Here is a 72,089-nt window from a genome sequence, read left to right as displayed (position 1 = left end):
TCGTACTATGCACAGGATGTTACCATGATGGCCATTTAGGAGACCTTAGCCATTATCCACTTGTAAAGATTAGTAATTAGCTATCTATGAAGAAAACCAGCTCTAGAGAGGAGTAGAGTCCACTTAAGAAAATTCAGCAGAGGGACACTTGGGTGGCTCAGTGGTTGAGCGTCTGCCTTTGGCTCAGGGCATAATCCTGGAGTTCCAGGATCAAGTGCTGCATCAAGCTCCCTGCCTGTGTCTCTGCCTCTTTCTGTGTGTCTCTCATTAATAAATAAATTAAATCTTAAAAAAAGAAAATTCAGCAGAAGAGTGGGATACAAAACTTGAGAATGACCACACAAAAAGGAGGAATAGCTTCGTATTTCCTGGAAAAATGATCTCCTGCAAATAATGCCAGTTTTTTGCCCCACAGGTATTTATGTTTGTGGACACCAGCCACTTGAGTCTCTCCTCAACATGTAACATGAAAACATATGGAAGTACACAACAAACTGGTAACAGGAAGTATATATTCAAAGTAATATAATATGGTGGATTGTAATCACTTATGAAAGTTAATAGACAACAGTATTGGGGGGATGAGTTAAGAAGGTAGAGAAATAGGGGGACCCTGGGCTTTCTTCAGTCTCTACACACAGTTGTATTGAGGTCAGATCACTGGGAACACACAAGAAATTGCCCTAAGAATGGAAATGAAGATTTCAACGGTTGGAGGGAGAAAGAGTGGCAGCTGTGAGGTGTGTGGAAGTGAACTGGGGGAGAGAAAAACTGCCATGTCATGGAGGGGAAGGAACCTTTTCTATGGGGCTAGAAAATGGAGAGAAAGAGAGAGGAGTTAAAAGAATGCAGTGTCAGGTTTTCACAAGAAGAAAACCTCTCCAGACCACAGACTGGGGAGCCAGGGGAACTGAGTGTGGCAGGTTTTTTGCAAACAGTGTGTGGAGCTCAATCCCAGGTTTTGGAAGTGCACAACTTTTGCCAGAGTGAAACTGTGGCCTATGCTCCTGGGGAGGAGGGTGCTAGCTGAAGAACACACAAAGTAATGTAGTGATCTCCTGGGTCACGATGGGAGAGATAATTTCCATTCCTAGAGTACATATTAGAGGGCATATTTCCTCTCCAGGACAAAAGACCTGCAGGTATGAGAAAACGACCTTTCATCAACAGGGGGTAGAGGCACTCATAGAAGGTGGATAACCTGGTCACTATTTTTTCAGGTGGTACATCATAGATACCACACATTGGGCAAACATGGGACTGTTTTTCTGGGACAAAGGGCACTAGTAAGAGAAGGGAGGAGATCCATGCAGTGCCACCTCCTTTAAGATTTGGAGCTTTGAATCTAAACCCCGTGAGACAAAGATAAAATGCAGGAAAGTTGTGGCACTGGGCATGCTGATGGCACCCATTTTTCTGTAAGGGCTTACTGAACAGTGGTGTGTGTGTGTGTGTGTGTGTGTGATACAGTCTCCAGGAATGAGAGAGGGGTGTCGCTATTTTACCTTCACCACAAACATAGACTTCAGAGATTAACACAGCAGCCCCAGTAGAGGTGGGATGCACTTATATCAAACCCCACCCTCCTGTGCTTGGCAAGTACATTTTTACTTGGATGGGATTGACTCTCAGCCAGCTCAGCAGGCCCCTCCCCCAGAAGAGCAGCACAGGCAGCACTCTGCATGTACCACATCTACTGATCATACAGTCCTTCAAAGCATCACCTTCAAATCTGGTTGAAATAGGAACAGGCTGGATACCTGCACCCCAATGTTCATATCAGCAATGTCTGCAATAGCAAACTGTGGAAGGATCCATGATGTCCTTCAGCAGATGAATGGATAAAGATGTGGTATATATACACAATGGAATATTATTCATCCATCAGAAAGATGAATGCCTACCATTTGCTTCAACATGGATGGAACTGGAGGGTGTTATGCTAAGTGAAATAAGTCAGTCGGAGAAAGACAGTCATCAATCATATGGTTTCACTCATGTGGAATATAAGAAATAGTGAAAGGGACTATAAGGGAAAGGAGGGAAACTGAGTGGGGAAAACATAGAGAGCAAGACAAACCACAAGAGGCTCCTAACAATGGGAAACAAACAAAAGGTTGCAAAGGGAAGGAGGATGGAAGGATAGGGTGACTGGGTGACGAGCACTAAGGAGGGCACTTAATGGGATGAGCACTGGGTGTTATACTATATGTTGATAAATTGAATTTAAATAAAAAATTAAAACAAACTAAATTTAAAAAAAAGAAAAGAAAAATATAAAAAAAATAAAAAAAAGAAAGAAGACCAGGCTGTATTTGTTTTCCTTATTTTTTTTTTAATTTTCCTTCAGAATCACAATTATAGGTGCAGATCAGTGCACCCATGCCAGCCTGGGAGCATCTAGGCCAGTGCGGACTGGGAGACTGCATTAGTCACTAGTGGGGAGCTGACTCCAGAGCTGGGGATCTGGCTGCTGCCATTGCTGTTTTTCCTCCTTGTTTCACCTTGTGCCTGGGAGAGGCCCGTGGCAAGGGAACAAAGGCCTCATAGGAGAAACAGCTCCCACTGAGCCGGGCCCCCACCAGGGGACAGGGCATCTCTTTCCAGGCACACACCTGAGAATCAGCACAGCAGACCCTACCCCAGAAGACCAGCTGGAAGAACAGGGGAAGAGCAAGTTCTTGACCAAGCAGCACTGCAAAGCTCCAGGGGAAGTCCAGGGATTTATAGTATATAGAACTAGAGGGTACGCCTTCTTTTTTTCCTCCTTTTCCAATAAAACTCGTTTTTCTATCAGACTAATAATTTCCAATATTTTTTTCTATTTTCCCACCTTAACTACAATATTTTACCACCTCTTCATTTTTAAGTTTCTTCCTTTTTGATGTTCATATTTCTACAATTACATGTCTTAGATATATTTTCACTTCTAGATTCCCTTCAACATACTCAACTTAATTTTGGAAGATATACGAGATATTTTTTGTTTTGTTTTCTTCTGTGTTTTATGTTTTCTCTGTTTATTTTGTTCTGCAATGGTGGAAGTTAATACCTTCTAAAACATGACCAGCATGCACCCAGAACCAAGTGGTATAGCATGCTGGTTTGTTCTGTGAGATTATATTCTCTCTTCATTCCCATTCTGCCCCCTCTTTTATCTCGTTTATGTTTGGTGGTCAATGTTGGGGCTATATACAAGTATTTCTGGTTTATATAAATTTGGGACTGAGCATCTTCTAACATACAGAACATAATACACTCAGAACCAAAGGATCACCCTCTGGACCCCTCAGGTAGACTACATTCTTCATCCACTTCAACTTTGTCACCACTACCATCTCCCAGTTCCCCTCCATTTATTTTTTCTCTTTTTTTTTTTTTGTTTCACTTTATTTTTGCTTTTTTCTCTTCTTTTTTTTCTCTTTTCTTTTTTTACTTCTTCTTTGGCATTTTTGGCCTTTAATGTTTTTACTACATCATTTTAAAATTTGTTTTTCGGGCAGCCCTGGGGGCACAGCGGTTTAGTGCCACCTGCAACCTGGGGTGTGATCCTGGAGACCTGGGATAGGGTCCCACGTCCGGCTCCTTGCATGGAGCCTGCTTCTCCCTCTGCCTGTGTCTCTCATGAATAAATAAATAAAATATTTAAAATAAAATAAAATTTGTTTTTCACTTTAGTGGTCCTTTTGTTTTATTTCGTTCTGATCGTTATTTTCATTTTCTGGTCTCTAACCTCATCAGAATCATCTAGGGTGAAATTTACTTAGGTCGTGGTTGATATTCTTGATGCAGCCTGCTTATACAACCACTCTGCACTGAGCAAAATGACTAGAAGAAAGAACTCACCACAGAAGAAAGAATCAGAAACAGTCCTCTCTCCCACAGAGTTACAGAATATGGATTACAATTCGATGTCAGAAAGCCAATTCAGAAGCACAATTATAAAGTGGCTAGTGGTTCTGGAAAAAAATATAAATGATTCTAGAGACTTCATAACTGCAGAATTTAGATCTAATCAGGCTGAAATTAAAAATCAATTAAATGAGATGCAATCCAAACTGGAGGTCTTAATGACCAGGGTTAATGAGGAGGAAGAAAGAGTGAGCAACATAAAAGACAAGTTGGTGGCAAGGAAGACAGCTGAGGAAAAAAGAGAAAAACAATGAAAAAACCATGAGGAAAGGTTAAGGGAAATAAATGACAGCCTCAGAAGGAAGGATCTACATATAATTGGGGTTCCAAAGAGCACTGAGAGGGACAGACAGCCAGAAAGCATATTTGAACAAATCATAGCTGATAACTTCCCCAATATGGGGAGGGAAACAGGCATTCAGATCCAGGAGATAGAGAGGTGCCCCTCCCAAATCAATAAAAACCGTTCAACACCTTGATATTTAATAGTAAAACTTGCAAATTCCAAAAATAAAGAGAAAATCCTTAAAGCAGCAAGAGGCAAGAGATTCCAAACTTATATGGGGAGAAATATTAGATGAACAGCAGACCTCCCCACAGAGACATGGCAGGCCAGAAATGGCTGGCAAGATATATTCAGGGTACTAAATGAGAAAAACATGCAGCCAAGAATATTATATCCAGCAAGACTCTCATTCAGAATAGAAGGATATATAAAGAGCTTCCAAGAGAGAATCTACATATAATTGCGGTTCCAGAGAGGGACAGACAGCCAGAAAGCATATTTGAAGAAATCATACCTGAGAAATTCCCCAATATGGGGAGGGAAACAGGCATTCATTTCGTTTTGTATATTTTTTTATTGGAGTTCGATTTGCCAACATATAGCACAGCAGCCAGTGCTCACACTGTCAAGTGCCCCCCTCCGTGCCCATCACCCAGTCATGCCAGTCCCCCGCCCACTTCCTTTTGCACCACCCCTTGTTCGTTTCCCAGAGTTAAGTGTCTCTCATGTTCTGTCACCCTCTCTGATATTGCCCATTCATTTTCTCTTATTTCCCCTTTAATCCCTTTCACTATTTTTTATATTCCCCAAATGAATGAGACCATATAATGTTTGTCTTTCTCCGATTGACATACTTCACTCAGCATAATACCCTCCAGTTCTATCCACGTTGAAGCAAATGGTGGGTATTTGTCGTTTCTAATGGCTGAATGATGTTCCATTGTATACAATAACTACATCTTGATCCATTCATCTTTTGATGGACACAGAGGCAGAAACAGGCATTCAGATCCAGGAGATAGAGAGGTCCCCCCTAATTCAATAAAAACCATTCAACAGCTCGAATAGTGAAATTTGCAAATTCCAAAGATAAAGAGAAAATCCTTAAAGCAGCAAGAGACAAAGATTCCTAACTTATAATGGGAGAAATATTAGATGAACAGCAGACGTCCCCACAGAGACCTAACAAGCCAGAAATGGCTGGCAGGATATATTGAGGGTCCTAAATGAGAAGAACGTGCAGCCAAGAATACAATACCCAGCAAAGCTCTCAGAATAAGAGAGATAAAGAGCTTCCAAAATAGGCAGAAACTGAAAGAATATGTGGCCATCAAACCAACTCTGCAAGAATATTAAGGGGGACCCTACAAAAGAAAGTGGAAGCCAAAGAATCCACAAAACAAGGACTGAAGAGGTATTACAATGATGCTAAATTCATATCTTCCAATAGTTCATCTAATCGTGAAGGGGCTAAATGATCCCATCAAAAGAAGCAGGGAGGGGAGGGTGTCAAGATGGCAGAAGAGTAGGGTCCCCAAGTCACCTGTCCCCACCAAATTACCTAGATAACTTTCAAATCATCCTGAAAACCTACGAATTTGGTCTGAGATTTAAAGAGAGAACAGATGGAATGCTACAGTGAGAAGAGTTCGCGCTTCTATCAAGGTAGGAAGACGGAAAAAAAATAAAGACATAAAAAAGCATCCAAGGGGGAGGGGCCCTGCGAGGAGCCAGGCTAAGGCCCCTAGGCGAGTGTCCCCAGGACAGGAAAGCCCCGACCTGGAGAAGCAGGAGCTTCACCAATCTTCCCCAACAGGAAGGCGCTCGCAGGGAGTTGGAGCAGGATCCCAGGAGGGGCTGACTCCCAGGGGCACTAACAGAGGACCTGCGACCTGGGGGAGAGAGCGCCACACACCGCAGGCGGAGCGCCCTAAAGACCTGGAGCCCAAGCCCGACGGAGCCCAGGAGCAGCTCGGGCAGCAGCTCAAGCGGCAGCTCCACATGGAATGGGCTGCGCAGCCCCAGGAGCGTCATTCCAGTGGCGCAAGCCCCGGAGCCCAGGGCGCTGGGGGACACAGTCCAAGATCCGGCGCTCCTCCCGGTGACAGGCAGAGGCCGGGAGGGCTCAGAACAGCAAGGAAACTCCTGCCGCTGGGCGCCCCGAGCTGTGCAGATTGGTGGCCCCCGCCCCCGGAGCATCCAGGCCCCTGCAGACTGAGAGCTGCGGTAGTTACAGCGGGGAGCTAACTCAGGACTGGAGAGCTGGCTGCCGCCACTGTTGTTGTTCCTCCTGGGGCCTCACAGGATAAACAACCCCTACTGAGCCTCACAGTGGCCTCACAGGATAAACAGGATAAACAACTCCCACTGAACGGGGCACCAGGCAGGGGGCTGAGCAGCTCCCCCAGGTGCTCACACCTGAGAATCAGCACAGCAGGTCCCTCTGGGAGAAGACCAGCTAGAAGGACAGGGGAAAAGCAAGTTATTGACCAAGCAGCACTGGAAAGTTCCAGGGGAAGTTGAGGGATTTACAGTACATAGAATCAGAGGATACTCCCCTTGTTTTTGGTTTTCTGTTCGTACCTCCCCCTTTTTTATTATTTTTTCTTCTTTTTTTTTCTTTTATCTCCTCTCTCTTTTTCTCCTTTTTCCAGTACAACTTGGTTTTGGCCACTCTGCACTGAGCAAAATGACTAGAAGGAAAAACTAACCTCAAAAGAAAGAATCAGAAACAGTCCTCTCTCCCACAGAGTTACAAAATTTGGATTACAATTCAATGTCAGAAAGCCAATTCAGAAGCATAATTGTAAAGCTACTGGTAGCTCTAGAAAAAAGCATAAAGGACTCAAGAGACTTCATGACTGCAGAATTTAGAGCTAATCAGGCAGAAATTAAAAATCAATTAAATGAGATGCAATCCAAACTAGAAGTCCTAATGACGAAGGTTAATGAGGTAGAAGAAAGAGTGAGCGACATAGAAGACAAGTTGATGGCAAGGAAGGAAGCTGAGGAAAAAAGAGAAAAACCATTAAAAGATCATGAGGATAGGTTAAGGGAAATAAATGACAGCCTTAGAAGGAAAAATCTACGTTTAATTGTGGTTCCCGAGGGCCCCGAAAGGGACAGAGGTCTAGAATATGTATTTGAACAAATCATAGCTGAGAAATTTCCTAACTTGGGAAGGGAACGGGCTTTGAGATCCAGGAGATAGAGAGATCTCCCCCTAAAATCAATAAAAACCTCACAACACCTCGACATTTAATTGCAAATTAAATTAAATTGCAAATTCCAAAGATGAAGAGAAGATCCTTAAGGCAGCAAGAGACAAGAAATCTCTAAATTATGGGGAGAAATATTAGACTAACAGCAAACCTCTCCACAGAGAACTGGCAGGCCAGATAAGACTGGCAGGGTATATTCAGGGTCCTAAATGAGAAGAACATGCAGCCAAGAATACTTTATCCAGCAAGGCTCTCATTCAGAATAGAAGGAGAGATAAAGAGCTTCCAAGATAGGCAGAAACTGCAAGAATATGTGACCACCAAGCCATCTCTGCAAGAAATACTAAGGGGGATTCTGTAATAGAAAGAAGTCCAAGGGAACAATCCACAAAAACAGGAACTGAATAGGTATCATGATGACACTAAATTCATATCTTTCAATACTAACTCTGAATGTGAATGGGCTTAATGAGCCCATCAAAAGGTACAGGGTTTCAGACTGGAAAAAAAGGCAAGACCCATCTATTTGCTGTCTACAAGAGACTGATTGTATTTTATTTTATTTTATTTTATTTTATTTTATTTTATTGTATTTTTAATTTTTATTTATTTATGATAGTCACACAGAGAGAGAGAGAGAGAGAGGCAGAGACATAGGCAGAGGGAGAAGCAGGCTCCATGCACCGGGAGCCCGACGTGGGATTCGATCCCAGGTATCCAGGATCGCGCCCTGGGCCAAAGGCAGGCGCCAAACCGCTGCGCCACCCAGGGATCCCAGAGACTCATTTTATTTTATTTTTTTAATAAAATAATTTTTATTGATGTTCAATTTACCAACATACAGAATAACACCCAGTACTCATCCCGTCAAGTGTCCCCCTCAGTGCCCGTCACCCACTCACCCCCACCCCCGCCCTCCTTCCCTTCCACCACCCCCAGTTCGTTTCCCAGAGTTAAGAGTCTTTATGTTCTGTCTCCCTTTCTGATATTTCCCACACATTTCTTCTCCCTTCCCTTATATTCCCTTTCACTATTATTTATATTCCCCAAATGAATGAGAACATATAATGTTTGTCCTTCTCTGATGGACTTACTTCACTCAGCATAATACCCTCCAGTTCCATCCACTTTGAAGCAAATGGTGGGTATTTGTCATTTCTAATGGCTGAGTAATATTCCATTGTATACATAAACCACATCTTCTTTATCCATTCATCTATCGATGGACACCGAGGCTCCTTCCACAGTTTGGCTATTGTGGCCATTGCTGCTAGAAACATCGGGGTGCAGGTGTCCCGGCGTTTCATTGCATCTGAATCTTTGGGGTAAATCCCCAACAGTGCAATTGCTGGGTCTAGGGCAGGTCTATTTTTAACTCTTTGAGGAACCTCCACACAGTTTTCCAGAGTGGCTGCAACAGCTCACATTCCCACCAACAGTGTAAGAGGGTTCCCTTTTCTCCCCATCCTCTCCAACATTTGTTGTTTCCTGCCTTGTTAATGTTCCCCATTCTCACTGGTGTGAGGTGGTATCTCATTGTGGTTTTGATTTGTATTTCCCTGATGGACAGTGATGCGGAGCATTTTCTCATGTGCATGTTGGCCATGTCTATGTCTTCTTCTGTGAGAGTTTTCTTCATGTCTTTTGCCCATTTCATGATTGGATTGTTTGTTTCTTTGGTGTTGAGTTTAATAAGTTCTTTATAGATCTTGGAAACTAGCCCTTTATCTGATATGTCATTTGCAAATATCTTCTCCCATTCTGTAGGTTGTCTTTTAGTTTTGTTGATTGTATCCTTTGCTGTGCAAAAGCTTCTTATCTTGATGAAGTCCCAATAGTTCATTTTTGCTTTTGTTTCTTTTGCCTTCATAGATGTATCTTGCAAGAAGTTACTGTGGCTGAGTTCAAAAACGGTGTTGCCTGTGTTCTCCTCTAGGATTTTATTTTTTTTAATTTATTTTTTATTGGTGTTCAATTTACCAACATACAAAATAACACCCAGTGTTCATCCCGTCAAGTGTCCCCCTCAGTGCCCGTCACCCATTCACTCCCACCCCCCGCCCTCCTCCCCTTCTACCACCCCTAGTTCCTTTCCCAGAGTTAAGAGTCTTTACGTTCTGTCTCCCTTTCTGATATTTCCCACACATTTCTTCTCCCTTCCATTATATTCCCTTTCACGATTATGTATATTCCCCGAATGAATGAGAACATATAATGTTTGTCCTTCTCCGATTGACTTATTTCACTCAGCATAATACCCTCCAGTTCCATCCACTTTGAAGCAAATGCTGGGTATTTGTCATTTCTAATAGCTGAGTAATATTCCATTGTATACATAAACCACATCTTCTTTATCCATTCATCTTTCGATGGACACCGAGGCTCCTTCCACAGCTTGGCTGTTGCGGACATTGCTGCTAGAAACATCAGGGTGCAGGTGTCCCGGCGTTTCATTGAATCTGTATCTTTGGGGTAAATCCCCAACAGTGCAATTGATGGGTCGTAGGGAAGGTCTATTTTTAACTCTTTGAGGAACCTCCACACAGTTTTCCAGAGTGGCTGCAACAGCTCACATTCCCACCAACAGTGTAAGAGGGTTCCCTTTTCTCCGCATCTCTCCAACATTTGTGGTTTCCTGCCTTGTTAATTGTCCCCATTCTCACTGGTGTGAGGTGGTATCTCATTGTGGTTTTGATTTGTATTTCCCTGATGGCAAGTGATGCAGAGCATTTTCTCATGTGTGTGTTGGCCATGTCTATGTCTTCCTCTGTGAGATTTCTCTTCATGTCTTTTGCCCATTTCATGATTGGATTGTTTGTTTCTTTAGTGTTGAGTTTAAGAAGTTCTTTATAGATCTTGGAAACTAGCCCTTTATCTGATATGTCATTTGCAAGTATCTTCTCCCATTCTGTAGGTTGTCTTTTAGTTTTGTTGACTGTATCCTTTGGTGTGCAAAAGCTTCTTATCTTGATGAAGTCCCAATAGTTCATTTTTGCTTTTGTTTCTTTTGCCTTCGTGGATGTATCTTGCAAGAAGTTACTATGGCGAGTTCAAAAAGGATGTTGCCTGTGTTCTCCTCTAGGATTTTGACGGTAAAAAAGAAATAAAGACATAAAAGGCATCCAAGGGGGAGCGGCCCTGCGAGGAGCCGGGCTAAGGCCGGAGCGAGTGTCCCCAGGACAGGAGAGCCCTGTCCCGGAGAAACAGGAGCTGCACCAACCTTCCCGGGCAGAAAGGGGCCCGCAGGGAGTTGGAGCAGGACCCCAGGAGGGAGGGGGTGCCCTCAGGCTCCCTGGGACAGTAACAGAGCAACTGCGCGCCCAGGAGAGTGCGCCATACCCCGCGGCCGAGCTCCCTAAAAGACAGCAGCTCGCACTGCGGACCCGGATCAGCTCGGAGGGGCTCGGGGGTGGCTCCGCAGAGGGAGCTGCGTGGCCGGGAGCATCTCAGAGGGGCTCGAGCGGCGGCTCCGCGGAGGGGGCTGCGCGGCCCGGAGCGCGAATCCATAGCGCGGCCCCGGGAGCACTGGGCGTCGGGACACAGCCCAGGATCTGGCCTCCCCCCAAGAGGCAGAGGCCGGGAGGGCCCAGTACAGCAAAGACGCTCCTGCCCCCAGCTGAGCAGATCAGCGGCCCCGCCCCGGAACTTCCAGGCCCCGCAGACAGAAAGCTCCTAATAGTTACTGTAGGAGCTGTATCCAGGTTTCCAGAGCTGGCCCCGCCACTGCAGTTGTTCCTCCTGGGGCCTCACGGGATAAACAACCCCCACTGAGCCCTGCACCAGGCAGGGGGCAGAGCAGCTCCCCCAAGTGCTAACACCTGAAAATCAGCACAATAGGCCCCTCCCCCAGAAGACCAACTAGACGGACAAGTTCCAGAGGAAGTCAAGGGACTTAAAGTATACAGAATCAGAACTCCCCCATGGGTTTTTTGTTTTTTGTTTTTTTGTTTTTGTTTTGTTTTGTTTTGCTTTTTGATTTGTTTGCTTCCCCCACCCTTTTTTTCCTTCTTTCTTTTTCTTTTTCTTTTTTCTTTTTTTCTTCCTTTTTTTTTGCTCTTTCTCCTTTCTTTCCTCCTTTCTCTCTTTTTCTCCTTTTCCCAATAAAACTTGTTTTTGGCTACTCTGCACTGAGCAAAATGACTAGAAGGAAAACCTCACCTCAAAAGAAAGAATCAGAAACAGTCCTCTCTCCCACAGAGTTACAAAATCTGGATTACAATTCAATGTGAGAAAGCCAATTCAGAAGCACTATTATACAGCTACTGGTAGCTCTAGAAAAAAGCATAAAGGACTCAAGAGACTTCATGACTGCAGAATTTAGAGCTAATCAGGCAGAAATTAAAAATCAATTGAATGAGATGCAATCCAAACTAGAAGTCCTAACGACGAGGGTTAACGAGGTGGAAGAATGAGTGAGTGACATAGAAGACAAGTTGATGGCAAAGAGGGAAACTGAGGAAAAAAGAGACAAACAATTAAAAGACCATGAAGATAGATTAAGGGAAATAAACGACAGCCTGAGGAAGAAAAACCTACGTTTAATTGGTGTTCCCAAAGGCGCCAAAGGGCCAGAGGGCCAGAATATGTATTTGAACAAATCCTAGCTGAAAACTTTCCTAATCTGGGAAGGGAAACAGGCATTGAGATCCAGGAAATAGAGAAATCCACCCCTAAAATCAATAAAAACCGTTCAACACCTCGACATCTAATAGTGAAGCTTGCAAATTCCAAAGATAAAGAGAAGATCCTTAAAGCAGCAAGAGATAAGAAATCCCTGACTTTTATGGGGAGGAGTATTAGGGTAACAGCAGACCTCTCCACAGAGACCTGGCAGGCCAGAAAGGGCTGGCAGGATATATTCAGGGTCCTAAATGAGAAGCACATGCAACCAAGAATACTTTATCCATAAAGGGTCTCATTCAAAATGGAAGGAGAGATAAAGAGCTTCCAAGACAGGCAGGAACTAAAGAATATGTGACCTGCAAACCAGCTCCGCAAGAAATTTTAAGGGGGACTCTTAAAATTCCCCTTTAAGAAGAAGTTCAGTGGAACAATCCACAAAAATAAGGACTCTATAGATATCATGATGACACTAAATTCATATCTCTCAATAGTAACTCTGAATGTGAACGGGCTTAATGACCCCATCAAAAGGCGAAGGGTTTCAGACTGGATAAAAAAGCAGGACCCATCTATTTGCTGTCTACAAGAGACTGATTTTAGACTTAAGGACACCTACAGCCTGAAAATTAAAGGTTGGAGAACCATTTACCATTCAAATGGTCCTCAAAAGAAAGCAGGGTACCCATCCTTATATCAGATAAATTAAAGTTTATCTCAAAGACTGTATTAAGAAATGAAGAGGGACCGAATATCATACTTAAAGGATCTAGCCAACAAGAGGACCTAACAATCATCAATATTTATGCCCCGAAAGTGGGAGGTGCCAAGTGTATCAATCAATTAATAACCAAAGTTAAGACATACTTAGATAATAATACACTTATACTAGATGACTTGAACACAGTACTTTCTACAATCGACAGATTTTCTAAGCACAACATCTCTGAAGAAACAAGAGCTTTAAATGATACACTGGATAGAAGATTTCACAGATATTTTCAGAACTTGATATCCAAATGCACCTGAATACACATTCTTCTCAAGTGCACATGGAACCTTCTTCGGAATAGACCTTCATAGACTTTCTTCAGAATAGACCACATACTGGGTCACAAATTAGGTCTTAACCGATATCAAAATATTGGGATCATCCCCTGCATATTTTCAGACCATAATGCTTTGAAACTAGAAGTAAATCACAAGAAGAAGTTTGGAAGGATGTCAAACACGTAGAGGTTAAGGACCATCCTGCTAAAAGATGAAAGGATAAACCAGGAAATTAAAGAAGAATTAAAAAGATTCATGGAGGGCAGCCCGGGGAGGCTCATCGGTTTAAGCGCCTGCCTTTAGCCCAGAGTGTGATCCTGGAGTCCTGAGATCGAGTCCCATGTCAGTCTCCCTGCATAGAGCCTGCTTCTTTCTCTGCCTGTGTCTCTGTCTCTGTCTCTGTCTCTCTCTCTCCTTCTCTCTCACTCTTTCTATCATGAATAAAAAAATAATATCTTTTAAAAACTAAACAAATAAAGTGACCTCTTTAAGAAAAAAAGATTCATAGAAACTAATGAGAATGAAGATAGTACCATTCAAAATCTTTGGGATACAGCAAAAGCAGTCATGAGGGGGAAATACATCGCAATACAAGCATCCATCCAAAAACTGGAAAGAACTCAAATACAAAAGCTAACCTTGCACCTAAAGGAGCTGGAGAAAAAATAGCCAATACATCCGACACCCAGCAGACGAAGAGAATTAATGAAGATTTGAGTAGAACTCAATGAAATAGAGACCGGAAGCACTATGGAACAGATAAACAAAACCAGGAGTTGGTTCTTTGAAAGAATTAATAAGATAGACAAACCATTAGCCAGCCTTATTAAAAAGAACTGAGAACAGACTCAAAATAATAAAATCATGAATGCGAAAGGAGAGATCGCCACCAGTACGAAGGAAATACAAACCATTTTAAAAACTTATTATGAGCAGCCATACGCCAATAAATTAGGCAATCTAGAAGAAATGGACGCATTTCTGGAAAACCACCAAATACCAGACTGGAACAGGAAGAAATAGAAAACCTGAACAGGCCAATGACCAGGGAGGAAATGGAAGCAGTTATCAAAACCCTCCCAAGGCACAAAAGTCCAGGGCCAGATGGCTTCCCAAGGGAATTCTATCAAACGTTTAAAGAAGAAACCATACCTATTCTCCTAAAGCTGTTTGGAAAGATAGAAAGAGATGGAGTACTTCCAAATTGGTTCTATGAGGCCAGCATCACCTTAATTCCAAAACCCGACAAAGACCCCACCAAAAAGGAGAATTGTAGACCAATATCCCTGATGAATATGGATGCAAAAATTCTCAACAAGATACTAGCCAACGGGATCCAACAATACCTTAAGAAGATTATTCACCATGACCAAGTGGGATTTATCCCCGGGATGCAAGGTTGGTTCAACACTCATAGAGTAATCAATGTGATTGATCATATCAGTAAAAGACACAGGGTTTGAGACTGGATAAAAGAGCAAGACCCATCTACTTGCTGTCTACAAGAGACTCATTTTAGACCTAAGGACACCTCCAGACTGAAAATGAAAGTTTGGAGAAACACTTACCCTTCAAATGGTCCCCCAAAGAAAGCTGGAGTAGCAATCCTCATATCAGATAAATTAAAGTTTATCCCAAAGACTATATTAAGAGATGCAGCAGGACACTATATCATACTTAAAGGGTCTATCCAACAAGAAGGCCAAACAATCATGAATATTTATGTCCCTAAAGCTGAAAATTATATCAATCAATCAATAATGAGGTAAAGACATGCTTCCATAATAATACACTAATAGTAGAAGACTTGTACAAGCACTTTTGCAAATGACGGATTTTCTAAGCACTACATCTCGGAAGACACAAGAACTTTACATGATACACTGGACCAGATGGATTTCGCAGATATATACTGAACTTTCCATCCGGGCATAACTGAATACATATTCTTCTCAAGTCCACATGGAACTTTCTCCAGAATAGACCACATACTGGGTCACAAAAGAGTTTTAATCTGATATCAAAAATTGGGATTGTCCCCTGCATATTATTAGACCACAATGCTTTGAAACTAAAATTCAATCACAAGAAGAAATGTGGAAGAAACACATGTGGAGGTTAAAGAGCATTCTACTGATAGGTGAATGGGTCAAACAGGAAATTATAGAAGAATTAAAAATTAAGAATTCTTGGAAACTAATGAAAATGAGGATACAGCCATTAAAAATCTTTGGATACAGCAAAAGCAACCCCAGGAGTAAATACATCGCAATACAAAAATCCCTCCAAAAATTGGAGAAAAAAAACCTCAGATACACAAGCTAACCTCACACCTAAAGGAACTGGAGAAAGGACATCAAATAAAACCTACACCAAGCAGAGGAAAAGAGATAGTAAAGATTCGAGCAGAACTCAATAAAATAGAGACTAAAAGAATTGTAGAACAGATCAACAAAACCAGGAGTTAGTTTTTTGAAAGAATTAATAAGATAAATAAACCATTATACAGCCTTATTATAAACAAAAGAGAAAAGACTCAAATTAATAAAATCCTGAACGAAAGAAGAGAGAGCACAACCAATACCAAGGAAATACAAATGATTTTAAAAACATATTAAAAGCAGCTATACGCCAATAAATTAGGTAACCTAGAGGAAATGGGTGCATTTCTGGAAAACCACAAACTACCAAAACTGGAACAGGAAGAAATAGAAAACCTGAACAGGTCAATAACCATGGAAAAAATTGAAGCAGTCATCAACAACCTCCCAAGACACAAAAGTCCATGGCCAGATGGTTACCTAGGGAAATTCTATCAAACCTTTAAAGAAGAAATAATACCTATTCTACTAAAGCTGTTCGAAAAGATGGAAAGAGATGGAGTACTTCCAAATTCGTTCTATGAGGCCAGCATCACCTTAATTCCAAAACCAGACAAAGACCCCACCAAAAAGGAGAATTACAGACCAATATCCCTGATGAACATGGATGCAAAAATTCTCAACAAGATACTAGCCAATAGGATCCAACAGCACATTAAGAAGATTATTCACCACGACCAGGTAGGATTTATTCCCGGGACACAAGGCTGGTTCAACACTCGTAAAACAATCAATGTGATTCATCATATCAACAAGAGAAAACCCAAGAACCATATGATCCTCTCATTAGATGCAGAGAAAGCATTTGACAAAATACAGCATCCATTCCTGATCAAAACTATTCAGAGCATAGGGATAGAGGGAACATTCCTCAGCATCTTAAAAGCCATCTACGGAAAGCCCACAGCAAATATCATTCTCATGGGGAAGCACTGGGAGCCTTTCCCCTAAGAACAGGAACAAGACAGGGATGGCCACCCTCACCACTGCTATTCAACATAGTACTAGAAGTCCTAGCCTCAGCAATCAGGCAACAAAAAGAAATAAAAGGCATTCAAATTGGCAAAGAAGGAGTCAAACTCTCCCTCTTTGCAGATGGCATGATACTCTACATAGAAAACCCAAAAGACTCCACCCCAAGATTGCTAGAATTCATACAGCCATTTGGCAGTGTGGCAGGATACAACAAAATCAATGCCCAGAAGTCAGTGGCAGTTCTATACACTTACAATGAGACTGAAGAAAGAGAAATTAAGGAGTCAATCCCATTTACAATTGCACCCAAAAGCATAAGATACCTAGGAATAAACCTGACCAAAGAGGTAAAGGATCTATACCCTAAAAACTATAGAACACTTCTGAAAGAAACTGAGGAAGACACAAGGAGATGGAAAAATATTCCATGCTCATAGACTGGAAGAATTAATATAGAGGAAAATGGCAATGTTACCTAGGGCAATTTACACATTTAATTCAATCCCTATCAAATTGCCATGGACTTTCTTCAGAGAGTTGGAACAAATCATCTGAAGATTCATGTGGAATCAGAAAAGATCCCAAATGCCAGCGGAATATTAAAAAAGAAAAGCATAGCTGGGGGCGTGACAATGCCAGATTTCAGGTTGTACTACAAAGCTGTGGTCATCAAGACAGTGTGGTACTGGCACAAAAACAGACACATAAATCAATGGAACAGAATAGAGAATCCATAAGTGAACCCTCAACTTTATGGTCAACTAATATTCGACAAAGGAGGAAAGACTATCCACTGGAAAAAAGTCTCTTCAATAAATGGTGCTGGGAAAATTGGACATCCACATGCAGAAGAATGAAACTAGACCACTCTCTTGCACCATACACAAAGATAAACTCAAAATGGATGAAAGATCTAAATGTGAGACAAGATTCCATCAAAATCCTAGGGGAGAACACAGGCAACACCCTTTTTGAACTCGGCCATAGTAACTTCTTGCAAGATACATCCACGAAGGCAAAAGAAACAAAAGCAAAAATGAACTATTGGGACTTCATCAAGATAAGAAGCTTTTGCACAGCAAAGGATACAGTCAACAAAACTAAAAGACAACCTACAGAATGGGAGAAGATATTTGCAAATGACGTATCAGATAAAGGGCTAGTTTTCAAGATCTTTAAAGAACTTATTAAACTTAACATCAAAGAAACAAACAATTCAATCGTGAAATTGGCAAAAGACATGAAGAGAAATCTCACAGAGGAAGACATAGACATGGCCAACATGCACATGAGAAAATGCTCTGCATCACTGTCCATCAGGGAAATACAAATCAAAACCACAATGAGATACCACCTCACACCCGTGAGAATGGGGACAATTAACAAGGCAGGAAACCACAAATGTTGGAGAGGATGCGGAGAAAAGGGAACCCTCTTACACTGTTGGTGGGAATGTGAACTGGTGCAGCCACTCTGGAAAACTGTGTGGAGGTTCCTCAAAGAGTTAAAAATAGACCTTCCCTACGACCCAGCAATTGCACTGCTGAAGACTTACCCCAAAGATTCAGATGCAATGAAACGCCGGGACACCTGCACCCCGATGTTTCTAGCAGCAATTTCCCAATAGCCAATATGTGGATGGAGTCTCAGTGTGCATAAGAGAATGGCGGATGCAGGGCAGCAGTCCAGGACAGGCATGGAACATACCAGCGTGTCTGTTACCATGATGAAGAGAAAGGCTCCAGACAAGAAGCTTAAAAGCAGGCCCACCTCCCAGCCTCAAAGGAACATTGTGGGCTGCAGAATTCAGCATGGATGGAAAGATGGAGATGAACCTCTAAGAGTGGAAGGGAACTGTTCTGGATCAGGTACTTGTAAATCCCTCTTTGTATCTTATCAAATATGATGGATTTGACTGTGTATATGGATTAGAACTTCACAGAGATGAAAGAATGTCATCACTTGAAGTCCTTCCTAATAGAGTTGCATCCTCTAGAATCAGTGATACTCACAGAAATTATGATTGGCAAAGCAGTGGAATATATTTTTGAGACAGAGTAAGGTTCCAAAAATGAATGGAGGGGGATTGTCTTAGCTCAGGCACCTGTCATGAACACATGGTTTTACATTACCTATGAGAAAGATCTTGTATTATAAAGATGGTAACCTAAGCATGCTTCTAGATTCCAATGATTCTCCTCCTGCAGAGAGGGAGCAGGAGAAGTAGTCGACAGCCTCGTAGGCAAACAGGTGGAATATGCCAAAGATGATGGCTCCAAGAGAAGTGGCATGGTCATTCATCAAGTAGAAGCAAAACCTTGTGTACTTCATCAAAATTGATGATGATTTCATATGTATGTCTATGATTTGGTTAAAAACATCTTAGAGATCATCTTGAAATTTGCCAAATATGTGATACTATTTGTAAAATCTGTAAACACAGAAGGTCTTGACTGCTTTCTAATTTGTAAGAACAGTCTTCTCCCTTTTTGCACAATTGTCAAAAAGAAAGAAAGAAAGAAAGAAAGAAAAGAAAGAAAGAAAGAAAGAAAGAAAGAAAGAAAGAAAGAAAGAAAGAAAAAGAAAGTTCCACCCTCTCAGATATTTTTGTATAAAACCTTTTGCCCTTCTCTCCAAACTTTTAACTACTTCTCCACAGGAGAATGATTGATTTGTCTAATAAGTGAGAAATGTAAAGTCTGATATCCAGTAGCCCTTATTTTCATCTTGGGTGGTGGTAATAGATTAAAGGTAGCTGAACACATCTTGCCTCATTCTTTTGGGCAGTTGAATTCTCTGTATTCATTAAAGTGTGAAGCTTCCTGAGATATGTGACTGTCTGGTTGTGTGTCTTTGCAACTTCAATTCTCTCCCCAGGTGACTTCAAAAGTCTAATTTGGAGAGGAGCAGGAATCCCATTTTGGTCTCCTTTCCAAGTTGAATTAAAGTAAGGCTAACATTTTGCCCCCTGTTTCTTTCATGTATGGTACAACTTGGTTCAAAATCAAGAGGGTAATTACTTTGCATTTTAATATATAAGCATAAGCTAAGAAACCTAGCAAAATTGATAGAAAGGCAAGCATTTGGAAATAAAACTCCAAATGGACAAATAAAAGTTGGCCATCAATGGCATTAGGGTCTCTGTTGTCTGCTGTAGCTCTGGCTGATGCCTGTAGACATGGAGTGGGTTTTAACAGATGCAGGCTGTATAAGCAAACTTTACCACAATTGGGCTTTGCCAGGCCAATGGAGGATTAAGCCAACCTCTCTTCTAGTCACAGGGTGAATGCTGGGTATAGCAAGCGTTGGCAGTTCTGTCTAGGAAAACAAAATGAAAAAGCAAAAATCTAGAATCAGACTAAGATACAGATTTATTTCTTATGTGAAGAGAGAGTCTAAAAAATTTTAGATTAGGCTTTAGATTTGATTCTTAGGGTACTTCCAAGCTCCAGATTATGAAGTGGGCAAGGCACTTGCTAGAAATAAGAATAGGTTTTACTTCTTTATGGGAACTGGTGGGCTCATTTTTTATGGTGTCTTAGCATTGATTAAACTTAGTGTTTGGTGATCAATACACTTATTGGTGTTTTAAGTGCTGGCATTGGTAGATAGAAATATAATAGATATTTGTTAGTTTTATGTTTTTAACTTTATACTGTTTCTTGGCTGGTCCTATGAAACTTCTGTGCAGAAAAGGTGAGCCCTACTGCAGCACAAAAATAGGTAGTGGGATGGGCCATATATGTTCCATTATTAAAGGCATTGGTGAAGGTTAAACTAAGCTTAGGAAAGCAAGTTTGAAAAATACACAAGGTTTTGGAGAGAAGCATTTGGCAAAAGCTAGTGCTTTCTCATTGGGTTTCTAATAGAAGCTCCATTAAGCATCAAAAAACAGGCCTTGGACTTCTGCAACTTTGGGGCTGAGACTCACAACATTACAATTAACCACTTGGGAAATATATTTCAAATTAGTTTAAGTTCACAGGTTATGGAGTCCCGACTACCAGCACAGACTGGGATCCTGCTGGGGGTGAAACCAAGAAAATATTCTCTTGTCTTCCATGTTTTCTCTGTCAGCTTTTATTCCTTTTGATACCACTAAGTCTTTGCTCAGATATTTGACTGATAACAGCAATGTGGATCTGTATTACCTAATGTACTTAGCCTACGGACATAAATTTGCTTGGGATATCTGTTCTAATAGCTGGGGATTAGTGCGCTTTCTAATTTTTCGGATGTGAGGCTGTTGTCCTGTGGACTAAAAAATGTATGAAATGCAGTTATGAGTTATATTAATTCAGCTCCTGAAGTTGTGAAGGAACTACATCCAATCAAGAGGAAAACAGTCCAGGCTGCAGCTGCTGAAGGAATCCCTGTCTATACAAACATCTTTGTGAGATCTATATGGCTAAAATGAGAAAAACAAGAAATTGGGAATGGCAGAATTTAATTTAATTTGGAGTATTCATTTCTCCCTTGGAGTCAAATGGTTTCATATAGTTCAAATTAAGGTATTTTTATTATGTTGTTGACATTGTATTATTTGATATTTAATGCTATTTTTGAGGCTCACTATGTAACCTTTGTAAGCTATAGCAAATAATGTGGCTTGACATAATTGTAAATTGGGGATAAAATAGTGAGTGAATTCTCAGCTTGGGATGTAATATAGCTTTGGAGTTAATTTATTTAATGTTCTATTCCTACTTCTTTCAAAGTCTTCTAGGGCCAAAAACAAAACTTACACAGATGGGAGCAAGACATTCATAAAATACTAATAGTCTCCCCCAAAGGGGGCAGCCAAGCCCTATTTGTTAACCACAGCCTTGGGTATTAACCACTGTAGCTTAAGAGAACAAAAATGCCCAAGGGTATGAAGGGATTTATCCTCTGCCTCTGCCTGTTTCTGATTCTAAAAAGAAAAAAAAAAATGAAAGAAAAGGACTTGCTCACTGCTGGGGATTTACCCCAAAGATACAGATGCAGTGAAACGACGGGACACCTGCACCCCGATGTTTATAACAGCAATGTCCACAATAGCCAAACTGTGGAAGGAGCCTCAGTGTCTATCGAAAGATGAATGGATAAGGAAGATGTGGTATATGTATACAATGGAATATTATTCAGCCATTAGAAACGACAAATACCCACCATTTGCTTCGACGTGGATGGAACTGTAGGGTATTATGCTGAGTGAAATAAGTCAATCAGAGAAGGACAAACGTTATATGGTCTCATTCATTTGGGGTATATAAAAAATAGTGAAAGGGAATAAAGGGGAAAGGAGAAAAAATGAGTGGGAAATATCAGAAAGGGAGACAGAACATGAGAGACTCCTAACTCTGGGAAACAAACTAGGGGTGGTGGGAGGGCAGGTGGGCGGGGGTGAATGGGTGACGGGCACTGAGGGGGGCACTTGATGGGAGCACTGGGTGTTATTCTATATGTTGGCAAATTGAACACCAATAAAAAATAAATTTATTAAAAAACAAACAAACAAACAAAAAAAAGGATTTGCATCTATCAGAAATATTTGGAAGAAAATTTCTGTCCATCTCCACTTGCTATACTCACTCAGTTTTCCATATGAGAGGAAGAATTACAATGAAATTTTTTATAAGTTTATAGATAAGCAGCGTAGGCCCTTCTTGACTATTGAGTACATTTCTCATTGTAGGCATGGGAAAGACTGCAGTCTTTCATTACATGGCTGGGTAAACATCCACTCTGTAGACCCCTTTATCTCTCTGAGGTGGGGGAATCCCACAGTCTTTACTTGCAGTAGAAGTTCATGTTAGGCCCAGGTCCAACTCACATTCTCTAGTCCAGACCTATCATCAATAAAGCTGGTATCTATTTTTATTCTTTTAAAAATGATTTTTTAAATATAGAAGTTGTTTACTGGGGGAAAAAACCCCCACATCCTTCAGCTAAATTCAAACAGTAAAAAAAGGCTATACAGTAAAAAGTCTCCTTTCTTCCTTTCCATCCCTGACATCAATCCCCTAGTCTAATTTTCTGAAAGTAAACACTGTTACCAGTTACTATGTGTCCTTCCAGAGATAATAAAGTATTTACAAACATAATATGTGTGTGTATCAGTTTTTTAATACTAATTATGGCATGCTATACATGGTATTCTGAACTTTGTTTTTTCACTTGATATATTAAACCTGATATTTTAATCCCTCTCACTCATATGTATATATTGCAGTTGGTTCAGAATCTGGAAGGGGAGGAGGCATAACTAATTCAACTCTTTTTTTCCACATTTTAAATTTAAATTCTACTTAATTAACATATAGTGTAATATTGACTTTGGGAGTAGAATTTAGTGATTTATCACTTATATACAACAGCCAGTGCTCAACACAGGTGCCCTCCTTAATACCCATCACACATTTGGCCCAGCCCCGCCCATCTCCCCTCCATCAGCCCTCAGTTTGTTGTGAATAGTTAAGACTCTTATGGTTTACATCCCTCTCTTTTTTTTCTTACTATATGCTCATCTATTTTGTTTCTTAATTTCCACATATGAGTGAAATCATATGGTATTTGTCTTTCTCTGACTTATTTTGCTTAGCATAATATACTCTAGCTCCATCCATGTCATTGTAAATGGCAAGATTTCATTCTTTTTGGTGGTTGAGTGATATTCCATTACATATATACATACATATATACCACATCTACCACATACATACATTATATATGTACTCAATAGTGAAGAAGGGCCTAGGCTGCTTATCTATAAACTTAAAAAAAATTTCATTGTTATTCTTCCTCTCATATGGAAAACTGAATGAGCATAGCAAGTGGAGATGGACAGAAATTATATATATATATATATATATATATATATATATATATATATATATATATCACATCTTTATCCATTCATCAGTCAATGGACATTTTGGCTTTTTCCATAATTTGGATATTGTTGATAATGCTGCAATAAATATTGGGTGCATGTGTCCCATTGAATCCATATTTTTTTAATCCTTTGGGTAAATATCTAGTAGTGCAATTGTTGAATCATAGGGTAGTTTTATTTTTAACTTTTTGGGGAACTTTCATACTGTCTTACAGAGTGGCTACACCAGTTTGCATTCCCAAAAATGCAAGAGGGTTTCTTTTCTCCACAAAAGAAACCTGTTGTTTCTTGCATTGTTAATTTTTGCCATTCTGACAGGTATGAGGTGATATCTCATCATAGTTTTGATTTGTAATTCCCTAATGATTAGTGATGTTGACCATCTTTTCATGTGTCGACCATCTGGATATCTTCTTTGGAAAAATGCCTATTCATATCTTCTTCCCATCTTTTAGTTGGATTATTTGTTTTTTGGGGGGTGCTGGGTTTTAGAACTTCTTTATATATTTTAGATAATAACCCTTTATCAGATATGTCATTTGTAATTATCTTGTCCCATTAAGTTGGTTGTCTTTTAATGTTGTTTCCTTCAGTGTGCTGAGCTTTTTATTTTGATATAGTCCCAGTAGTTTATTTTTATCATTGTTTCCCTTGCCTCAGAAGACATATCTAAAAAAATGTTGCTATGGCTGATGTCAAAGAAGCTCCTGCCTATGTTCTGCTAGGATTTTTATGGTTTTAGGTCTCACATTTAGGCATTTAATTCATTTTGAATTTATTTTTGGTATGGTGTAAGGAAGTGGTCCGGTTTCATTCTTCTGCATGTTGCTGTCCAGTTTTCCGAATACCATTTGTTAAAGAGATTTTCCTCATTTCATACTCTTTCCTGCTTGGTTGAAATCAATTGAGCATGTAACTATGGGTTCATTTCTGGATTTTCTATTCTGTTCCATTGATTGATTTGTCTGTGTTTGCACCATACTGTATTGATCACAACACTTTTGTAATATAACTTGAAGTCCAGAATTGTGATGTCTCCAGCTTTGCTTTTCTTTTTCTTTTTTTTTTTTTTTTGCTTTTTTTTTTTTTGCTTTTTTTTGCTTTTTTTTTTTTTTTTTTTTTTTTGCTTTTCTTTTTCAAGTTTGCTTTGGCTATTTGGAGTGTTTTGTGGTTCCAAACAAATTGTAGGATTTATTGTTCTAGCTCTGTGAAAAATACTGACAGGGATTGCATTAAATATGTATTGCTTTGGGTATTATAGACATTTTAACAATATTTGTTGTTTTAATCCATGGGCATGGAATGTCATTCCATTTCTTTGTGTCAATCTCAATTTCTTTCATTAGTGCTTTATAGTTTCCAGGTACAGGACTTTCACCTTTTTGGTTAGGTTTATTTCTAGACGTCCTTATTATTTTGGGGACAGTTGCAACTGGTATTGCCTTTCTTTCTTTCTTTCTTTCTTTCTTTCTTTCTTTCTTTCTTTCTTTCTCTTTCTTTCTTTCTTTCTTTCTTTCTTTCTTCTTTCTTTCTTCTTTCTCGTTCTTTCTTTCTTCTTTCTTGTGTTTCACTATTGGTGTATAAAAATGCAACAGATTTCAGTAGACTCATTTTAAACAGATCTAAACAGTTACCAAGCATCATTGATTCATATAACTAAAATAATCCAGGGGTTGGAAGGGCTTCAGGCACAGTTTGATTAGGACTTAGGCTATGTCTGTGGATCTTTAGGAATTTCCTTTCTCTGTACATTAAGTTTAATTCTCATGTCACTTTTCCTCATGGTAGCAAAGTTAGAGTAGCAGTTCTAGGCTATAATAGTTCCATTCTAGAGGAAGAGAAAGAGCCTATGTCTTGTGATGAATTCTATGCTGGTATGGATCACATACCAGCATCCATCAAATAAGTCTAACAGATTGCATTGATTGGCTTAGCCATGGCATGTATTCCATCCCTGAAGCCTAGGATATATATGCCTAGAACCAAATGGATTCCCAGTGGAATCAAGGGCATGAGAAGTGAATAACAGTAACCAATCAAAAATGTGTAGTATTCCTTCTTTTTAAGATAGTATCCATGGACACCTTTCTTTTTTTGTTGTTGTAAATTTATTTTTTATTGGTGTTCAATTTGCCAACATATGGAATAGCACCCAGTGCTTATCTCTTCAAGTGCCCACCTCAGTGCCCGTCACCAGGGTGTGCCCCTGGAGACCCAGAATCGAGTCCCATGTCAGGCTCCCTGCATGGAGCCTGCTTCTCCTTCTGCCTCTGTCTCTGCCTCTCTCTCTTTCTCTGTGTCTCTCTCATGAATAAATAAAATCTTAAAAAAAATAAATCTCAGGTCAAATTCCTAGGTTTTCAGTATTATTTGAAAGTATCTAGGCAAATTGGCGGAACAGGTGACTTGGGGACCCTACTCCTCCGCCATATTGCCCTGCCCCCTCCTCATGGTCTTTTAATTGTTTTTCTCTTTTTTCCTCAGTTTCTTTCCTTGCCATCACCTTGTCTTCTATGTCAGTCACTCTTTCTTCTACCTCATTAACCCTTGTCGTTAAGACCTCTAGTTTGGATTGCATCTCATTAAATTGATTTATAATTTCAGCCTGATTAGATCTAAATTCTGCAGTCATGAAGTCTCTTGAATTCTTTATGCTTTTTTTCTAGAGCCACCAGTAGCTTTATAATTGTGCTTCTGAATTGGCTTTCTGACATCGAATTTTTTTTTAATTTTTATTTATTTATGATGGTCACACAGAGAGAGAGGCAGAGACACAGGCAGAGGGAGAAGCAGGCTCCATGCACTGGGAGCCCGATATGGGATTCGATCCTGGGTCTCCAGGATCGTGCCCTGGGCCAAAGGCAGGCGCCAAACTGCTGCGCCACCCAGGGATCCCTGACATCGAATTTTAATCCAAATTCTCTAACTCTGTGGCAGAGAGTACTGTTTCTGATTCTTTCTTTTGTGCTGATTTCTTCTTTCTATTCATTTTGCTCAGTGCAGAGTGGTTGTATTAGTGGGCTGATTAAAGAACCATGACATAAGCAAATTTCACCCTAGGTGATTCTGCCAAGGTCACAGACCAGAAATTGAAAACAAAGATCAGAATGAAATAAAACAAAAGGACCATTAAAATGAAAAAATTTAAAACAAAGTAGTAAAAAATAAGTGGCCAAGAATCCCAAAGAAAAAGAGAAAAAAAAAAGGAAAAAAAGGAGAAGGAAAAAAAAGGGGGGGACTGGTTGATCATGGTGATGACAAAGTTGTAGTGGAGGAAGAATGTAGTCTACCTGAGGGGTTTAGAGGGTGATCCTCTTGCTTTTGAGTATATTAATTTCTCTATGTTAGAAGAGTCTCAGTCCCAAATTTATATAAACAAGAAATACTTGTAGAAGGCCCCAACATTGACCAACAAAACATAAATGAGATAAAAGACAGGGGCAGAATTGCAATTAGGAATCTCATAGAATGAACCAGCATGGTATACCACTTGGTTCTGGGTGCATGCTGATCATGTTCTAGAAGATATTAACTTCCACCATTGTAGAACAAAATGATCCAGAGAAAACAAAAAACACAAACCAAAACAAAAACATATCTTGTATATCTTCCAAAATTAAGTTGAGTATGTTGATGGGAATCTAGAAGTGGAAAATATATCTAGGACCTGTAATTGTAGAAATATGAAAGTCAAAAAGGAAGAATCTTAAAAATGAAGAGGTGGTAAAATATTCTAGTTAAGGTGGGGAAAAATTGGAAATTTACAGTCTGACATAAAAATGAGTTGTACTGGAAAAAGGAAGAAAAACATAGGAGGTGTAACCTCTGGTTCTATATACTGTAAATCCCTTGACTTCCCCTGGAACTTTCCAGTTCTGCTTGGTCAAGAATTTACTCTTCCCCTGTTCTTCCAGCTGGTTTTCTGGGGCAGGGACTGCTGTGCTAATTCTCAGGTGTGTGCACCTGTGGGAGCTGTTCTGCCCCCTGATGGGTGCTGGGCTTAGTGGGAGCAGTTTACCCCATGAGGCTTTTTTCCCTGGCACATGGTGACACCAGGAGGAGCAACAACACTGGGGGCAGCCAGGTCTCCAGCCTTGGAGTTAGCTCCTCGCAGTAACTAACACAGTCTCCGAGTCTGCACTGGCCTAGATGCTCCCGGGGAGGCGGGGGCGGGGGGGGGGGGAGTGCTGATCTACACAGCTTGGGGGCGCCCAGCAGCAAGAGAGTCCTGGCTGTCCTGTGCCCTCCCCGCCTCTGCCTGTCCCATGGGAGTGCAGGATCATAGGCTGTGTCAGCCAGGCGCCCTGGGATCCAGGGCCTGTGCTGCTGGATTTGTGTTCCCAGGGCCATGGCTCCGGAGAGCAGCAGGGTGTACACCCCTCTGTTTGGAGCCCCTGCCTGACTGACTGGCTTCTCCAAGATGCCCTGCTGGGTGCCTGCTCCAGCCCCTTACCGAGATTGGCCCACAGTCTGTGGCTCGTCCCCCCTCCCCCCCCCCCCCCCCCCGCACAATTCCTCTATTAGTGACTTCGGGAAAGTGGAGGTTCCACTGCCCCTCCTGCAATTCTGCCTGAGTTCCCTGCTAAGCGCCTTTCCGTCCAGGAAGAATCTGGTGTGGATTTTTTTAAAGTTCCTGCTTCTCAGGGACTGGGCTTTCCTGTCCTGGAGGCTTTCATCACCTGGCTTTAGCCTGGCTTCTTGTGGTGCCGCCCTCCTTGATTCTTTTTTATATTTTTCCGCCTTCCTACCTTGTTCGAAGTGAAAACCATTCTCTCTGTAGCGTTCCAGCTGTTCTCTCTTTAAATCTCAGGTCGAATTAGTAGGTTTTTAGGATGGTTTGGAAGTAATCTAGGTAAGTTGGTGGGGCCAGGTGAGTTGAGGACTCCTACTCCTCCGCCATCTTACCCTAGCTTCCCCCTGAAATCCATTTCTTTCAATGATCATTCTGACTATAAATGGACTAAGTGCTCCAATCAAAAGACATAGGTTTCAGAATGGTAAAACAAAACAAAACACCTCACCCCAGGTCACCCCCAAATCAAGTTCCATGTATTTTCTGCCTACAAGAAGCTCATTTTAGAGCTAAATACAGCTGCAGATTGAAAGTGACAGGATGGACAACAATTTAACATGAGAATGGATGTCTCAAGAAAGTCAGAATACCCATATTTATATCTGACAAACTAGATTTGAAAACAAAACTATAGTGATATATATTCAAGGGCATTTTTATACTAAATTTATTTTTTATTGGTGTTCAATTTACCAACATACAGAATAACACCCAATGCTCATTCCGTCAAGTGCCCCCCTCAGTGCCCGTCACCCATTCATCCCCACTGCCCGCCCTCCTCCCCTTCTACCACCCCTAGTTCTTTTCCCAGAGTTAGGAGTCTTCATGTTCTGTCTCCCTTTCTGATATTTCCCACACATTTCTTCTCCCTTCCCTTATATTCCCTTTCACTATTATGTATATTCCCCAAATGAATGAGAACATATAATATTTGTCCTTCTCCAATTGACTTATTTCACTCAGCATAATACCTTCCAGTTCCATCCACGTTGAAGCAAATGGTGGGTATTTGTCGTTTCTAATGGCTGAGTAATATTCCATTGTATACATAAACCACATCTTCTTTATCCATTCATCTTTCGATGGACACTGAGGCTCCTTCCACAGTTTGGCTATTGCGGACATTGCTGCTAGAAACATCGGGGTGCAGGTGTCCTGACGTTTCATTGCATCTGAATCTTTGGGGTAAATCCCCAACAGTGCAATTGCTCGGTCGTAGGGCAGGTCTATTTTTAACTCTTTGAGGAACCTCCACACAGTTTTCCAGAGTGGCTGCACCAGTTCACATTCCCACCAACAGTGCAAGAGGGTTCCCCTTTCTCCACATCCTCTCCAACATTTGTGGTTTCCTGCCTTGTTAATTGTCCCCATTCTCACTGGTGTGAGGTGGTATCTCATTGTGGTTTTGATTGGAATTTCCCTGGTGGCCAGTGATGCAGAGCATTTTCTCATGTGCATGTTGGCCATGTCTATGTCTTCCTCTGTGAGATTTCTCTTCATGTCTTTTGCCCATTTCATGATTGGATTGTTTGTTTCTTTGGTGTTGATTTTAATAAGTTCTTTAAAGATCTTGGAAACTAGCCCTTTATCTGATATGTCATTTGCAAATATCTTCTCCCATTCTGTAGGTTGTCTTTTAGTTTTGTTGACTGCTTCTTTTGCTGTGCAAAAGCTTCTAATTCTGATGAAGTCCCAATAGTTCATTTTTGCTTTTGTTTCTTTTGCCTTCGTGGGTGTATCTTGCAAGAAGTTACTGTTGCCTGTGTTCTCCTCTAGGATTTTGATGGAATGTTGTCTCACATTTAGATCTTTCATCCATTTTGAGTGTATCTTTGTGTATGGTGCAAGAGAGTGGTCCAGTTTCATTCTTCTGCATGTGGATGTCCAATTTTCCCAGCACCATTTATTGAAGAGACTGTCTTTCTTCCAATGGATAGTCTTTCCTCCTTTATCGAATATTAGTTGACCGTAAAGTTGAGGGTCCACTTCTGGGTTCTCTATTCTGTTCCATTGATCTATGTGTCTGTTTTTGTGCCAGTACCCCACTGTCTTGATGACCACAGCTTTGTAGTACAAGCCGGAATCTCCATTGTGATGCCCCCAGATATGGTTTTCTTTTTTAAAATTCCTCTGGCTATTCCGGGTCTTTTCTGATTCCACACAAATCTTAAAATAATTTGTTCTAACTCTCTGAAGAAAGTCCATGGTATTTTGATAGGGATTGCATTAAACGTGTAAATTGCCCTGGGTAACATTGACATTTTCACAGTATTAATTCTGCCAATCCATGAATGAGCATGGAATATTTTTCCATCTCTTTGTGTCTTCCTCAATTTCTTTCAGAAGTGTTCTATAGTTTTTAGGGTATAGATCCTTTACCTCTTTGGTCAGGTTTATTCCTAGGTATCTTATGCTTTTGGGTGCAATTGTAAATGGGATTGACTCCTTAATTTCTCTTTCTTCAGTCTCATTGTTAGTGTATAGAAATGCCATTGATTTCTGGGCATTGATTTTGTATCCTGCCACGTTACCAAATTGCTGTATGAGTTCTAGCAATCTTGGGGTGGAGGCTTTTGGGTTTTCTATGTAGAGTATGATGTCATCGGCGAAGAGGGAGAGTTTGACTCCTTCTTTGCCAATTTAAATGCCTTTAATGTCTTTTTGTTTTCTGATTGCTGAGGCTAGGACTTCTAGTACTGTGTTGAATAGCAGTGGTGAGAGTGGCCATCCCTGTCTTGTTCCTGATCTTAGGGGAAAGACTCCCAGTGCTTCACCATTGAGAATGATATTTGCTGTGGGCTTTTCCTAGATGGCTTTTAAGATGTTGAGGAATGTTCCCTCTATCCCTACACTCTGAAGAGTTTTGATCAGGAATGGATGCTGTATTTTGTCAAATGCTTTCTCTGCATCTAATGAGAGGATCATATAGTTCTTGGTTTTTCTCTTGCTGATTTGATGAATCACATTGATTGTTTTACGAGTGTTGAACCAGCCTTGTGTTATATTCAAGGGCATTAAATCATAATTAAGGGGTCTATCCACTAAAGAAGATCTAGCAATTGTGAATATTTATTCCCCAAAATTGGGAGCACCTAAATATATAAATCAATTAACAATAAACATAAAGAAACTCATTGATAATAATACAAAAACAATAGGGAAATTAAATCGCTTGTTTAAAGCAATGGAAAGATCATCAAAGCAGAGAAACAACAAGGAAAAAATGGCATTGAATGACACACTAGACCACCTGGACTTTATTTTCCAGAAACCATATATTCAAAACATTTTATCCTAAAGCTGGAGAATGCACATTCTTTTCAAGTGCATTTGGCATATTCTCCAGAATAGATCACATACCGGGTCACTAATCAGGCTTCCATCAGTAAAAAAATATTAAGATCATACCGTGCATGTTTTCAGACTATAATGCTATGAAACTTGAAGTAAACCACAAGAAAAAATTTGGAAAGACCACAAATCATGAAGGGTAAAGAACACCCCACTAAGGAATGAATGGGCTAACCAGGTAATTAAATAAGAAATAAATAAATGAAAGGAAATGAAAACAAAAACATGATAGTCCCACATTTTTGTGGCGCAGCAAAGGCAGTCACAAGGGAAAGTACATTGCAATATAGGCCCACCTCAAGAAGGAAGAAAGGCTCAAATACACAAAATAACCTTATATCTAAAGGAGTGAGAAAAAGATTAGCATGTAAAGCCCAAAGCCAGTAGAATAAGGGAAATGAAAAGATTACAGCAGAAATAAATGATATTATAAACAACAACAAAAACCAATTAGAATGGGTTAATGAAACTAATACCTGCTTCTTCAAAAGAATTAATAATATTAATAAACCCATGACCAGACTTATTAAAAAGAGAAAGAAAGGACTCAGGTACACAAATCATGAATGGAAGAGGAGATATCACAACAAAAACCACAGAAATACAAACAATTATATGAGATACTATGAAAAACTATGTGCCAACAAAAGGGGCAAACTAAAGAAATGCACAAATTCCTAGAAATCTACAAACTACCAAAACAGGAAAAAATAGAAAATAACCAACAAATTGAATCAATGGTCAAAAATATCCCAACTAACAAAACTCCAGGGCCAGGTAGATTTTCAGGGGATTTTAAAGTAGTGTAAATACTGATTCCCCTCACACTGTTCCAATCATAGAAATGGAAGGAAAACTTCCAAACTCATTCTATGAGCCAATGTTACCCTTGATTCCAAAACGAGACAAAGATTCCTCTAAAAAGAAGAATTATAAGCCAATATCCCTGATGAATGTAGATGCAAAAATTCTCAATAAAATACTAGCAAGTAGAATTCAACAGTACGTTAAAAGACTTACTCACCATAATTAAGTGCTATTTATTCCTGGGAATGAATATCCAATGGAAAAAAGACAGTCACTTCAGCAAATAGTGTTGGGAAAACTAGATAGTAACATTCAGAAGAATGAAACTGGATCATGTTCTTAAACTATACACAAAATAAATTCAAAATGGATGAAAGACCTAAATTTGAATTTAAATAATTTCCAAAATTATCAGAATCATAGAGAAGAACACAGGCAGAAAATTCTTTGACCAAGGGATGCCTGGGTGGCAGCGGTTGAGCCTTTGGCTCAGGGCGTGATCCTGGAGTTCTGGGATCCAGTCCCACATCCTGCTCCCTGCAGGGAACCTGCTTCTCCCTCTGCCTATGTCTCTGCCTTTCTTACTGTGTCTCTCATGAATAAATAAATAATATCTTAAAAAAAGAAAACTCTTTGACTTTGTCTGCAGCAACTTCTTGCTACCCACCTCTCCAAAGGCAAGGGAAACAAAAGCAAAAATAAACTATTGGGACTTCATCAAGATAAAAAGCTTCTGCACAGCAAAGGACACAGTCGACAAAACTAAAAATCAGCCTATGAAATGGGAGAAAATATTTGCAAATGACATATGTAACCTGATAAAAGGTTATTATCCAAAATGTATAAAAACTTACCAAACTCAACAACCAAAAAACAAATAATCCAGTTATGAAATGGGCAGAAGACACGAATAGATGCTTTCCAAAGAAGATATCTAGATAGATGACAGACACATGAAAAAATACTCAACATCAGGGAAATAGATCAAAACCACAATGAGATGGAACCTCACATCTTACAGAGTGGCTAAAATTCGCAGAACAATAAACAACAGGTGTTGGCAAGGATGTAGAGAAAGGGGAACCCTCTTACACTATAAGTAGGAATGCAAACTGGTGCAGCCACTCTGGAGAACAGTATAGAGTTTCCTCAAAAAGTTAGAAGTAGAGCTACCCTATGACCCAGCAATTAAACTACTATTTACCTAAAGAATACAAAAAATACAGATTTAATCTGGCACATGCATTCTGATGTTTATGGCACTATTACCAAAACCAGCCAAACTATGGAAAGAGCCCAAATGTTGATAAACTGATGAATGGATAAAGAAGTTGTGGTACAGCTAGATAGAAATTATTCATCCATCCAAAAGAATGAAATGTTGCCATTTGCAATAACATAGATGGAGGTAGAGTTTATTATGCTTTGTGATTTAAGTTGGTCAGAGAAAGACAAATACCATATGATCTCACTTATATATTGGGATTTAAGAAAGAAAACAGATGAACATTTGGGAAGGGGGAAAAGAAAGAGAGAAACAAGCCACTGACTCTTTAAAAATTTTTATTTAAATGCAAGTTAATTAAAATCTATTGTATTATTAATTTCCAAGGTGGAATTCAGCGATTCATCAATTCCATATAACATTTAGAGCTCATTACATCAAGTGCCCTCCTTAATGCCCATCACACAGTTACCCCATGGCCCCAACCACCTCCCCTCCAGCAATCCTCAATTTGTTTCCTATAGTTAAGAGTCTCTTATGGTTTGTGTCCATCTCTGTTTCTGTCTTATTTTATTTTTCCTTTCTTCCCCTATTTTGATCTGTTTTGTTTCTTAAATTCCACCTATGAGTCAAATCATATGATTATTTGTCTTTCTCTGAATGACTTATTTCACTTAGCATAATACCCTCTAGTTCTGTCCAGGTTGTTGCAAATGGCAAAATTTCATTCTTTCAGATGACTAAGTAATATTCCATTGTATATATGTATCACATCTTTATCGATTCATCTGTCAATGGAAATTTTGGCTCTTCCCATATTTTGGTAATTGTGAATATTGCTGCTATAAACATTGGGTTGCATGAGCCCCTTTGAATCACTGTGCTTGTATCCTTTGGATAAATACTTCATAGTGAGATTGTTAGGTCATAGGGTCTCTATTTTTAAATTTTTTGAGGAATCTCCATGCTGTTTTCCAGAGTGGCTGTACCAGCTTTCATTCCCACTAACAATGAAAAAGGACTCCCCTTTCTCCTCATCCTCTCCAACATATGTGGTTTCTTTATTTGTTAATTTTAGGCTTTCTGAATGGTGTGAGCTGGTATCTCATTGTGGTTTTGTTTTGTACTTCCCTGATGCTGAGAGATGTTCAGCCTTTTTTCATGTCTGCTGGTCATTTGTATGTCTTCTTTGGAGAAATGTCTGTTCATATCTTCTGTCCATTTCTTGACTGGATTTTCTTTGTTTTTTTAGGTGTTGAGTTTGGTATGTTCTTTATAGATCTTGGAAACTAGCCCTTTATCTTATGTGACATTTGCAAATATCTTCGTCCATTTTGTAAGTTGCCGTTTAATTTTTTGACTGTTTCTTATGCCGTGCAAAAGCTTTCACCCTGATGACGTCCCAATAGTTCATTTTTGTTTTTGTTTCTCCTGCCTTTGAAGACGTGTCTAGCAAGAAGTTGCTGTGGTGGAGGTCACGAGGTTGCTGCCATTGTTCACCTCTAGGATTTTGATGTATTTCTCTCATATTTAGGTCTTTCATCAATTTTGAATTTATTAATATGTTTGGCAAAATAAAGTGGTCTAGTTTTACTCTTCTCCAATTTTCCCAACACCATTTATTGAAGAGACTATCTTTTTTCCAGTGGATATTCTTTCCTGTCTTGTGGAAGATTAGTTGACCATAGAGTTGAGGGTCCATTTCTGGGTTCTGTATTCTGTGACATTGATATATATGTTTGTTTTTTGTGCCAATTCTATACTGTCTTGATGATGACAGATTGAAATCCAGAATTGTGATGTCTCCAGCTTTGGTTTTCTTTTTCAACGTCCATTTGGATATTCCTGGCCGTTTCTGATTCCATACAAATATTAGGATTGTGGGATCCCTGAGTGGCTCAGCCTGCCTTTGGCCCCAGGGCGCGATCCTGGAGTCCTGGGATCGAGTCCCATGTCAGGCTCCTGGCATGGAGCCTGTTTCTCCCTCCTCCTGTGTCTCTGCCTCTCTCTCTCTCTCTATCATAAATAAATAAATCTTAAAAAAATAAATAAAAATAAAAAACAAAAAAATTAAAAATATATTAGGATTGTTTGTTCCAGCTCTGTGAAAAAAAGTTGATGGTATTTTTCATAGGCCTTGCATTGAATATGTAGATCGCTTTGAGTAGAATAGATATTTTATCAATATTTGTTCTTCCAGTCCATGAACATGGAATGTTTTTCCATTTCTGTGTGTCTTATTCCATTTTTCATAAGTGTTCTATAAATTTCAGAGTATAGATCTTTTACCTCTTTGGTTAAGTTTATTCCTAGGTATCTTGTGGGTTTTGGTGCAATTGTAAATGGGATTGATTCATTAATTTCTCTTTCTTCTGCCTCATTGTTAGTATATAGAAATGAACCAGCGTTCTGTGCATAGATTTTATATCTTGTGACACTGCAGAATTACTGCATTAATTCTGGGAATTTTGGGGAGCAGTCTTTTGGGTTTTCTACATAGAGTATCATGTAACTGCAAATAATGAAAGCTTGAACTCTTCTTTCCTAATTAAAAAAAAATTTTATTAGAGTTACATTTGCCAACATATAGCATAACACCCAGTGCTAATCCCATCAAGTGCCCCCCTCAGTGCCCGTCACCCAGTCACCCCACATCCCACCGACCGCCCTTTCCACCACCCCTAGTTCATTTCCCAGAGTTAGGAGTCTCTCATTTTCTGTGTCCCTTTCTGATATTTCCACTCAATTTTTTGTCCGTTCCCCTTTATTCCCTTTCACTGTTTTTCTTTTATGGTTGAGCATATGATTAATTTTGTTTTTTTAATTTATTTTTATTTTTTATTTTTTATAATAAATTTATTTTTTATTGGTGTTCAATTTGTCAACATATAGAATAACACCCAGTGCTCATCCCATCAGTGCCTCCCTTAATGCCCATCACCCAGTCACCCCCACCCCCCGCCCACCTCCTTTTCTACCACCCTAGATCGTTTCAAAGAGTTAGGAGTCTCTCATGTTCTGTCTCCCTTTCTGATATTTCCCACTCATTATTTCTCCTTTCCCCTTTATTCCCTTTCACTATTCTTTATATTCCCCAAATGAATGAGAACATACACTGTTTGTCCTTCTCTGATCAACTTACTTCACTCAGCATAATACCCTCCAGTTCCATCCACGTCGAAGCAAATGGTGGGTATTTGACGTTTCTTTATTTTTTTTAATAAATTAATTTTTTATTGGTGTTCAATTTACCAACATACAGAATAACACCCAGTACTCATCCCGTCAAGTGTCCCCCTCAGTGCCCGTCACCCAATCACCCCCAACCCCCGCCCTCCTCCCCTTCCATCACCCCTAGTTCGTTTCCCAGAGTTAGGAGTCTTTATGTTCTGTCTCCCTTTCTGATATTTCCCACACATTTCTTCTCCCTTCCCTTATATTCCCTTTCACTATTATTTATATTCCCAAATGAATGAGAACATACACTGTTTGTCCTTCTCTGATCAACTTACTTCACTCAGCATAATACCCTCCAGTTCCATCCACATTGAAGCAAATGGTGGGTATTTGTCATTTCTAATGGCTGAGTAATATTCCATTGTATACATAAACCACATCATCTTTATCCATTCATCTTTTGATGGACACCGAGGCTCCTTCCACAGTTTGGCTATTGTGGACATTGCTGCTAGAAACATCGGGGTGTAGGTGTCCCGGCGTTTCATTGCATCTGAATCTTTGGGGTAAATCCCCAACAGTACAATTGCTGGGTCATAGGGCAGGTCTATTTTTAACTCTTTGAGGAACCTCCACACAGCTTTCCAGAGTGGCTGCAACAGTTCACATTCCCACCAACAGTGCAAGAGGGTTCCCCTTTCTCCACATCCTCTCCAACATTTGTGGTTTCCTGCCTTGCTAATTGTCCCCATTCTCACTGGTGTGAGGTGGTATCTCATTGTGGTTTTGATTGGAATTTCCCTGGTGGCCAGTGATGCGGAGCATTTTCTCATGTGCTTGTTGACCATGTCTATGTCTTCCTCTGTGAGATTTCTCTTCGTGTCTTTTGCCCATTTCATGATTGGATTGTTTGTTTCTTTGGTGTTGAGTTTAATAAGTTCTTTAAAGATCTTGGAAACTAGCCCTTTATCTGATATGTCATTTGCAAATATCTTCTCCCATTCTGTAGGTTGTCTTTTAGTTTTGTTGACTGCTTCTTTTGCTGTGCAAAAACTTCTAATTCTGATGAAGTCCCAATAGTTCATTTTTGCTTTTGTTTCTTTTGCCTTCGTGGATGTATGTTGCAAGAAGTTACTGTGGCTGAGTTCAAAAAGGGTGTTGCCTGTGTTCTCCTCTAGGATTTTGATGGAATCTTGTCTCACATTTAGATCTTTCATCCATTTTGAGTTCATCTTTGTGTATGGTGCAAGAGAGTGGTCTAGTTTCATTCTTCTGCATGTGGATGTCCAATTTTCCCAGCACCATTATTGAAGAGACTGTCTTTCTTCCAGGGGATAGTCTTTCCTCCTTTGTCGAATATTAGTTGACCATAAAGTTGAGGGTCCACTTATGGATTCTCTATTCTGTTCCATTGATCTATGTGTCTGTTTTTGTGCCAGTACCAAGTGTCTTGATGACCACAGCTTTGTAGTACAACCTGAAATCTGGCATTGTCATGCCCCCAGCTATGGTTTTCTTTTTTAATATTCCCCTGGCTATTCGGGGTCTTTTCTGATTCCACACAAATCTTAAAATAATCTGTTCCAACTCTCTGAAGAAAGACCATGGTATTTTGATAGGGATTGCATTAAACGTGTAAATTGTCCTGGGTAACATTGACATTTTCACAATATTAATTCTGCCAATCCATGAGCATGGAATATTTTTCTATCTCTTTGTGTCTTCCTCCATTTCTTTCAGAAGTGTTCTATAGTTTTTAGGGTATAGATCCTTTACCTCTTTGGTGAGGTTTATTCCTAGGTATCTTATGCTTTTGGGTACAATTGTAAATGGGATTGCCTCCTTAATTTCTCTTTCTTCAGTCTCATTGCTAGTGTATAGAAATGCCACTGACTTCTGGGCATTGATTTTGTATCCTACCACACTACCAAATTGCTGTATGAGTTCTAGCAATCTTGGGGTGGAGTCTTTTGGGTTGTGTAAGTACAGTATCATGCCATCTGCGAAGAGGGAGAGTTTGACTTCTTCTTTGCCAATTTGAATGCCTTTTATTTCTTTTTGTTGTCTGATCACTGAGGCTAGGACTTCTAGTCCTATGTTGAATATCAGTGGTGAGAGTGGACATCCCTGTCTTGTTCCTGATCTTAGGGGAAAGGCTCCCAGTGTTTCCCCATTGAGAATGATATTAGCTGTGGGCTTTCCGTAGATGGCTTTTAAGATGCTGAGGAAAGTTTCCTCTATCCCTACACTCTGAAAAGTTTTGATCAGGAATGGATGATGTCTTTTGTCCAATTCTTTCTCTGCATATATTGAGAGGATCATATGGTTCTTGTTTTTTCTCTTGCTCAAATGATCAATCACATTGATTGCTTTACGACTGTTGAACCAGCCTTGCATCCCAGGGATAAATCCCACTTGGTGAGGGTGAATAATCTTCTTAATGTATTGTTGTATCCTATTGGCTAGTATCTTGTTGAGAATTTTTGCATCCATGTTCATCAGGGATATTGGTCTATAATTCTCATTTTTGGTTGGGTCTTTGTCTGGTTTTGGAATTAAGGTGATGCTGGCCTCATAGAATGAGTTTGGAAGTACTCCATCTCTTTCTATCTTTCCAAATAGCTTTAGTAGAATTAGCATGGTTTCTTCTTTAAACATTTGATAGAATTCCCCTGAGAAGCCATGTGGCCCTGGACTTTTGTATCTGGGATGTTATTGATGACTGCTTCAATTTCCTCCCTGGTTATCGGCCCATTCAGGTTTTCTATTTCTTCCTGTTCCAGTTTGGTTAGTTTGTGGTTTTCCAGAAATGCATTCATTTCTTCTAGATTGCCTAATTTATTGGCGTAATGCTGCTCATAATAAGTTTTTAAGATCGTTTGTATTTCCTTGGTATTGGTGGTGATCTCTCCTTTCTCATCATGATTTTATTAATTTGATTCTTTTTTCTCTTCTCTTTACTAAGGCTGGCTAATGGTTTATCTACCTTATTAATTCTTTCCAAGAACAAACTCCTGGTCTTGTTGATCTGTTCCACAGTTCTGGTCTCTATTTCATTGAGTTCTGCTCGAATATTTATTAACTCTGTTCTGCTTGGTGTAGGTTTTATTTGCTGTTTTTTCTCCAGCTCCTTTAGTTGTAAGGTTAGCTTTTGTATTTGTATTCTTTCCAGCTTTTGGATTGATGCTTGTATTGCGACGTATTTCCCCCTCAGGACTGCTTTTGCTGTATCCTAAAGATTTTGAACCGTTGTATTTTTATTTTTGACAGTTTCCATGAGTCTTTTTAATCCTTCTCTAATTTCCTGGTTGACCCATTCATCTTTTAGCAGGATGCTCTTTAATCTCCACGTGCTTGAAATCCTTCCAAACTTCTTGTGACTTAGTTCTATTTTCAAAGCATTATGGTCTGAAAATATGCAGGGGACGATTCCAATCTTTTGGTATCAGTTGAGACCTGATTTGTAACCTATTATGTGGTCTATTCAGGAGAAAGTTCCATGTGCACTTGTGAAGAATGTGTATTCATTTGCATTTGGATGTAAATTTCTGTAAATATCTGTGAAATCCATCTGGTGCAGTGAATCATTTAAAGCTCTTGTTTCTTTGGAGATGTTGTGCTTAGAAAACATTATATGTTCTCATTCATTTGGGGAATATAAATAATAGTGAAAGGGAATAGAAGGGAGAAGAAATTTGTGGGAAATATCAGAAAGGGAGACAGAGCGTAAAGACTGCTAACTCTGGGAAACAAACTAGGGCTGGTGGAAGGGGAGGAGGGTGGGGGGTGGGAGTGAATGGGTGATGGGCACTGGGGGTTATCCTGTATATTGGTAAATTGAACACCAATAAAAAATAAATTAAAAAAAAGAAAACCTGTCGATTGTAGAAAGCACTACATTCAAGTCTCCAAGCATAAGTGTATTATTATCTAAGTATGTTTAGTTTGGTTATTAATTGATTGATATACTTGGTAGCTCCCACATTCGGGGCATAAATATTCGTGATTGTTCGGTCCTCTTTTTGGATAGATCCTTTAAGTATGATAGTGTCCTTCTTCATCTCTTACTCCAGTCTTTGGGATAAAGTTTAATTTATCTGTTATAAGAATGGCTACCCCTGCCTTATTTGAGGACCATTTGAATGGTAAATCGTTCTCCAACCTTTTATTTTCAGGCTGTAGTGTCCTTAGGTCTAAAATGAGTCTCTTGTAGACAGCAAATAGATGGGTATTGCTTTTTTATCCAGTCTGGAACCCTGTGCCTTTTGATGGGGTCATTAAAGCCATTCACGTTCAGAGTTACTACGGAAAGATATGAATTTAGTGTCTTCATGATACCTATTCAGTCCCTGTTTTTGTGGATTGTTTCCTTGGACTTCCTCTTTCTATTACAGAGTCTCTCTTAGTATTTCTTGCAGAGCCAGCTTGGTATTCGCATATTCTTTCAGTTTCTGCCTATCTCGAAGCTATTTATCTCTTCTTCTATTCTAAATGAGACCCTTGCTGGATAAAGTATTCTTGGCTGCAGGTTGTTCTCATTTAGGACCCTGAATATATCCTGCCAGGATATCCTGACCTTTCTGGCCTGCCAGGTCTCTGTGGAGAGGTCTGCTCTTAACCTAATACTTCTCCCAATCAACATTAGGGATTTCTTTTCTCTTGCTGCTTTAAGGATCTTTTTATCTTTGGAATTTGCAAGTTTCCCTATTAAATGTTGAGACGTTGAACGGTTTTTATTGATTTTTTTTGGGGGGGGGGAATCTATCTCCTGGATCGGAATGTGTTGTCCTCCCAAGTTAGGGAAGTTCTCAGCTATGATTTGTTGAAATAGACTTTCTGGTCCTCTGTCCCTTTTGGTGCCCTCGTGAACCCCAATTAAACATAGGTTTTTCCTTCTGAGGTTGTCATTTATTTCCCTTAACCTGTCCTCATGATCTTTTAATTGTTTTTCTGTTTTTTCCTCAGCTTCCCTCCCTGCCATCACCTTGTCTTCTATGTCACTCACTCATTCTTCCATCTCATTAACCCTTGTGGTTAGGACCTCCAGCTTTGATTGCATCTCATTTAATTGATTTTTAATATCAGCCTGATTAGATCTAAATTCTGCAGTCATGAAGTCTCTTGAATCCTTTTTGCTTTTTTCTAGAGCCACAAGTAGCTTTATAATTGTGCTTCTGAATTGGCTTTCTGACATTGAATTGTAATCCACATTTTGTAACTCTGTGGGAGAGAGGACTGTTTCTGATTCTTTCTTTTCAGTTGAGTTTTTCATTTTAGTCATTTTGCTCAGTGCAGAGTGGCCAAAAACATGTTCTACTGGAAAGGTGAGAAAAAAGAGAGAGGAAGAAAAAAAAAGGGGGGGGGAATAAAAGGGGGGGGAAGCAAAAAGAAAACAAAAAACAAGGGGGAGTGTCCTCTGATTCTATATACTGTAAATCCCTCGACTTCCCCTGGAACTTTCCAGTGCTGCTTGGTCAATAACTTGCTTTTCCCCTGTCCTTCTAGCTCATCTTTTGGGGGAGGGGCCTCCTGTGCTGATTCTGAGGTGTGTGCACCTGGGTGAGCTGCTCAGCCCCCTGCCAGGTGCACGGTTCACTGGGAGCTGCTTATCCTGTGAGGTTCCTGCTCAGTCCCAGGTACAGGTGACACCAAGAGGAACAACAACAGTGGCGGCGGCCAGCTCTCCAGCCTTGGAGTCAGCTCCCGAAGTAACTACTGCAGCTCTCAGTCCACAGGGGCCTGGATGCTCTGGGGGCAGGGCGCGGGGGGGGGGGTCGGCGATTTGCACAGCTCGGAGCCACCTGGCAGCAGGACTGTCATTGCTGTCCTGGGCCTTCCGGGCCTCTACCTGTCATGGGGGGAGCGCCAGATGTTGGGCTGTTTCTCCCTGCTCCCTGGGCTCCAGGGCCTGCACCGCTGGAATCACACTCCGGCAGCCACCGCTTAGCTGCTCCAGGGGCCCTGCCAAGGTGCGTGCTCCAGGGCTTTAGGGAGCTCGGCTGCAGTGTGTGGCGTGCTCTCCCCCGGGGTGCGGTTCCTCTGTTAGTGCTCCTGGGAGCCTGAGGGCAACCCCGCCCCTCCTAGGATCCTGCTCCAACTCCCTGCGAGCACATTTCCATCAGGGAAGATTGGTAAAGCTCCTGCTTCTCCAGGTCGGAGCTTTCCTGTCCTGGGGGCACTTGCTGTGTGGCTTAGCCCGACTCCTCATGGGGGCCCCTCCCCCTTGGATGCTTTTTTATTTCTTTATTATTTTTTTTCCATCTTCCTACCTTGATAGAAGCGCAAACTCTTCTCACTGTAGCATTCCAGCCGTTCTCTCTTTATGTCTCAGACCGAGTTCATAGGTTTTCAGGATGATTTCAAAGTTATCTAGGTAAGTTGGTGGGGACCGGTGAATTGGGGACCCTACTCTTCCACCATTTTCCCCCTCCAATCAACAGTTTAGATTAACCATGCACCTCTACAAATTCAAGTGCATTGGCAGGTCCAGCAGCAGCCTCATGTCTACAGTCCTATTTGAGGTAGTGGCCTCTCCCTCTCTGAGGATAGGATACAGGCCATGAGTGCCTCCAGGTGAAGGCCATTGGTCATGACTGAGGACCCCATATTAAGCCCACTATTCACTGGTTCACCAGAAACAAACACAAGGTAATAGCTCTGAGTGATCCTGGAGCCAAATTTACTCTAATATATGGTAACCCTCAGAATTTTACTGCCTGGGCAGCCCCAGTGGCTTAGTGGTTTAGTGCCACCATCAGCCCGGGGTGTGGTCCTGGAGACCCGGGATCGAGTCCAACATCCGGCTCCCCATGTGGAGCCTGCTTCTCCCTCTGCCTGTGTCTCTGCCTCTCTCTCTCTCTCTCTCTCTCTCTCTTTCTCTCTCTCTCTCTCTCTGGGTCCCTCATGAATAAATAAAATCTTGGAAAAAAATTTTTACTACCTAATCATCAATGGCTAAGAAGGGCAAAAGTTTATAGCCAGGGAGGTTCCTTTGGTACTGCAAACTGGGCAGTCACTCTCATGAGTAGATGAGGTTTTTATCTCTCCAATACCAGAGGATATATGTGTATTAATATCCTGCAAGGTTAAACTCTGTAAACCTTTATCAATGAATACTGGCTCTGAGTTAATCAAACTAGTGCTAAGGGAATATGCCATCTGTAAACCTGTAACCCTACTACCCTACACAGAGTGTTAAGTGTCAAAAAATATAAATTTCTGGGGGAGGTACATAAGGAAATAGGAGAAACTATCCAAGAACTGCAACAAATGAGTACTGTACACCCTGCCTATAGTGCTTTAACAGCCTGGTGTATCCATTAAAAAAAGAACAGATAGCCTTGTCTTCCATGTATGGTAAACAGTTTAGAATTTTACCCAGGGAACTCCCAGGTTTGCAAACCAACAACCACTATATGATGACCTTCCCTGTCTTTCTTTACCTTTTTAATATCTGGTTTGTTTGATATAGTTATAGCTACTCCTATTTTTTTATTGGTCACTATTTGACATTTTTTAAATCCCTTCACTCTCTGTATACTCCATATATGAGTCTTTGAGACTAAAGTGAGTCTCTTGTAGGCAGCCTATTGTGGGACCTTTTCTTTTTCTTTTTTGGTCCATTCAGCCATTTTATGTCTTTTGATTGGAAAAATTTAATCCATTTATGTTTAAATTAACTATTGAGGAGAGACTCCTAAGATGTCTGAATAAAAGAATCCTAAGTGTACTTCTTCCCACAGACACACCTACATAGTGGCCACATCAGTGCAACTAACCCCAATAAATTACCTGAAGACAGAAAGAACACTCATTTTAGTTAATCATAAAGAGGAAGCCACATTCAAAAGGGTAGGAGGAATGAAGACATGGTCAGAACCAAACTCCCAGTGAGAATAAGCATAAACAGGAGGGACAGCACAATAATAGATAAGGGAAAGGGACAGACCCCACACCAAGTACCCCAGATACAGGAAACCTGCACTGAGAAGATAAGTCTCTTAACATTTGGTTTTGAAAATCAATGGGGCTTAGCTTTGCAAGTTTTTGCAATCAGTGGTACTTAATTTTAAGTTTGTTAAAAATCAGTGGGCATTGCTCTGGGATAGCTGGAGTGTAACAGGAAACTCAGTCCCTGCCCATAAGGAGACAACGTAACATCCTTGCCAAGATAGAGCATCGAAGAAGCAGTTTGAAAGGTTAATGGTTTATATGTGAAGATTTATTTACTAATCTCAGAATGTATGCTGGAGGGGCAGGGGTCTTCAGGGGCCTTCTCAAAGAAGAAATGAGCTGGCAGGTGCCATTTCTCTCCTCTCCCCAGCCTAGATAGCTGGAGATTTGCAGTAGTCCACAGGAAAACTCTCCACCTATGTTGTTAACACCGCATGCTCCACTCCCACATTCTCCTGTGGATCTCTGCATCCAATTTGCCTTACCCAGCAAGAGTCCCTCCAAAGTGGCACCTGCCACCTCATGTCCTGCAAGCATCCCTGGCAAGGACTGGTGCCACTTCAAAGTGACTCCTGCCTTCAGAAAGGGAAAAACAATCACACACACCAGTTCAACTGAAGCACCATAAAATGTCCAGGGGGCAGATACCTGATCTAACTACTAGCCTCACCCTCCAACAAAAGTGTCTCAGGGGTCAGCAAGGGAGCCCTGTAGTTTGGGGTCACTGCATCCTTGTTAGACAGATTAGGGTCAGGCATCTGATTTGACTGTCAGCCCTAAACATCAGTAAAAGATTCATGGGGGACAAGGCAGGGAAAGAACTTTGCAGGCTGGTGCTACTGCAGCCCCAACAGATGGACTACAGGCAGGCATCAGGTCTGGCGGCCAGCCCTGACCACCACCAAAAGCCTCTTGGGAGGGCAATTCAGGAACAGCACCCTGAATGTCAGTGTGACTGAAGACTCAGCAAATGGGTCTGAGTGCTGACATAACCAAACTATAAGCCCACAGCAGCCTCAGCTTTGAACCTTAATAGCATATGGAACAAACCCAGCCCACAAAAGGCAAAGTGGACCATTGCAGTTGACTGAGCTGAAGGCAGATGAGGCTTGAACATAATAGGAGGGTGTATGCAACCCACAAAGGAGACAGCCCTGAAGAGCATGGTTCTGGAAATATTGCCCTAAGGGGCACCACAGGACCTCTTTATAAGGCCACTACTTTCAAGATCAGGAGATATAACTGACTTTCTTAATACATGAAAATGAACAGACAAGAAGAAGAGACAGAGGAATATGTACCAATTGAAAAATACATGACAAAACCACAGCATAGGAGCTAAATATAATGGAGACAAGCAATACACCTGATAGAGAATTCAAAGTAATGGTCATAAAGATACTTACCAGACCTGAGAAAAGAATTGAAGATGTCAAGGAGATCTTCAACAAAAAGACAGAAAACATTAAAAAGATGCAAACAGGGAAGAACTCAATAACTGAAGTTAAAAATACACTAAAAGGGAATCAATAGAAAATTAAAGGAGGTAGTTAAGGAACTCAGTGACATTATCAAATGTAGTAACATTTGTATTATAGGGATCCAGAAGGAGAAGAGATGGTAAAGGGGGCAGAAAAACATATTAATGAAATAATAGCTGAAAACATCCCTAATGTGTGGAAAGAAACGGATCCAGATCCAGGAGGCATGGAGAGTCCCCACCAAATCAACATAGAGAAGTTCACACTGAGGCATATAATATTTAAAATGGCAAAAAGAGTAATAAAGGGAGAATTTTAAAAGGAGCAAGAGAAGAGAAAACAGTTATGCATAAAAGGAAAATCTGATCAGTGTATCAGCTGATGTTTTCAAGAGAAACTTTGCAGGCCAGAAAGGAATAGCATAATATATTCAAAGTGCTAAAAAACAAAACCAAAAACCCTGCAACCAAGAATACCCTGCTTAGTAAAGTTATCATTCAGAAAAGGAGATAATTTTTTTTCCAGACCAAAGTTAAAGGAGGTCATTACCACTAAACAGTCTTACAAGAAATGTAAACAGAAATTATTGGACCAGAAAGAAAAGTCCATAATCAGGAGTAAAAATATTATAAAAAGAAAATGAAAAAAACAGTTTAAATTCAACATAATAAAAGTAGATTAATCACTTATAAAATCAGGACAGAGCTTAAAGCACAAAAGGAGTAAAACTAAATAAATGTATAACAATCTGTCATGAGATATTATATGTGAGCCTAATGGTAACCACGAATCAAAGGCCTGTAATAGATATGCATAAAATAAAGAGAAAGAAATCTGTGAATATAACAACCATAACAGAGGTAATAGAATAATAATAAATACATACTTATCAATAATTACTTTGAAAGTAAATGGTCAAAATGCTCCCAGTAAAAGACATAGGGTGACTGAATACAAGAGAAAGCAAGACCCAAGGAGGACAAGCTAAGATGGCACCATAGTAGGAGGTCCATAAGCTTGTTTAGTCCACTGAGCACAACTACATAACTATCAAATGATTCTGAATGCCCAAGAAATCAACCTGAGGATGGACATAACACACTCCACTACAAGGGGAAGAGAAGAGGTCACATCAATGAAGATAGGGAATGCAGAGATGGGGTTTGGGAAAAAAATGGATTGCAGGTGCTGGGGAGAGAAGAGAGCCATGGTTGGCAGAGAAAGACAAGAGAGAAGGGAGCACAGAGGGGAACACACAAGGAAGATAATTCCCCAAAACCATTGGCTGGAAAAATGAGAAAGGTTGATTTTTCCTGAGTTTTTGCAACCAAAAGGCTTGAAGACTAGAATTTTAGTCAATAACCTTGGCTGCATAGAGCCTTGAGGGCACTGCCCTATTCCTGGAGAGAAGGCAGGCAAACAACCTGGGGTCTGACAGCATAGAAATAGTGAACTGAGCAACCCCTGGGGCACACAGAGGGGAGATTGTTCTCTCTTCTTTTTTACTTTTTTTAAAAAAGATACACTGATTGATTTGTGAGAGAGATAGCCAGAGAGAGCACAAGCAGGTGGGGAGAGGGAAAAGCAGTCTCCCTGCTTAGGGAGATCAATGGAGCTCAATCCCAGGACCCTGGGATCATGACCTGAGTGGAATGTGGAGACCGAGAAAATTAGGGCCATTCAAGTTTAACATTGGCACAAGTACAGCCATTGTAGCTTCGGCAGCCATCTCAGGCCACTCTGATCAGGTCACTGTGACCAGGAACTGAACTCTAACTTACCTCAGCTACAGAAAAAACCACAAAGCATGCCCTTATCAGAATAAGGAAGCAAGAGCTTGTAAAACCTCTTTACTGGAGATTCTCACACTCCCATCCTTACTGAAAAACCCCACCTTACCCCTAGACCAGCCTATAAAAACCCAGCTGTAACTCACCTCAGGGTCCAAGTTCCTGCTCCCCTATGTCGGGTATACTTGGGCCCAAGCTGTACTTGGGCCCTCATGTACTTGCATCGGTGTTGGCTCCTTGGTGGTTTTCTTGGATTCACAATCTTGGGCACATTTGGGGGCTCGTCCAGGATCCGAGAAACCCCCAGGACCCCATCCGGAGGGTTCCATGTCTCGTGAGTACTCAACTTTTTCCACCTTTTGCTTGCATATTTTCTGAGAGCTCTAAACTGTATTTTTACCTGTAGGTATTCCAATCTGTATTAGGTCGACATTGGCTTAGGCGGACACGCTGGCAGGCCATCAACCGGGGGTCTTGGGACACGTCCTTTGCCCCCGCCTGGAGGATGAAGTCCTGATCTGGGGGGTCTTGGGAGATGTCTCTTGCCCCCGCCTGGAGGATGGAAGTCCTCACCTGAAAGGAGGGCCGACTGCCAGCCCTTCGGTTTACTTTCTGTTTTGTCTCCGGCCCCACTGGAACGTTTGTCTGTGTTCCTGTGTCCATGTTAACTGTTTGTGCGTTTGCCTGTGTTACTGTGTCTTTGTTAAGTGTCATAACTGTCTGTGCCTTGGTGTGGAAGGGGAACATAATGGGGCAGACACAAACCACCCCCCTGTCTCATCATCTCCCACTACTCGGGTGTTAGGGAAAGAGCTCATAATCTGAGCATAGACATAAGGAGAGGGAAATTTCAGACTTACTACATGTCAAAATGGCCAACCTTTGATGCAGGATGGCCCCAAGAAGGAACTTTCCACCTACCTATTATCTTACAGGTTAAGGCCATGATCTTCAGGGACAAACCGGACGGCCACCCTGACCAGGTGCCCTACATCCTGGTCTGACAGGACATGATTGAGAATCCCCTTCCTTGGCTAAAACTATTTTTACACCCCAAAGCAGGACCTACCAAGATTCTAGCCCTGTGAAAGGCCAGAAGGAGACCGACTCTAAGACCAAAAAGCCCCTTTATTCGGTCTTGCAGGATTCCTCCCCAGAGGACCTGATTTTCCCACCGCCCTACCTGGTGCCCCCTCGCCCTTCCGCCCCCCCCCCCCATCAGAGGCATTGGGGGCTGCAGAAGGGGCTCTACCCCTCCCTGACGAGGGAGTTCCTGTGTGAGGGCCGGCAGCAGGGACACGCGGTCGGACCCACCAGGCGGCCCCGCCCCCTAAGGGCCCCGCCCTTCCTCTCCACGCCATGGGGCCTCCCGACGAGACTGGTGGACAGCCAATGTTATATTGGCCATTCTCCACCAGTGATTTATATAATTGGAAAACCCAGAGCGCAAAATTATCTGATAATCTGAAAGATCTAATTGGGCTTTGAGATATTGTTCTCTTTACCCACCAGCCTACTTGGGATGACTGCCAACAACTCTTGCAGGTTCTCTTTACCACGGAAAAGAGAGAACGAATTCAGGCAGAAGCCCAAAAATCTGTTCTGGGAGAGGACAGACAGCGGACTCAAAACCCAGACCTCATAAACGCTGCCTTCCCCTTATCCTGCCCCACCTGGGACTACAACTCGGCTGAATGTAAGGAGAGACTTGGAGTCTACCACCAGAATCTAATGGCAGGTCTCAAGGCTGCCACACACCAGCCTACCAATCTGGCAAAGGTATATGATGTAAAACAAGGTAAGAATGAGAGTCCAGCAGTCTTTTTAGAGAGAATTATAGAGGCTTTTAGGCAGTACACCCCTATGAACCCAAAAGCCCCAGAAACAAAGGCCACAATTATTGTGGCTTTTGTTAACCAGGCTGCTCCAGACATCAAAAGAAAATTGCAAAGAGTAGAAAGACTAGAAGAGAAGAGCTTGCAGGACTTAATAATAGCAGAAAAAGTTTATAATAATAGAGAAATTCCAGAAGAGCAACAAACTAAACTAAGAGACCAGCAGACCCAAAACCTGGCCAAGATCCTCCTGGCCACAACCATGGATGACCCACAGGAAAAATGGAGGCACCTCAAGAAGCTGGCTTCAGGGACTCTGTAATTGTCTGTAATTGCTAAGATACCTTTCAACGTCCTTGGTAATCTGAAACCTTAGTTACACTTTGATGATAAATGGGATTAAATTCATTGGACATTTAGGTCTTTTCCAAACAGGAAAAAATGCTGCAACGTGGATTTGAATCTGTTGGTGAACATGCTTTGTACTTAACTGTTTCATAAATTTGCCGTCTAAAGAGTTCTGGTGTGACAGTTCAAAATCGGTTACTCCTTAGTTTTCACTGGAGACTAAGGTTTCTAAGAATGAAAAACTCTGCTAAAATAAGACTGATGACTGATAAGGAAAGCAACTCTGTATGTAGGAAAGGAGATGTGTAAGAAAGATATATGGAATGGGAATATATTTTTGTTCAAGGTAAAATAAAGTAATTTTGTCCTAAATGAGACTGACTGAAAGAAATGGCTTGGGACAAATTCTGAAGGTTTGTGAAGGGAAATCCTTGGAAAGGAATTTTAGGTGTGGTCAAGACAGACTGCCAGATATGCAGGGGCAGCCATAACCACGGAAACAGAGACCATCTGGGCAGAGCCATTGGCAGTTGGAACATCGGCTCAATGGGCAGAACTGATCGCACTGGCCAAAGCGCTGACCATGGGAGAAGGTAAACGAATAAACATTTACACCGACAGCAGGTACACCTTCACCACCACTCATATCCACGGATCCCTTTTATAGAGAGAACGGGCTTCTGACAGCAGGAGACTATGAAAAACAAAACAGAGGTCCTTGACCTCTTTAGGGCCCTCTGGCTGCCCAAGGCCCTAGCCATCATCCATTGTCTGGGACACCAGAAGGCAGATACACCAATAGCTAGGGGAAACTGGCTAGCCGATTCAAAATAAGAGGAGGTGGCCCTTTTGGTGACCCAGGTCTTAGCAATAATGCCACCCGATCCGGGGGCACTGACCCTGCTGGACACCCCCAACTATACTGATGCTGACTTACACTGGATCAAACGCTTGCCTATGGCCCAATGCTTGCGTGGCTGGTGAAGGGCCAAAGACTCCAGCATCATCCTGCCAGAGGAACTAGGATGACAAATCTTATCCAAAATGCATCAGAGTACTCATATGCAAGTACATATGGGAACAAGAAAGATGGAAGACCTCATACAACATGCAAAGATCACTATTAAAGACTCTCGAGCAAAGATTGAGCAGATTGTGGCAAGCTGCCATGCATGCCAGTTAATTAATGCCACTACCCATGGATCTAACCCCAGGCACCCGGCTCCGGGGGTGGGGGTGGGGACCGCCCAGGAGCCTACTAGGAGATGGACTTCACTAAGGTAAAACCTGGAAAATACGAATACAGGTATTTACTAGTATTTGTAGATATTTTTTCAGAGTGGACAGAGGCATTTCCCACCAACATGAAACAGCACAGATCATGACCAAGAAACTGCTGGAAGACATCTTACTGAGGTATGGTTTTCCTGTTAAGATTGGATCAGACAAGGGACCAGGATTCATCTCTAAGGTAACACAGGGAGTAGTGGCACTAGTACTTGAGACAGATTGGGAATTACATTGTGCATATACGCCCCAAAGCTCAGGACAGGTAGAGAGGATGAACAGAACATTAAAGGAGACCTTAACTAAATTAGCCCTGGAGACTGTTGGGGACTGAGTGATTCTCCTCCCCTTCGCCCTATTAGGGTATGAAACTCCCCATATAAGATGGAACTTACCCCCTATGAGATCATGTTCTGTATTCCTCCACCTATTATTCCCAATTTAAAACCTGAGGTACTTGCTGAATTTGATGATCAACAACTTCTTTTCTCCCTCTAAATGTTACAAAGAGCCCATGAGCAGGTGTGGCCTAAGCTGAAGGCCCTCTACGAAACCAGGCCACCCCCTGACCCCCATCAATATTGACCAGGCAATTGGGTGTACGTGTGGAGACATCAACAGCAGACACTCCAACCTCGCTGGAAAGGACCCTACATCGTGATCCTGACTATGCCCACCGCTCTCAAGGTCGATGGAATAACCTCCTGGCTCACTACCTTGTCCAGCCTAGCTGGGCCCTTCATAATCCTCCTCCTTCTCCTCACTTTCGGACCCTGCATTATCAACAGGTTAATAACATTTGTCAAAGACAGAATCAGTACAGTCCAGGTAATGGTACTTAGACAACAATACCAACCACTAGACCTTGTTACTGAGACCAACCTGGACCCATGATTGAGTCCTTCTTCAGGTTTCACTGAGAGGGGGAAATGTGTAGGCCGAGAAAATTAGGGCCATTCAAGTTTAACATTGGCACAAGTACAGCCATTGTAGCTTCGGCAGCCATCTCAGGCCACTGTGACCAGGCCACTGTGACCAGGAACTGAACTCTACCTTACCCTGGCTACAGAAAAAACCACAAAGCATGCCCTTATCAGAATAAGGAAGCAAGAGCTTGTGAGACCTCTTTACTGGAGATTCTCACACTCCTACCCTTACTGAAAAACCTCACCTTACCCCTAGACCAGCCCATAAAAACCCAGCTGTAACTCACCTCGGCGTCCAAGTCCCTGCTCCGCTATGTCAGGTATACTTGGACCCAAGCTCGAGCTTGCTAATAAGACCCAGATGTAGCTCACCGCAGGGTCCAAGTCCCTGCTCTGCTGTGTCGGGTATACTTGGACCCAAGCTCAAGCTTGTTAATAAACCCCCATGTACTTGCATCGGTGTTGGCTCCTTGGTGGTTTTCTCAGATTCCCGATCCTGGGCACAACATGGAAAGCAGATGCTTAACCAACTGAGTCACCCAGTTCTCTGGGTGCCCCTGTTCTCTCTTCTTGAAGCCAGCCCAGAGAGGTAACATTCACAGGGGACATGTCTTTGGGAACACGGGAGCCAGCAGGCACCATTTCCCTCCTTTGCCCCTTAGTATGAAAGCCTAGCTATATGCAAAGGATGGCTCCACCCCAACACTGGCTGCCTAGCCTGCTTGCTCCAAGACACACACAGTTGCACTCCGGTACAATTGACTTTCTTGGTCAACCCCCCCCACAGGAAAACAGCACAGGCCCCTGCCAACTCCATGACCTTAAACCCTGGAGTTTTAAAAGTCAGCAGTCTTGGTTGGGATGGAGCCTGGAGAGCACTGCACTGCTCCTGGAGAGCAAACAGGCAAACAATCATGAGGGAGGCATCATGGAAAGACTAATCTGAAAAACATGTGAGACATACAAGGGGGGAGATTATTTGCTCTTCTCTGAGTGCTTCCCAGAGAACAGCAAGCACAGAAACTTCTCTGCAGGGACAAAGGAATTGGCTAGCACAATTTCTTCCCACTGACCTCAGCATAACACAGAATCACCTGCAGTAAATGCTACATGAACTATAACGGCTGCCTAACCTGCTGACACTATGTCCCACAATCCTGTCCTCTGCTGCTACTGCCCTTATTGGTCAAGTTTGCCACTGTTCCAGCAGCAGGCCCCCTCCCTCAGAAGACCAGCAGAAACACCTGCCTATGGCACATTCCCACAAAAGAGAATTCAGCAAGCCTTCGATTAAGTGGATTTAGTATCAGGTATGTATATATGTATATATGTGTATGTATTTTTCATTTTTTCCAATTTTTTAAAGATTTTATTTATTTATTCATGAGAGAGAGAGAGAGAGAGAGAGAGAGAGAGAGAGAGGCAGAGACACAGGCAGAGGGAGAAGCAGGCTCCATGCAGGGAGCCTGACATGGGACTCAATCCCGGGTCTCCAGGATCACGCCCTGGGTCGAAGGCAGGTGCTAAACCGCTGAGCCACCCAGGGATCTCCATTTTTTCCAAATTTTTATTTAAATCCCAGTTAGATAACATACAGTGCAGTATTGGTTTCAGGAGTAGAATTCAGTGATTCATCACTTACATACAACACCCAGTGCTCATCATGACAAATGCCCTCCTTAATACCCATCAGCCATCTAGCTCATCCCCACCCACCTCCCTCCATCAAGCTTGAGTTTGTTTTCTATCTTTAAGAGACTTTTATGGTATGTTTTCCTCCCTCTTTTATTTTCTCCCTCCCATATGTTCATCTGATTTGTTTTTAAATTCCACATAGGAGTGAAATCAAAATCATGGTCTTTGTCTTTCTCTATCTGACTTATGGCAACACTTCATTCCTTTTTATGGTTGAGTAATATTCCACTTATCAGTTGATAGATAAGTGGGCTCTTTCCATAGTTTGGTTATTGTCGATGTTGCTGGTATAAACACTGGGGCACATGTATCCCTTTGAATCAGTATTTTCACATTCTTTGGGCAAATGCCTAGTTCAATTGCTGGATCCCAAGGTAGTTTTATTTTTAACCATTTGAAGAATCTCCATACTGTTTTCCAGAATGGCTGCACCAGTTTGCATTCCCACCAACAGTGTAAGAAGGTTCCCCTTTCTCCACATCCTCACCAACACTCTTGTTTCCTGTGTTGTTAATTTTAGCCATTTTGACAGGTGTAAGGTGCTATCTCATCATGGTTTTTATTTGTATTTTCCTTATGATGAGTGATATTGAGCATCTTTTCATGTGTTGTTAGCTATTTGGATATCTTCTTTGGAGAAATGTCTATTCATGTCTTCTGGCCATTTCTTAACTGCTTTATTTGTTTTTGAGGTATTGAGTTTGATAAGTTCCTTACAGATTTTGGACACTACCCCTTTATTTGATATGTCATTTGCAAATATCTTCTCCCATTCCATTCATTGCCTTTGAATTTTGTTGACTCTTTGCTGTGCAGAAGATTTTTAGGTGGATGAAGTCCCAGTGGTTTGTGTTTTGCTTTTGTTTCCTTTGTCTCTGGAGACATGTCTAAAAAGAAGTTGCTACAGCCAAGGTAAAAGAGGCTTCTGCCTGTGCTGTCCTCTAGGATTTTGATGTTTTTCCTGTCTCACATTTAGGTCTCTCATCCGTTTTGAATTTATTTTTGTGTATGATGTAAAAAGCATCCCAGTTTCATTCTTTTGCATGTTGCCATTTAGTTTACCAAAAACCATTTGTTGAAGAGACTTTTTTCCTTTGGATATTCCTTCCTGCTTTGTCAAAGATTCATTGACCATATAGTTGAGGGTCCATTTCTGGGTTCTCTGTTCGTTTCCATTGATTTATGTTTCTGTTTATGCATCAGTACCAAACTGACTTGATGGTTACAACTTTGTAATACATCTTGAAGTCCAGAACTGTGATGCCTCCAGCTTTAGTTTTCTTTTTCAACATTACTTTGGCTATTCAGGTTATTGTCTGGTTCCATACAAATTTTTTTAATTGTTTGTCCTACCTCCGTGAAAAATGCTGGTGTTATTTTGATTGGGATTGCATTGAAAATGTAGACTGCTTTAGGAAGTATAGATATTTTAACAATATTTGTTCTTTCAATTCATGAACATGGAACCAATTCATGAGGATGGAATGTTTTTCTATATCTTTGTCCTCAACTTTTTCATAAGTGTTTTATACTTTTCAATGTACAGATGTTTTACTTCTGTGCTTAGGTTTCTTCTTAGGTATGTTATGGTTTTTTGGTGCAATTGTGAATGAGTTCAATTCCTTGATTTTTCTTTCTGCTGCTTCGTTGTTAGTGTATAGAAATGCACAGACTTTTGTGCATTGATTTTATATCCTGTGACTTAGCTGAATTCCTGTATCATTTCTAGCAATTTTTTGTTGGATTCTTTCAGAGTATCATGTTATCTGCAGAGTGAAAGTTCAGCTTCTTTGCTGATTTGGTTGCCTTTTATTTCTTTTTGTTGTCTGACTGCTGAGGCTAGGACTTCTAGTACTATGTTGAAAAGCTATGGTGAGAGTGAACATCCCTGTCTTGTTTCTGAAATTAGGGGGAAAGGTATCAGTTTTTCCTGTTGAGGATGATATTAGCTATGTGTCTTTCATAGATGGCTTTTATGATATTGAGGTATGTTCCCTCTATCCCTACTTTGAGGTTTTTTTTTTTTTATCAAGAAAGGATGTTGTACTTTGTCGAATGCTTTTTCTATTTTCTATTTTCCATCTATTGATAGGATCATATGGTTCTTATCCTTTTTTTATTAATATGGTATATAATGTTGATTGATTCATGAATATTGAACTACACCTATAGCATAGGAATAAATCCCACTTGATCATGACTAATGTTTTTAATGTACTATTGGATTCAATTAGTTAGTATCTTCTTGAGAATTTCTGTATCCATGTTCATCAAGGATATATTGGTCTGTAATTCTTTTTAGTGGGATCTTTGTATCATTTTGGAATCAATGTAATTTTGGCCTCGTGGAATGAATTTCAAAGTTTTCCTTCCATTTCTATTGTTTGGAAGAGTTACAGAAGAATAAGTTTTAACTTTTCTTTAAATGTTCGTTAGAATTGCCCTAGGAAGCCATCCAGCCTTGGACTTTTGTTTGTTGGGAGATTTTTGATTACTGGTTCAATTTCTTTGCTGGGTATGGGTCTGTCCAAATTTTCTATTTCTTCCTGATTCAGTTTTGGGAGTTTAAATGGTTCTAGGAATTTATCCATTTCTTCCAGACTGCCTAATTTTTGTGGGGCATATATTACTCATAATAATTGTTTGCATTTTTTGTTGTGTTTGTTGTGATCTCTCCTCTTTCATTCATGATTTTGTTCAGGTCCTTTCTCTAATATTTTTGAGAAGTCTGGCTAAGAGTTTATCAATTTTGTTAATTCTTTCAAAGAACCAACTCCTAGATATTCGTGCATCTGTTCTACTGTTTTTGTAATTTCTATATCATTTATTTCTGCTCTAATCTTTATTATTTCCCTCCTTCTACTGGATTCCACCTTTTCTTACTATCCTTTCTCCAGCTCCTTTAGGTGTAAGGTTAGGTTGTGTATTTGAGACTTTTCTTGCTTCTGAGGAAGGGTTGTATTGCTAAATACTTCCCGTTAGGATCACCATTGCTGAATCTCAAAGGTTTTGGACTGTCGTGCTTTCATCTTCATTTGCTTCCATGTGTTTGTTTATTTATTTATTCATGAGAGACACAGAGAGAGAGACGCAGAGGCACAGGCAGAGGAAGAAGCGGGCTCCATGCGGGGACCCCGACATGGGACTCGATCCCGTCTCCAGGATCACACCCTGGGCTGAAGGCGGCGCTAAACCACTGAGCCACCCAGGCTGCCCTGCGGTTGTTTTTTTTTTTTTTTAATTTTTATTTATTTATGATAGTCACACAGAGAGAGAGAGAGAGAGAGAGAGAGGCAGAGACACAGGCAGAGGGAGAAGCAGGCTCCATGCACCGGGAGCCCGACGTGGGATCCGATCCCGGGTCTCCAGGATCGCGCCCTCGGCCAAAGGCAGGCGCCAAACCGCTGCGCCACCCAGGGATCCCCCTGCGGTTGTTTTTAAATTTTTCTTTAATTTCCCGGTTAACCCATTCATTCTTTAGTAGGATGTTCTATAACTTCCATGTGTTTGTACTCCAAAATTTTCTTGTGGTTGACTTGAAGTTTCATAGCATTGTGGTCTAACTATGAATCATATGATTTCCATCTTTTTGTGCTTGTGAGGACCAATTTGTGACCCAAGATATGATCTCTTCTGGAAGATATTCCATCTGCACTTGAGAAGAATGTGTATCCTGCTGCTCTGGGATGACATGATTTAAATATGTCTGTTAAGTACATTGGGTCCAGATTGTCATTCAAAGCCTTTGTTTTCTTGTTGATTTTCTGCTTTGATGAGCTGTCCATTGTTTATGTAGGGTACTAAAGTCCCCCACCATTATTTTATTGTTATCAATGACTTCCTTTATGTTTATTATTAATTCATTTATATGTTTGGGTGCTCCCAAGTTGAGGCATAAGTACTCAAGATTATTCAGTCTTCTTGATGGATAGACTATTATAATACAGTGCCCATATTAACTCTTGTTATATTCTTGGATTTAAAACCTAGTTTGTCTGAAGTAAGTATGTGTACTCTGGCTTTCTCTTAATCTCCATTAGCATGATAGATGTTTCTCCACTCCCTCACATTCCATCTGCAGGTGTTGTTAGGTTTAAAATAAGTCTCTTGTAGGCCGCAGATAGATGGATTTTATTTTTAAATCCATTGTGCTTTCCGATGTCTTTTTATTGGAGTATGTATTCCATTTACAGTTAAAGTGGTCTTTGAAAGATATGAAATTAGGGTCAATGTGTTACCTGTAGAGTTGGTGAGTCTCATGACATTCTCTGTACCTTTTAGTTTTTGTTGATTTTGGTCTTTTTTTTTTTTTTTTTCTCTCCATGGAGTCCCCATTAAAATTTCTTGCAAGGCTGGTTTAGTGGTACCAAACCCCTTTAGTTTTTGTTTGTCTGGGAAACTCTTTCTCTCTCCTTCTATTCTGAATGATGGCCTTGATGGATAAAGAATTCAGAGCTATATATTTTTCTCATTCAGTATGTTGAACAGTTCCTGCTACTTTTCTCTATCCTGCCAAATTTCTGTGGCCAGATTGCTGTAAACCTTGTCTGTCTTCCCTTGTAGGTTAAGGACTTTTTTCCCTTTGTGCTTTCAAGAATCTTTCCTTGTCTGTGTATTTTGTGAATTTGACTATGATATGCCTTAGCAATGGCTGGTTTTTGTTGAATTTAATGAGAGTTCTCTGTACTTCCTGGATTTTGATGTCTGTGTCCTACCCCAGATTAGGGAAGTTACTAGCTATAATTTACTCAAATAAACCTCCTGCACTTTTTTCCTCTCTCTTCATGTTCTGGGACTCCTATGAAATGAATATTTTTCTGTTTTAATAAGTTGCTGAATTACCAAGGTCTACTTTTGTGATCCATTACCATTGTTCCCCTCTTTTTTCAGCTCCATTTTCCCCATATTTTTTCCTATATCATTCATTCATTCCTCTGCTTTATCCATCCTCATCATTATGGTATCTATTCAGGATTGCATCTCAGTTTCACCATTTTTTATTTCGGCCTGACTAGATTTTAGTTCTTTTATCTCTACAGTAAGGGATCTCTAGTGTCTTCTATGCTTTTTTGAAGCATAGTATCCTTATAATTTTTATAAATTCTGGTTCAGATATCATACTTACATCTGTATTGATTAAATCCCTATTCATGAGTTCTAATTCCTGTTCTTTCTTTTTGTGTGAATTCTTCTGTCTTGTCAGTTTGGAGGAAAATGTAAAAAAAAAAAAAGAAAGATAGGTATAGGAAAATAACTTAAAAATTATGAAAAATAAATAGGGGCACCTGGATGGCTCAGTCAGTTAACCATCTGTTTCTTGATTTAAAGCTCAGGTCATGGTGCCAGGGTTGTGAGATTGAGCCCTGCATTGGGCTCTGTGCTGGGCATGGAGCCTGCTTAGGATTCTCTCTCTACTCTCTCTTTCTCTCTCTCTCCCTCTGTCCCTCCCCCACCCCTGGCTCACATTCTCTCTGTCCTTCTCTAAAGAAGAAAACTAATAAGAGAAAGAAATACAATTTTAAATGAATAAATAAATAAATAAATAAAAGGAAGGAAGCTAGATCCTAGGTGTGTTTTGGTCTGCTTCTGACAAAAGGCTTGGCAGAAAAAAAGTAATAAAAAAACTATAATAAAAATAAATTTAAAAATTGGTCTTTCTGTATGCAAAACAGAGAAAAATACAAACAAACCCAGAGAAAGTTATATCCTGTTTCTCTTAGAGCTAGAGCTTTGCAGTATTCTAGGATCAGTATGCTTAGTGAGTGGGAACGGGTTTGTGCTGGCCTTCTAGGGGCTGCTTTGATTCTCTGGTAGACTTGCCCTAGTGAATATGATCTTGTAGTGGACACCAGGAGGTGCTTAAGGTAGCAGCTTCCTTCTCCATTTGGTAGTGCTGTTTATCTAACCGGGGTAGATCAGTGCTGTTAGGCAATGGGTGAGAGGAGGGGCAAGATGGTGGAAGAGTAGAGTCTCCAAATCACCTGTCCCCACCAAATTACCTAGATAACCTTCAAATCATCCTGAAAATCTACGAATTCGGCCTGAGATTTAAAGAGAGAACAGCTGAAACGCTACAGTGAGAAGAGTTCGCGCTTCTATCAAGGTAGGAAGACGGGGAAAAAGAAATAAAGAAACAAAAGGCATCAAGGGGGAGGGGCCCCGCGAGGAGCCAGGCTAAGGCCGGGGCGAATGTCCCCAGGACAGGAGAACCCCGTCCCGGAGAAGCAGGAGCTGCACCAATCTTCCCGGGTGGAAAGGCGCCCGCAGGGAGTTAGAGCAGGACACCAGGAGGGCGGGGATGCCCTCGGGCTCCCGGGGACACAAACAGACACCTGCTGCGAGCATCCTAAGGGCTACAGCGCGCACACATTGACCCGGGAGCAGATCGGAGGGGCTCGGCTGGCGGCTCCGCGAAGGGGGCTGCGCGGCTCCGGGAGCAGCTCGGCGGGGCTAGGGCGGCGGCTCTGCGGAGAGGCGGGTATGCGGCCGGGAGCGCGAATCCAACAGCGCAGACCGGGAGCACAGGGCGCCGGGACACACCCCAGGATCCGGCCTCCCCCCGGGACAGTCAGAGGCCGGGAGGGCCCAGGACAGCAAGGACTCTCCTGCCCCGAGCTGAGCAGATCAGCTCCCCGACCCGGAGCCTCCAGGCCCTGCAGACGGAGAGCTCCGGAGAGACTGCGGGTGCTGAATCCAGGTTTCCAGAGCAACCACTGGGGTTGTTCCTCCTGGGGCCTCACAGGGTAAACAAGCGTGGGGCTTGAGACCTACAACCAGGCAGGGGGCAGAGCAGCTCCCCCAAGTGCTAACACCTGAAATTCAGCACAACAGGCCCCTCCCCCAGAAGACCAGCTAGACAGACAAGTTCCAGGGGGAAGTCAAGGGACTTAAAGTATACTGAATCAGAAGATACTCCCCCGTGTTTTTTTTTTCTTTTTGATTTCTGATTGCTTCCCCCACCGCTTTTTTTCACCTTTCTTTCTTTTTCTTTCTCTTGTTCTTCTCTTTTTTCCTTTTATTCCTTTTTTTTTCTTTTTCTCTTTTCTTTCCTTCTCTCTCTCTCTTTTCCTCCTTTTCCCAATACAACTTGTTTTTGGCCACTCTGCACTGAGCAAAATGACTAGAAGGAAAACCTCACCTCAAAAGAAAGAATCAGAAACAGTCCTCTCTCCCACAGAGTTACAAAACCTGGATTACAATTTAATGTCAGAAAGCCAATTCAGAAGCACTATTATACAGCTACTGGTGGCTCTAGAAAAAAGCTTAAAGAACTCAAGAGACTTCATGACTGCAGAATTTAGATCCAATCAGGCAGAAATTAAAAATCAATTGAATGAGATGCATTCCAAACTAGAAGTCCTAACGACGAGGGTTAACGAGGTGGAAGAACGAGTGAGTGACATAGAAGACAAGTTGATGGCAAAGAGGGAAACTGAGGAAAAAAGAGACAGACAATTAAAAGACCATGAAGACAGATTAAGGGAAATAAACGACAGCCTGAGGAAGAAAAACCTACGTTTAATTGGGGTTCCTGAGGGCGCCGAAAGGGCCAGAAGGCCAGAATATATATTTGAACAAATCATAGCTGAAAACTTTCCTAATCTCGGAAGGGAAACAGGCATTCAGATCTAGGAAATAGAGAGATCCCCCCCGAAAATCAATAAAAACCGTTCAACACCTCGACATTTAATAGTGAAGCTTGCAAATTCCAAAGATAAAGAGAAGATCCTTAAAGCAGCAAGAGACAAGAAATCCCTGACTTTTATGGGGAGGAGTATTAGGGTAACAGCAGACCTCTCCACAGAGACCTGGCAGGCCAGAAAGGGCTGGCAGGATATATTCAGGGTCCTCAATGAGAAGAACATGCAACCAAGAATATTTTATCCAGCAAGGCTCTCATTCAAAATGGAAGGAGAGATAAAGAGCTTCCAAGACAGGCAGGAACTAAAGAATATGTGACCTCCAAACCAGCTCTGCAAGAAATTTTAAGAGGGACTCTTAAAATTCCTCTTTAAGAAGAACTCCAATGGAACAATCCACAAAAACAAGGACTGAATAGATATCATGATGACACTAAACTCATATCTCTCAATAGTAACTCTGAACGTGAACGGGCTTAATGACCCCATCAAAAGGCGCAGGGTGTCAGACTGGATAAAAAAGCAGGACCCATCTATTTGCTGTCTACAAGAGACTCATTTTAGACAGAAGGACACCTACAGCCTGAAAATAAAAGGTTGGAGAACCATTTACCATTCAAATGGTCCTCAAAAGAAAGCAGGGGTAGCCATCCGTATATCAGATAAACTAAAATATACCCAGAAGACTGTAGTGAGAGATGAAGAGGGACACTATCTCATACTTAAAAGATCTATCCAACAAAAGGACTTAACAATCCTCAATATATATGCCCCGAATGTGGGAGCTGCCAAATATTTAAACCAATTAATAACCAAAGTTAAGACATACTTAGATAATAATACACTTATACTTGGTGACTTCAATCTAGCTCTTTCTACCCTCGATAGGTCTTCTAAGCACAACATCTCCAAAGAAACAAGAGCTTTAAATGATACACTGGACCAGATGGATTTCACAGATATCTACAGAACTTTACATCCAAACTCAACTGAATACACATTCTTCTCAAGTGCACATGGAACTTTCTCCAGAATAGACCACATACTGGGTCACAAATCGGGTCTGAACCGATACCAAAAGATTGGGATCGTCCCCTGCATATTTTCAGACCATAATGCCTTGAAATTAGAACTAAATCACAACAAGAAGTTTGGAAGGACCTCAAACACATGGAGGTTAAGGACCATCCTGCTAAAAAATGAAAGGGTCAACCAGGAAATTAAGGAAGAATTAAAAAGATTCATGGAAACTAATGAAAATGGATATACAACCGTTCAAAATCTTTGGGATGCAGGAAAAGTAGTCCTAAAGGGGAAATACATCACAATACAAGCATTCATTCAAAAACTGGAAAGAACTCAAATACAAAAGCTAACCTTACACATAAAGGAGCTAGAGAAAAAAACAGCAAATAGATCCTACACCCAGGAGAAGAAGAGAGTTAATAAATATTCGAGTAGAACTCAACGAAATCGAGACCAGAAGAACTGTGCAACAGATCAACAGAACCAGGAGTTGGTTCTTGGAAAGAATTAATAAGATAGATAAACCATTAGTGAGCCTTATTAAAAAGACTAGAGAGAAGACTCAAATTAATAAAATCATGAATGAGAAAGGAGAGATCACTACCAACACCAAGGAAATACAAACGGTTTTAAAAACATATTATGAACAGCTATACGCCAATAAATTAGGCAATCTAGGAGAAATGGACGCATTCCTGGAAAGCCACAAACTACCAAAACTGGAACAGGAAGAAATAGAAAACCTGAACAGGCCAATAACCAGGGAGGAAATTGAAGCAGTCATCAAAAACCTCCCAAGATACAAGAGTCCAGGGCCAGATGGCTTCCCAGGGGAATTCTATCAAACGTTTAAAGAAGAAACCATACCTATTTTACTAAAGCTGTTTGGAAAGATAGAAAGAGATGGAGTACTTCCAAATTCGTTCTATGATGCCAGCATCACCTTAATTCCAAAACCAGACAAAGACCCCACCAAAAAGGAGAATTACATACCAATATCCCTGATGAACATGGATGCAAAAATTCTCAACAAGATACTAGCCAATAGGGTCCAACAGCACATTAAGAAAATTATTCACCACGACCAAGTAGGATTTATTCCCGGGACACAAGGCTGGTTCAACACTCATAAAACAATCAATGTGATTCATCATATCAGCAAGAGAAAAACCAAGAACCATATGATCCTCTCATTAGATGCAGAGAAAGCATTTGACAAAATACAGCATCCATTCCTGATCAAAACTCTTCAGAGTGTAGGGATAGAGGGAACTTTCCTCGACACCTTAAAAGCCATCTATGAAAAGCCCACAGCAAATATCATTCTCAATGGGGAAGCACTGGGAGCCTTTCCCCTAAGATCAGGAACAAGACAGGGTTGTCCACCCTCACCACTGCTATTCAACACAGTATTGGAAGTCCTAGCCTCAGCAATCAGACAACAAAAAGACATTAAAGGCATTCAAATTGGGAAAGAAGAAGTCAAACTCTCCCTCGTCACTGATAACATGATACTCTACATAGAAAACCCAAGAGCCTCCACCCCAAGATTGCTAGAACTCATACAGCAATTTGGTAACGTGGCAGGATACAAAATCAATGCCCAGAAATCAACGGCATTTCTATACACTAACAATGAGACTGAAGAAAGAGAAATTAAGGAGTCAATCCCATTTACAATTGCACCCAAAAGCACAAGATACCTAGGAATAAACCTCACCAAAGAGGTAAAGGATCTATACGCTAAAAACTATAGAACACTTCTGAAGGAAATTGAGGAAGACACAAAGAGATGGAAAAATATTCCATGCTCATGGATTGGCAGAATTAATATTGTGAAAATGTCAATGTTACCCAGGGCAATTTACACGTTTAATGCAAGCCCTATCAAAATACCATGGACTTTCTTCAGAGAGTTAGAACAAATTATTTTAAGATTTGTGTGGAATCAGAAAAGACTCCGAATAGCCAGGGGAATTTTAAAAAAGAAAACCATATCTGGGGGCATCACAATGCCAGATTTCAGTTTGCACTACAAAGCTGTGGTCATCAAGACAGTGTGGTACTGGCAGAAAAACAGACACATAGATCAATGGAACAGAATAGAGAACCCAGAAGTGGACCCTCAACTTTATGGTCAACTAATATTCGATAAAGGAGGAAAGAGTATCCATTGGAAGAAAGACAGCCTCTTCAATAAATGGTGCTGGGAAAATTGGACATCCACATGCAGAAGAATGAAACTAGACCACTCTCTTGCACCATACACAAAGATAAACTCAAAATGGATGAAAGATCTAAATGTGAGACAAGATTCCATCAAAATCCTAGAGGAGAACACAGGCAACACCCTTTTTGAACTTGGCCACAGTAACTTCTTGCAACATACATCCACGAAGGCAAAAGAAACAAAAGCAAAAATGAACTATTGGGACTTCATCAAGATAAGAAGCTTTTGCACACCAAAGGATACAGTCAACAAAACTAAAAGACAACCCTCAGAATGGGAGAAGATATTTGCAAATGATGTATCAGATAAAGGACTAATTTCCAAGATCTATAAAGAACTTATTAATCTCAACACCAAAGAAACAAACAATCCAATCATGAAATGGGCAAGAGAAATGAAGAGAAATCTCACAGAGGAAGACATAGACATGGCCAACACGCACATGAGAAAATGCTCTGCATCACTTGCCATCAGGGAAATACAAATCAAAACCACAATGAGATACCACCTCACACCAGTGAGAATGGGGAAAATTAACAAGGCAGGAATCCACAAATGTTGGAGAGGATGTAGAGAAAAGGGAACCCTCTTACACTGTTGGTGGGAATGTGAACTGGTGCAGCCACACTGGAAAACTGTGTGGAGGTTCCTCAAAGAGTTAAAAATAGACCTGCCCTAGACCCAGCAATTTCACTGTTGGGGATTTACCCCAAAGATTCAGATGCAATGAAACGCCGGGACACCTGCACCCCGATGTTTCTAGCAGCAATGTCCACAATAGCCAAACCGTGGAAGGAGCCTCAGTGTCCATCGAAGGATGAATGGATAAAGAAGATGTTGTCTATGTGTACAATGGAATATTAGTCAGCCATTGAAAACGACAAATACCCACCATTTGCTTCGACGTGGATGGCTCTGGAGGGTATTATGCTGAGTGAAGTAAGTCAATCGGAGAAGGACAAACATTATATGGTCTCATTCTTGGGGGAATGTAAACAGTAGTAAAGGGAATATAAGGGAAGGGAGAAGAAATGTGTGGGAAATATCAGAAAGGGAGACAGAACATGAAGACTCCTAACTCTGGTAAATGAACTAGGGGTGGTGGAAGGGGCGGAGGGCGGGGGGTGGAGGTGATTGGGTGACAGGCACTGAGAGAGGCACTTGTTGGGATGAGCACTGGGTGTTATTTTGTATGTTGGCAAATTGAACACCAATTAAAAATAAATTTATTGTTAAAAAAATAGAGATGCTATGAAATAAAAAAAAAGAAACTAATGACAATGAAAGCCCAACTGTTCATAATCGTTGGGATTCAGCAAAGGCAGTCCTGGGGCGGGGGGTACATTTCAGTTCAAGCCTCTCTGAAAAAATTAGAAAAAACTCATATACAGAAGTGAACCTTATACCTAAAGGAGCTGAGAAAAACAGCAAATAAAGCCTAAAGGAAGCAGAAGAGAAAAAATATAGAGCAGAAATCAGTGAAATAGTTACCAGAAGAACAGTAAAAGAGATCAAAGAAACTAGGATCTAATTCTTTGAAAGAATTAATAAGATGGATATACCCCTAGCCAGACTTAACGAAAAGAGAAATGACCCAAATTAAGAAAATCATTAATTAAAGAGGAGAGATCACAACCAATACCAAGGAAATACAAACAATTTTAAAAACATATTATGAGCAACTATATGCCAACAAATTAGGCAATGTGGAAGAAATGGATGCATTTCTGAAAAACTGAAACAAGAAATCGAAAATCTATACAGTCCCAGAAACAGTAAGATAATTGAAGCAATAATCAAAAACCTCCTCAAAATCACAAGCCCATGGCTTCCCAGAGAAATTATTCCAAACATTTCAAGAAAAATAATACCTATTCTTCTGAAGCTGTTTAAAAAAAAAAAGAAATGGAAGGAAATCATAAAATCTTGATCTATGAGGCCAACATTATCTGGATTCCAAAACAGACAAAAATCCCATGAAAATGGAGAATCACAGACCCTGATGAACATTGATGAAAAAATTCTCAACAAAATAGTAACCAATAGGATCAAACAGGACACTAAAAGGATTATTCACTAGAACCAAATAGTATCTATTCCTCTACTGCAATAGTGGTTCAAAATTCCCAAATCAACAGGGTGATTCATATGATCCCATCAACTGTTATAGAAAAGGATTTGAGAATCCACAGCAGCATCCTTTCTTGTTTAAAACTCTCCACAGTGTAGGGACAGAGGGAAAATACCTTGATATCATATGAGGCATCTACAAGAAGCCCGTGGCGAATATCATTCTCACTAGGGAAAAGCCAAGAGCTTTCCCTCTAAGGTCAGGAATATGACAGGGAAGACCAGTTCAACTACTTATGTTAAACCTAGTCTTAGAATTCTTTGCCTCAGCAATCAGACAACAAAAAGAAATAACAGACCTTCAAACTGGTAAAGAAGTCAAACTCTCACTCTTCACAGAGGACATGATATTCTATGCGGAAAACCCAAAAGACTCCACCACAAAATTGCTAGAATTCATAGAGTATTTCAGCAATGTGACAGGATGCAAAATCAATGCTCAGAAAGAAGTTGCATTTATATACACTAATAATTAAGAAAAATTAAAGAACTGCTTCCATTAACTATTCTACTAAAAACCTTAAGACACCTAGGAATAAACCTAATCAAATAGATAAAGGATCTGTACTCTAAAAACTACAGAACACTTAGGAACAGAATTGAGAAGACAAAAAGAGATGGAAAAACAGTCTCTGTTCATGGGTTGAAGAATAAATATTGTTAAAATGTTTATGCTACTCAGAGCAATCTACACATTCTTTCCAATCCCTATTCAAATATCATCAAGTTTTTTTTTCACAGAGCTGGAACAAATAATCCTAAGATTTGTATGGATCCAGAAAAGACTCAGAACAGCCAGAGGAATATTGAAAAATAAATGAAATCTGGGAGTATCACAATGTCTGACTTCAAGGTATATTACAAAGCTCTGATCATCAAGACAGCATGGTACTGGCACATATAGATCAGTGGAACAAAATAGAGAACCAAGAAATGGAACCTCAGCTCTATGGTCAACTAACTTTTGAAAAGCAGGAAAGAATATCCAATGGAAAAAAAGATATTCTCTTCAACCAATGGTGCTGGAACTGCAAGAAATATTAAGGGGGACTCTGTAAAAGAAAGAGGAAGCTCAAAGAAATAATCCACAAGAACAGGGACTGAATAGGTATTGCTATGACACTAAATTCATACCTTTCAATAGTTACTCTGAATGTGAATAGGCTAAATAATCCCATCAAAAGACGCAGTGTTTCAGACTGGATAAAAAAGCAAGACCCATCTATTTGCTGTCTACACAAGACTCATTGGAGACCTAAGAACACCTCCAGCCTGAAAATGAAAGGTTGGACAACCATTTACCATTCTAATGGTCCTCAAAAGAATGCTGGGGTAGCAATTCTCATATCAAATAAATTAAAGTTTATTCCAAAGACTGCAGTAAGAGATGAAGAGGGACACTATATCATACATAAAGGGTCTATCCAACAAGAAGACCTAACAATCATGAATATTTACGCCCCTAATGTGGGAACTGAGAAGTAGATCAATGAAATTAATAACCAAGGTAAAGACATACTTACATAATAATACACTAAGAGTAGGAGACTTCAACATGGCACATTCTACAAATGACAGATATTCTAAGCACAACATCACCGAGGAAACAAAGGCTTTAAATGATACACTGGATGAGATGATTTTCAAAGATATTTACAGAACTTTCCATCTGAAAGCAAGTGAATACATACACATTCTTCTCAAGTGCACATGGAATTTTCTCCAGAATAGACCACATACTGAGTCACAAATCATGTCTCAACCAATGCCAAAAGACTGGGATTGTCCCCTGCATATTTTCAAACCATAATGCTTTGAAACTTGAACTCAATCACAAGAAGAAATTTGGAAGAAATTCAAATATGTGGAGGTTAAAGAGCATCCTGCTAAAACATGAATGGGTCAACCAGGAAATTTAAAAATTTAAAAGATTCATGAAAACTAATGAAAATGAATATAGAACCATTCAAAACCTTTGGGACATAGAAAAAGCAGTCCTAAGTGGGAAATACATTGTAACAAGCATCACTCAAAAAATTGGAAAAAACTCAAATACATAAGCTAAACTTACACCTAAAATGAACTGGAGAAAGAACAGCAAATAAAACCTACACCAGAAGTCAATGAAATAGAGACCAGAAGAACTGTAGAACAGATCAACAAAACCAGGGGTTGGTTCTTTGAAAGAATTAATAAGATAGATAAACCTTTAGCCAGCCTTATTAAAAAGAAAAAGAGAAAAGACTCAAATTAATAAAATTATGAATGAAAGAGGAGAGATCCCAACAAATACCAAGGAAATACAAACGATTTTAAAAACATATTATAAACAGCTCTAAGCCAGTAAATTAGGAAATCTAGAAAAAATGGATGCATTTCTGGAAAACCACAAATTAACAAACTTGAAACAGGAAGAATTGAAAACCTTAATGGGCCAATAACTAGGGAGGAAATTGAAGCAGCCTTCAAAAACCTTTCAAGACACAAAAGTCCAGGGCCAGATGGCTTCCCAGAGGAATTCTATCAAACGTTGAAAGAAGAAACAATACCTATTCTACTAAAGCTGTTCCGAAAGATAGAAAGGGACAGAATACTTCCTGACTCGTTTGATGAGGTCAGCATCACCTTAATTCCAAAACCAAAGACCCCGCCAAAAAGGAGCATTATAGACCAATATCCCTGATGAACACAGATGTAAAAATTCTCAACAAGATACTAGCCAATAGGATCCATTAAGAAGATTATTCACCATGACCAAGTGGGATTTATCCCTGGGATGCAAGGCTGGTTCAACACTTGTAAAGCAATCAATGTGATAGATCATATCAACAAGAGAAAAAAAAAAGAAGCATAAGACCCTCTCATTAGATGCAGAGAAAGCATTTGACAAAAGGCAGTATCCATTCCTGATCAAAACTCTTCAGAGTGTAGGGATAGAGGGAAGATTCCTCAGAGACGTAATGTCCATCTATAAAAAAAACCACAGCAGGGACACCTGGGTATCTTAGCAGTTAAAGTGCCTGCCTTCAGCTCAGGGCGTGATCCTGGGCTCCCGGGACTGATTCCCGAGTAAAACTCCCTGGATGGAGCCTGCTTTTTCCTCTGACTGTGTCTCTACCTATTTCTCTCTGTTCTCTCATTAATTAATTAATTAATTAATTAATTAATTAAATCTTTTTTTAAAAAAAGAAAAAAAACACAGCAAATATCATTCTCAATGGGGTAAAACTGAGAGCCTTTCCACTATGAAAAACAAAACGACAGAGATGTCAACTCTCACCACTGTTATTCAAATAAAAGGCATTCAGATTGTAAAGAAGAAGTCAAACTCTTCTTCTTCTTCACAGATAACATGATAATGTACATAGAAAATCCAAAAGACTCTACCCCAAGATTGCTAGAACTCATACAGCAATTTGGCAATGTGGCAGGATACAAAATCAATGACCAGAAATCAGTGGCATTTCTATACACTAACAATGAGATTGAAGAAAGAGAAATTAAAGAGTTAATTCCATTTATAATTGCACCCAGAACTGTAAGATAACAAGGAATAAACCTAACCAAAGAGGTAAACCATCTATACCCTTAAAACTACAGAACACTTCTGAAAGAAATGGAGGAAGACACAAAGAGATGGAAAAATAGAGGGGCAAGATGGCGGAAGAGTAGGGTCTCCAAATCACCTGTCTCCACCAAATTACCTAGAAAACCTTCAAATTATCCTGAAAATCTATGAATTCGGCCTGAGAATTAAAGAGAGAACACCTGGAATGCTACAGTGAGAAGAGTTTGCGCTTCTATCAAGGTAGGAAGACGGGGGAAAAAGAAATAAAGAAACAAAGGCCTCCACGGGGGAGGGGCCCCGCGAGGAGCCGGGCTGAGGCCGGGGCGAGTGTCCCCAGGACAGGAGAGCCTCGTCCCGGAGAAGCAGGAGCTGCACCAACCTTCCCGGGAGGAAAGGGGCTCGCAGGGAGGTGGAGCAGGACCCAGAAGGGCGAGGATGCCCTCGGGCTCCCCGGGACAGTAACAGAGCAACTGCGCGCCCAGGAGAGTGCGCCGAGCTCCCTAAGGGCTGCAGCGCGCACGGCGGGACCCGGTGGGACCCGGAGCAGCTCGGAGGGGCTCGGGGCGCGGCTCCGCGGAGGGGGCTGCGAGGCCCCAGGAGCAGCTCGGAGGGGCTCGGGCACAGGAAGAGACTCCGTGCGGAGGGGGCTGCGCGGTTCCAGGAGCAGCTTGGAGGGGCTCGGGCGGCGACTCCGCGGAGGGGGCTGCGCGGCCCGGGAGCGCGAATCCAACAGCGCAGGCTCCGGAGCACAGGGCGCCGGGACACAGCCCAGGATCCGGCCTCCCCCGGGACAGGCAGAGGCCGGGAGGGCCCAGGACAGCAAAGACGCTCCTGCCCCAGCTGAGCAGATCAGCGGCCCCGCCCCGGAGCCTCCAGGCCCGGCAGACGGAGAGCTCCGGAGTTCCTGCCAGAGCTGAATCCAGGTTTCCAGAGCTGGCCCCGCCACTAGGGCTGTAGCTCCTGGGGCCTCACGGGGTAAACAACCCCCACTGAGCCCTGCACCAGGCAGGGGCAGAGCAGCTCCCCCAACTGCTAACACCTGAAAATCAGCACAGCAGACCCCTCCCCCAGAAGACCAGCTAGACTGACTGACAACTTCCAAGGGAAGCCAAGGGACTTAAAGTACACAGAATCAGAAGATACTCCCCGGTGGTTCCTTTTTTTTTTTTTTTTTTGCTTTTTGATTTGTTTCCTTCCCCCACCCCCCTTTTTTCTCCTTTCTTTCTTTTTCTTTCTCCTTTTCTTCTTTTTTTTCATTTTTTTCTTCCTTTTTTTTTCTCTTTCTCTTTTCTTCCCTTCTTTCTCTCCTCTCTTTTTCTCCTTTTCCCAATACAACTTGCTTTTGGCCACTCTGCACTGAGCAAAATGACTAGAAGGAAAACCTCACCTCAAAAGAAAGAATCAGAAACAGTCCTCTCTCCCACAGAGTTACAAAATCTGGATTACAATTCAATGTCAGAAAGCCAATTCAGAAGCACTATTATACAGCTACTGGTGGCTCTAGAAAAAAGCATAAAGGACTCAAGAGACTTCATGACTGCAGAATTTAGAGCTAATCAGGCAGAAATTAAAAATCAATTGAATGAGATGCAATCCAAACTAGAAGTCCTAACGACGAGGGTTAACGAGGTGGAAGAACGAGTGACATAGAAGACAAGTTGATAGCAAAGAGGGAAACTGAGGAAAAAAGAGACAAACAATTAAAAGACCATGAAGATAGATTAA

General features: G+C 41.0%; 1 protein-coding gene and 1 pseudogene across 1 annotated transcript in view; both read left to right on the top strand.

Moving 5' to 3' along the window:
- NBDY (negative regulator of P-body association) overlaps positions 1 to 3,677 on the top strand; it is a 77,144-nt gene extending 73,467 nt beyond the window's left edge. The window contains exon 3 of the mRNA XM_072815540.1: positions 416 to 3,677. The gene's annotated coding sequence lies outside the window, so the exon portion shown is untranslated. The remainder of the gene's footprint in view (positions 1 to 415) is intronic.
- A 14,431-nt stretch (positions 3,678 to 18,108) lies between these two features.
- LOC140628507 (spindlin-3-like) lies at positions 18,109 to 58,338 on the top strand (annotated as a pseudogene).
- Positions 58,339 to 72,089: the final 13,751 nt, after the last annotated feature.

The sequence above is a fragment of the Canis lupus genome, chromosome X (genome assembly GCF_048164855.1).
Source record: "Canis lupus baileyi chromosome X, mCanLup2.hap1, whole genome shotgun sequence".
Taxonomy (NCBI): domain Eukaryota; kingdom Metazoa; phylum Chordata; class Mammalia; order Carnivora; family Canidae; genus Canis; species Canis lupus.
Note: the sequence above shows the minus strand (reverse complement) of the source record. Positions and strands in the feature narration are given on the sequence as shown.